Consider the following 72,089-nt stretch of genomic DNA (forward strand, 5'->3'; position numbering starts at 1 on the left):
AAAATTTGAAGAATATGCTTGTTTTGTATGAATGTGCGTCTGGCCAGTGCGTAAACTATACAAAGAGCAAGTTTTATTTTGGAGGTGATAGAATTTCTCGTGCTATTGCTATTTCTAACTATTTGGGTATGGAGAAAGCTTTGTTTCCGGATAAATACTTAGGTATTCAATTGAAACCTGGTATTGTTCGGCATATTCATGTTCGCCAAGTGGTTGAGAAGATTATGGACAAGTTGGATGGCTGGAAAGGTAAACTTTTATCATTTCAGGCAAGGTTTGTGCTAATTAAGTCGGTGATTTCTAGTTATGTTATTCATTCTATGGTTGTTTATAAATTGCCATGCACGGTTATTAAGCAAGTTGAGAGGGCCATTAGAAATTTTCTTTGGTCCGGCGATGCTGAGAAACGTAAATATTTTACGGTTCTATATGATGATCTATGTCTCTCAAAGCGTGAAGGTGGTCTTGGCATTAAGAAGTTAAATCATGTTAATAGGGTTGTGATAATGAAGCTTTGGATTTGTATTATGGATTCAAACAAGATTTGGTCCAGATTTTTGAGGGAAAAATACTTTAAGATCAACGGAAATCTGATATATTATAAGTTGGGTTCTTCGGTTTTTCCTGGAATTCGCTTGGTTTACAATTTTTTGCAGAAGCATACACGCTCAATTATAGGTAATGGTGCTAATACTTCCCTATTTTTTGATAATTGGTGTGGTGATTTTCTATTGCGGAAAGACTTGGCATCACTTCCAAAGGCCCTAATGATTTTAAAGCTAAAGTAAGTGATATCATTTTTGATGGTGTTTGGGTTATTCCTGAAAAACTAGAGATTTGATGATTCGTTGTAATATTGATGTGGAAAACTTGTCTGTTATTGCTGGTGGTGAGGATTATAAAATTTGGGATTTAGATAGCAAAGGCGTTTTTCATTTAAGTCGGATAAGGCCGCTCTTAAGATACTGGTAGAAGTTGTGCCTTGTGCAAATATATTTTCTAGACAGGTTGTGCACTCTACCTTGAGTGTGCAATACTGGAAGATTTGTGCCAAGCAATGTTGTGCTAGTGAAGACAATATTATTAATAAGACAGGTAGAAGCATGCCTACTATGTGCCGCTTATGCAGGAAAAGTTGCGAAACTCTTAGCCACATCACTTGGCATTGCAGAGTTGCTAGGAGGATTTGGGCTTGGGTGGATGGAATTTTCAAGCTGGATCCAAGTGAAGACCTGGTGGACTCGTATAAGGCTGCTAAGGGTCGAAGTAGAATGATAAAGGACCTGTGGGTGGTTGCAAATCTTGCAATTGTCACGGAGTTATGGAAGTTACGTAATAAGTCTTATTTTGATAATATGGTTGTTCAATGGATGGGATTTAAAGGGAGAGTTTATCAGGTAATTCGTGATAATTCAATTATAATGAAAGGCCACATGCATAATACTTTAGAGGAGTTACGCATTCTGAATTATTTCAAAGTGCGGCATAGATCATGCAAAACGTCTACTCCTAATCAAGATGAAATCATGATCTGTTGTGATGGTGCATCTTTCGGAAATCATGATCTGTTGTGATGGTGCATCTTTCGGAAATCCAGGCCAAGCTGGTTCAGGTGTTGTTTTCCGTGATGCAAGTTCGGAGGTGCTTGGTGTTCTTTGTGTTGGCCTTGGTTTCCAAACAAATTTCTACGCGGAAGTATGTGCGATTATTTATGGTGCGATCATGGCTAAGAGATGGAATATGCGGAGTATTTGCATTCTTTCTGATTCGAAGAGTTGCATTCAAGCTTTTCAAAAGGGTGAGCTGCCTTGGTAGCTGGTGCAGAAGTGGAAAATTGTGAAGTCTTTCTACACCAATGTTTGTTATATTCACAGATTTAGGGAGGTTAATTTCTCAGCTGATGCCTCGGCCAAGCAAGCTTGTTTGCTGGCTGAGGATACTTTCGAGTTTTTTGAGGGTAGGCCAGGTTTTAATCCATCCATGGAATGGCCTGGAAGGGTTTATTATTGTTTCAAATAGGTTTCCCAGTGAGTGGCCTAGCGGCTAGTCATTAGGAAGACCTAGTCCCTGTACAGTTTTTCTTTTTTTTAATTTTATTTGACCGAGAAAAAAAAAACATGCTGCCTCCTTTAAGACGCATATCCGCGAATTATTCAATCAGGCTCTAAAACAATGATGCTTCATACACATCAATTAGTTTGAGATGCTTAAATGCGATGCTTCACATGCATCGAATACATACAATATTTTATATTGTCCTCATAAACAACTTAGTTGTTTCACCTAATAATACCATGCTATTATCCGCGGCGGGTCCCACGACTTGACCCACTTATTCGAGACATCAAACATGTCACAAACTGAGGGATGCTTACTGGGGTATTGGTCTGGCATTTTACCGCGTGCGACGTGCAACTCGTCCATTGCGAGAATGTGTCAGGAAAGACGGACGGTTAACAGCAATGGTAGTAGTGGGTGAAAGTGTGATCAGTTCTCCTTCATAATGGAAACATGGTGATCACCACTCTTCACACAACCCCACTTCTCCACTGCTTAATCACCTCCACTTCCTACGAGATCAGGGCGTGCGCTCAATGACTTGTATAAATAGGATTTCAACCTATTTCAACAGGACAAGTTTTATCAACACAAGTAGCTAGAAACCATTTTCTGATACAGAAGTCATAAACAGCCACACCTTCATAATTCAACACTCTGATCTAAAACACCTTCTCCGCTTCCCTCCCTAAGATCAACCCTTCTCCTTCACATTGTGACCGAATTGAATCTGGAACAACCATTTCTTGGTTTAGGCCAGAGTCTTACAGATTGATTTCTCAAACCTAAAAGCATTCTCGTGCAGTGCATTTGTTTAGGGTTTGAACTCGTTTCTCATCAACACACCCCAAATTACCAAAAACATCAGAATCAGTTTTTACCCATAAATAGTAGCACAACTCTCATACTAGTTTAACTACAAAAATAAAATAAAGGCATAACTGAACACAATGGCAATATAAATAGCAAGTTGGATACAATATTACAACTAGTTTCGCACCCAAAATCTTCTATGATGCAGTACTACATTTTTTCACTTGTTGTGCATATACAAAAATCATAAGAGCACTAAGTTTTTGAGACTTGTCTATATAAAAGTGAAAAGGCGAGGGTACCCAAATATACCTCAAGCTAAAAATTTTCCTACTTATAAGTCCTTTCTTCGAAAGTGATTGTCTACGGACTGAGTCGAGACAATACAACTAATCGGTTCACACTTCGTGTGATTGTCTATGGATACAAGATCGAGACAATACAACAACGAAGTATGTTTACTTGATACAAAGGTTTGGACTTAACCAATATGATTGCTTATCAAGTAAATAGGAATTAACGTTTGTGTAATTTACTTTAATTATAATAAAACAGCAAGATTTTGTTAACTAGGAAACCGCAAATGCAGAAAAACCCCGGGACCTAGTCCAGAATTGAATACTCTCAGGATTAAGCCGCTACACAAAATTACACTAACTTCGTATAGTTGAGACCAAGTAACTAACTCTATAGTTTACCTACTTCCTTATGTATTCCCACTCCTCCAACTTATAAATAAGTCACGTACTTGGAACAATGCCTTTGGTTCGTATTCCAAACAGTAAAGGAACAACAAATCTGTTTGGTATCAACTCTATTCAACCAAGTGATATGAGTCGGAAAAAGGATTTTCCGTTTATCTCAACATAAACTCCTTCGTCAGGTCCTTAGATCTATCTTATGTTCAATCACCTAAAGGTAATCATTTAAGATTAAGCCAACTACACCTTTAATCCGAAGCATCGTGTTGATGCCGATCTACTCAAATAATCAATCCAATCTACCACAAGGATAAACCGATTATTAATTGGATCCTCTTTTACCGAAACAAGTATTGTGCACAAAAAATATTATAAAACCCAAGTTATATCTTCAATATCTTCTTTGTCTTCAAATCTTCTTAAATCTTGAATAAAAACATGCACACAATCACTTGAATATCTTGTGATCAATCACGCACAGAACGGAGTCTGTTAACAATGGATTATCACAAGATCATCTTTAGAACTAACAATAGTCTAAAGATCCCTGTCGAAACTCTGAACTAGTTAGAGTGAATCTTATATCAAAAGAGAAGATTCACAAGAATAAACAAACTAGGTGCAATCAGATTTCAACCACCGTTAGTCAATCAAATCAATCGAGAAAAAAAGATAAACCGCAATTGTCTAGTTTCCCACCAACAGTACACGCTAGAGCTTCTCAATCCCAAAGAAGACTTTAAGCAGAGCGTCCATAAGAGATTTCGCCTAATTAGGTTACTCTCCTCTTCGAATAGGCGGCTACACCAGTAACAACAACAAAAGAGTAAATTTGTTGTTACAAAGGATTAGTTTGCTAGAAAGGCGAACTTCGAGTATTTATAGACAAGGAAGTTTGGACACCAAGGAATTTCCAAAACCGAAAATATTCTCAAGATATTCATTAAAGCACAGATTCGGTTTTCATAATCCCTGGAAATGCTCTGTCCAAAAATAATGATCGAAATCTCTCGGAAAATCTAATTAGTAAATGCACATTACCAATTCTGTAATTTCCCTACAAAATGAAATTAATAACCTTAATTAAAAGATTCTTAACTTACTTATGTTTCGATCCTGGGATTCTCTTCCCTTAGCCGTTAAGGAATATCTTTGAACAATTAAAGAAATAAACATTCACAGCATGTGTTCAAAGTTTGTCGACATCTTTACTTTGTAAGTTCTCTTTCACACTTACAACCTTGAAACCGATTTGCCACACTTCCAAACAAGTTAGAATTGGTTCATCTGACTTTCAAGAACTATGTGATTGATCAAACCAACATTCAATGACAATCATGGGTTTACGGTTCTACCAAAACAAGTTTCGGTTCTACCTCCATGTGAGTACTGTGTATAGTCACACTAGGTTTCCAAAAATTCGGTTGACTAGGTACTAGGATCGGTTCCCCACATATATATGGTATCTAACTTATATGTGTTGCACATATCCATAGGATCGGTTCCCCTTTGCCTAAAAACGTGTTGCACATGTCCATAGGATCGGTTCCCCTTTCGGATATCAACCTTGCTGCACCCCATACAAGGATCGGTTCCCTTTGATGTAATGCACCCCTTACAAGGATCGGTTCCCCTTTCCTTTTAATTGGTCAGACATACAAAATCCGATCATACCACTGGTGATTACTTAAGATCGGTTTTACTAATAAAAGTTATACTAATACATAAGTCAGGCCTTTGTGAATAGTTCTACCAAGAACAAAACAAGTTGTGAGCGGTTATACTCTATCACACATATTGGTTGTTCATAAGATATGCAATGAATAACAAAACCAATAATACCTGGCAATTTCCTTTTCGGTCCACAAACAAGTTTATGAACTTACTTCCTTAGAACACATGTAAACATTGTTCCCTTGGATGAAATTCTCACCTCACACCCATACATAATCACAATAGCATTCAAATGATTATGGTGATGTCTTATCTACAAAGTTTAATGGTTAAGCAATAAACCTCGTATTGTATTCCTCAATACTATGTCTATATAGAGTTCAAATATGCTTCGCATTTATGTTTTCAATATGCGCGACTTGAAAGATACGTTAGGGAATGAAACAGTTCAAGTCAAATATCACTAACCTCAAGTGGAAGGATGATTGTTGTCGTTGTAGCTCCTTGCTTCTTCACATCTTCAAGACTTCTCAATTCTTGTAATGTCTCATATCCTAATACTTTTAAGCTAACCTATACGAAGTTGACTCTAGTACATAATCAAGCGACTCCTAACATGAGTTTTGATTCACTAAAATATGACAACCAAATTTGACATACCAACGCTTGGTGGGTTCAACCGAGCAATGCTCTGACAAAAAAAAATTAAGGAATTTTTAATAAATTAGCCATCTTTTTGAACTATATTTAAGAAAATTGTCGTTTTTTTAATCATTATATAAAATGGTCGAGTTTGACATTTTTTGTCCCGTTTTTGAAAAAAAAAACGGGTAACTACAGTTAACTGTCTATGTGTCAGTTATTTACTTTAGAAAAGACATATAAAACCCTTACATGAACCAACAAGGTAGAACCTAGTTAAACCGAACTAGGAGACATAGTCCCATAAAACCCTAATAATAAAACTTAATCAAATTAATCAGATTTCCATTATTCATTAATGAATTGTTAAATTACAAATAAACTAGCAGACTTAGAAAATCCAAAATTTCCAACAAGAATAACCATTGAATCAATAAAAATAAACCATAATTAATTCCTGTTTCGAATTTTTCTTCTTCCATGGTCTTTGTTATTACCATGATCATATCCTTCAAAATTAGTAACTCTTAAATCTCTGATACAAATTAATAGCAATTGAATCAACGGAAACAAACACCCAACTGAAAGCTTAAATTACCCCTTACCCCAATTAAGAGTACTGTCGGTGGTTGTTGGAAACGAACAAAGGAGGAAGAACGAGGATTTGCTTCCATCATGGGTGATGAGTTGGTTAATGAGTGTTGAGTCTGTTGCTATCAATCATGGGTGATGAGTTGTAGTCGAAAAAGAGTTGGAGGAGCATAAAATAAAAGATGGTCTCCGCTGTTGTTGAATGGTCAGAAAACGAAATGATTCAAAGCATACATGGTTTTGGAAATTTTCCTCTTAGTTGATACATAATGATGGTTAAAGTCATTGAACTCGAGCTCGAGTCAAAACAGGGGATTGATACCTCGTGTTGGTAGATATGGTTGATGTCCGATTAATATACGAAGTTCCACGGTGAGGGGGAGGAATGCTCGAAATAACCGTGGAACTAAGTTTTTATATACATAGAGATGTATGGTTAGGTTAGAGTTAACCGTAGAAATAATATTAAAAATAAAAAAAATACAAGAGACTCTAAAATCCGTTGATGCTAACTGTAAGAAAATAAGAGAAGAAAATTATTTTCAGTTTCGTGGAACTGGAAACTGAGCGGTAAAGGCCGTCAGTTCCTGGAACTGACATACCATTTACAATATGCACTGGATTTCTTGCGGCCCATTTGGGTAAGTCTTGTGACTCTTTTTCACGCTGGTTAGGTTTGGATGGTAGGAAATACCATATGGTCCTAGAAATGATATATTAGAGAGAGTCTAGTCCAATTGACCTAGTCAATTGTCCGTTTGGTCCATATTGGAAATATAAATTATAGTTTGGTCCTAGAAATTGTAGTTTGGTCCTAGAAATTGTAGTTTGGTCCTAGTATGACGTCATGGATGATGTAATCTTCATCATGTAGTGGCACAAATATCCTCTTGGGACCGTTACGCCATCCATGACGTCATCCTAAGATATATATGGTCAATTATCAAGAGAGAAGATATTATTTTTAGATTTATTTTCTCTCACCTCCATATTCTCAGATCTACTTTCTCTCTCATATTTTTTTTCTTTTCTCTGCAACTATTTTTCTGCTACTGTAAAGAAGATGAAGAAAGAAATAAACAGTTGTTGTTGATAAATGATACCCGTGATGGTGTTTTGAATATGAACTCGTGATTGTTGTTGTTGAAGATGTGAAGACGATAAAAGAAGATGATGAACGACAGAGTTTTAAGGGTTTGTTTGGTGTTGTTGCTGTTGAAGACGACGAAGATGATGAAGAAGATGAAGATGAAAACGACGACATTGATGATAGTTGTGAAGGATGAACTAATATCAGATCTGAAAAGAATGAACTCGTGTTGAAGATCTTGTTTTTTAGATCTTTGTCTTGCTGTTGCTGTTGTTTAAGACGATGAAGATGATGAAGAAGATGAAGATTTGTGTGTTTTTGCGTCGTTTATTTAGGTTTTTATATGGAGTTCATTTCTGGAATGAACTCTGTTTTTTTTTAGGTTTTTATATGGAGTTCATTTCTGGAATGAACTCTGTTTTTTTTTAGGTTTTATATGGAGTTCATTTATGGAATGAACTCTGTTTTTTTAGGTTTTTATATGGAGTTCATTTCTGGAATGAACTCTGTTTTTTTTTAGGTTTTTATATGGAGTTCATTTCTGGAATGAACTCTGTTTTTTTTAGGTTTTTATATGGAGTTCTCTAGAATGAACTCTGTTTTTTCTAGGTTTTATATGGAGTTCATTTCTGGAATGAACTCTGTCTTTTTTAGGTTTTTATATGGAGTTCATTTCTGGAATGAACTCTGTTTTTTTAGGTTTTTATATGGAGTTCATTTCTAGATTGAACTCTGTTTTTTAGGTGATTTCTGAAAAAATAAGTAGAAATTAACAGGAGTTCATTTTGAAGAATGAACTGCTACAAAAAAAGTAGAAATTAACACGGAAAGATACTTTTGTCCATTTAATATTTTTAAATAATTACAGACCAAACAGTAAAGGCATTTTCCCAAAGGACCAAACTGACATGGGCCCACCTAAAAAGGGACCAAAACGATATTTTTCCCATTTGGATGTGACTTGGTGGCTATTTTTAGTGACCTATTTCGATCGGATTCTATCAATGGCGCTTATATACTTGGAGACTATTTAAGAAACACTTCTTGACCTAAACTAATATCACATCTCATACTACATTTTTGTTATACATTCAATATTCTAGGGTTTATCCCTTTAGGGGGAAAATGGGTAATCATGTAATCACGAGTAGCTAATTCTTGTTGATTAAGGATGAATTCTATGTTCTAAGCAAAGCTTCATTAATTAGTTATACAATTTTGTTTGAAGTTCTAATCATTAGCATTTGCTTTCACTATATCTAGGGTTTATGATTGGTTTCTAGATTGTTCAAGTGACCAATTGGTTTATTCTATTGCTAGTAGAGAGTTGATCGATCCGTACGTAATTGTCGAGCGTCTCTTACACAAGTAGAATTCGCGATACCTAGCAGGATTCTTTGGAGAAATTGTGGAATGAATACAACACTAGTAAGTGAACTGAGCGTACTGAGTTTAACTACTGGGATCAACCTAAGCTCACAGAATATAAAGTGTTCGATTGAGTTACATCTTGTTAAGCGTACCTTGACGTGGTTCAATTGGATATATTCCGGTGACTAAGCTACATACTTGTTATCTGGTGATACAAGGATTTTTGGGGATAGCTAAGCGTACCTGCTATCCTATGGTTGGTGATAAAGGTTCTTACGAAAGGTAAACAAGAATACTGATTGAGACAACATTTTTTTGATGGCGAATGATTCATAATCATCTTTTGTTTATTATTCTCTTTAGTTAATTATTAAACCAATCCCCCTTAATATTTTCCTTCTTTTATAGTTTTGCTAATCCAAATAACAAATCAATTACACATATCTCTGTGGGAACGATCCTAACTCACTATATTAAAAGTTAATTATTGGAAAATATCTTTAGTAATTTGTTGCACTTGCGACACGCACCAACATACATAAATTTTTTTTTGAAACCATAAATATTTTATAACCTTCAAAAGGTTTAAGAGTAATGTGAATACCATTTTGGGTTCGAGTAATTTGATAGCCGACTTCAGAAGAGCGTGTATCATTCCACCAGGTAGTACAAAATTATCGTTTGAAGACGCCTTATATTATACCAGCTCCTACAGGAATCTGTTAGTTTTTAAGGATATTGGGAATAATAGTTACTACCTTGAAACAAATGATGAGCATAATATAAAATATCTTTGTATTAGTTCATCTCTTTCGTGTCAGAAGTGCGTTGTATAGAAGCTTAAGGCTCTCTCCTCTGGGTTTTATCTTACGAACAATCGAATCTCGTGTTGTTATTAACCAGAGTTTTAATGACCCTGAATTATTAAAGCTTTGGCTTGACCGTCCTGGACACCCAGGTTCTACCATGATGAGTAGGAAAATACAACATGCCCATGGACATCCTTTACAAAACCAGAAGCTTCTTTTAAGCAAGGATATGAACTGTGTTGCTTTTTCCCTAGGAAAACTGATTACAAAACCATCTTTAACAAAAGTTATTGTTGAATCACCAATATTCCTGCAAAGAATACATGGTGACATTTGTGGACTTGTCCACCCATACTGTGGGCCATTTCAATACATTATGATATTGGTAGACGTATCTGCTAGATGGTCCCATGTTTGCTTATTATCAACACATAATGTTGCTGAAAATACTGGGGTACCAAGTACACCGCCAACTTTTTTCGTTCAGCAAACTGTATAGACAAAATCTAATACAATTTCAAGTAAACCAACTGAATGATCCTTGACAATATGTATATAGAGTTTATATCTCTACCTATTCTAAATCAGTATATATATGTAGACAAGAGTCCATCAACCTGATTGTTAAGAAGATTACTTGGACGATCTCAAAAATCAATATCCAAGATCAATCTAGTTGTATCCAAATAATCCAATAGGAATTCTGCCAAGTAATTAACTTGTCATCTATCTTTCAAGATACAGATTCAACAACAAACAAGTCTCGTAACCGATCACAATTAGATGGACGTATATACTAAGATTGAATACCTAAAACTTTCGTATATCCAATTATAAAGATAAAAAATTTAACGCGGAAAATAAAAAACACAAGACACCACAAATTTTGTTAAAGAGGAAACCACAATTGGAGAAAAACCCCGGGACCTCGTCTAGATTTGAACATCAAATTGTATCAAGCCGCTACAAATACTAGCCTACTATCAAAATTCGAAATGAAATATAGTTGAGATAGAATCCACCCTCCAAGCGATTTAGTTACAGTCGCAGTCCTTATGTCTCTTGAACCCCACAAGGCTCTTCGCAATTGATTCCCTTAGATGGCGTCCTTTACAGCCTAAAAGTTGTTTTAACCAAAGTGAAGACTTTTGATACCAATCTGCCTCTAACAGAAAAACCTATTTGATTTCCGTTTAAATAAAAAGATCAAGGTGAGGAAATATGTTTACAATATACAAATTAAGCTAGCAAACTTCACTAAACCAGAACATAAGACTCCCGACGAGCAACCTAGATTCTTAACCACCTCTCAAGAACAATCTTTAAAAGAACAATTAAGATCAGTTTTCAGATATCTTTAGAAATCACAAAGTCTGAGCTGAAGAGAACTTTGCGATTACTATCTATCTTGCCTGAAAGATATTACAAAAACCTCGATAAAAGAAAATCAATATCACGATACACGAATTATCAAGGTAAAGATAGTTGGACCTGACTTCACGAATTCCTAAAACCGAGTCTTTTAGTCGTAGCCCTAATTATGTTTCTCGGAGGAAACCGAGGTCTATAAAGGACGACTCTAGAATCAACTAGGACACAAAGTGTTAGGGATTGATTTTCCCCATTGAAATAGCATCTTTATTCGTAGTTTTCAAAGACTTTTGGTTGCTTAGAATTCAAGCTAAGATAACTTGGGAATCAAGCAAACACTTTTAGGTCTTGAAAATACAATAGAAAAATATACACTGTGGAGCGGTTTTGGAACCGTGTATCATGACTGTTCAGTTAAAAAAAACAGAGAAGAAGTAGAAGTTTAGAACAAGAGAAAAAATGACGAAGAAGACCCTAATTCTCGACATATACAGGGTAATGAAAATTACTAGTACATGCCTAATATTACCGAATATCGGAACTTAACCAACCGTATGGGGCCTAATTCGGTTTCGTTACGATAAGGACAAAAAGTACGTTAAGGAGTCCGGTTCCGATATCGAAAATCCGATACATCGGTTAAATCCCTATAGAATCTCGAAAAAAGATATCGGGCTTCGGATAAGAATGACATCCCTACATAATCCACTCCATCTGCTTCACCAATTAAATTGGCATATGAAACAGAGATAAATAATAAATGGGAATGATGGAAAACACACTCTTGATCAACATAAGTCTACCCATTTTAGATAAGTATCTCCTATGCCAATAACTTAACTTCTTCTGAAATCTTTGTAAAATGACATCTCATACTCCTATTGTTTTAGACTTGCTACCCAATGGAATTCTTAGATATTCTATAGAAAATGCAGTCAGACTACATCCAAAACAAGCTTCACATCCCATTGTATTTGAGCATTTCTAACAAAAACAATAATACTTTTTCTAAAATTGACTGTTAGGCCAGAAACCAACTCAAAAGTCAAAAAAATGCTTTTTAAGTTGTTCATTTGATCAACCTCGTAATTAAGAAAACAATAAGATCGTCTGCAAATTGGATATAATTTATAATGCATGCATCATCATTGTACACTGTCTTGAACCCCTCCATTCAATTCAAAGAAGCTGTTCTTTTGATCATTGAAGAAAGTAATTTCACCACCATGCGATAAACAAAAAATGTGAAATAGGATCACTTTTCTTAATCCCCTTACCACTTCTGAATAAATGAGAAGGTACCATTTATAGTCATAGAAAATCTAGTATTAGAGATGCACCATCTTATCCATCCTCTCCATCCATTGCCAGAATCTAGACATTGTACAGTCCAGACAATCCCAATTTATGCTATAAAAAACTTTTTCTAAATCCACCTTCACCACCAATCCTGCAATGCCTTTTCTCTCCCTTGAATCAATGCGCTCAAAAACAACAAGAATAATATATGTATTTGCCTATCATCTACAAAAACAACCTGAATTCAGAGATAATCGAAAGCAAAACCACTGTAAGTCTTTCGGCCAAGATTTTTTGAACCATGTAAACCACGTTTTTATTTTTATTTTTTATTTTTGATAATAAGAGAAGATGCATGTAAATCACTTTCAAAGAACACATACTCAGTTTTATATATTCGTTCTCACTATTTAACTAGAAAAATCAAATAAAGGAAAAACGTGAACCACAAGTAGGAGATTATTAGATACGACATCTAACTAGTTTCGCACCTAAAATCTTTTATGGTGTGGTACCTCATTTTTGCCATGTGCATACACACGAACATGGGAGCACTAAGTTTTGAGACTTGTCTATATTGAAGATTTTATCTCTTGCAAAACTCTTCAATTTATTTTACGGAAAATGGGTCATTTGTCCAAATACTTTTAAAACATGGTTCAAATGGACGAATAAGGATGAAATTGGATTCATCCTGACTTAAACTTAAAAAATAGTAAGAATGAAACTGGATGCATCCTGATGTAAATTAAAAATAAGAAAAAATATTTGAAAATGGGTAGGATGAAACTGTTTACATCCTGACTATTTTTACATTTTTGTTCATTTAAACAGTATCAAAATCTAAATATTATTTTCATCCAGGAATTGTTGATTTTGGTCTTTTTAACCAATTTTATGTTTATTTTATCTTCGAGAGATATCCCATGAGAGGCACGTTTTTTATATTCGTTACATTCCTTGACTGAATCACACTCATTGTAATCAAAGTTTCACGAATTACTTTTTGTAATGCTTAATATTTGGTCAAAGGAAATAATGGGTAGTTGCTAGCTGGTGGGCAATTAGTGTAATCAATAATTATCAAGTTCGATTGACTTTTTGTGTTTATTCATAAAACAATTAGGAGTCGCTCACCAGGAAATGGATGGATCGGTCGAGTTAAGAACCAATTTCCGACGTCTCAGGATGTTAACTTAGCTATAACAAAATTGAAGACAAAAAATGCTTTAGAGAGGCAGAGAGCAACAATCAAGAGGCAACTGCTCTCATAATCTATGCCATTAGTGGCTGGAGTCAAAGATGCATGCACTTTCTGGTACAGTCCAAGTAGCCCACATCATTTTTGGCTTCTCTTAAATAAAATCCACGCTTTTATTAACCATAACCCATTTAACTTTGGTCAATATATTTTTACTAATATTTGAAGTTTGGTCTTTTTTAATATTATTCATAGCCCACAAATTAGGCTAGCAAATCAGAGAATAAGTGAGAGAGTGAGTTAGTGAATCATTAATAAACTTCTACCAGAAAAAAAAAACGTTTTAGGTTTTTCTTCTTCTTTTCTGTTTTTTCTTCTTCTTTCATATTAGAGTTCATATACATGAGAAAAAAAAATTAACCTTAGAACCCTAGTTATTATTGTATACAAAGGTCATAAAATTATTATTTAATATTTGTTATCAAAATGGAAGAAAATTCATCAAGTTCTCTAACACCATCTGAAACCCTAGAAAAATCAATTGAAAACTTACTGGAAGATTATGTTGGTACCAACAATTCTACTGATACCTTGATTTCTTATAACGAGGTAATACTACAAATATTTTATCTTATTATTTAATTACATGTTGTATTTGTAATTATTGATTGTACTATTTTATTATGATTATATCTTGATTTACGTAATTAAATCATGCATATACTATACAGAATGAAAATGATGTACCAAATCATGAACAACAACTAATAAGATCGGAGCCAACATCAATTCAACCTCTTGACACGGGTTTTTTCTATTTAACAAATGCTTTTACAACCAATCAGGTATGGAATTTTGCATATTCATTTATGTTAAAAATGTAGTTATTTGATAGTTAGTATAATTAATTTTAAATATTTATTGGCCAATTATTGTAGTTATTTGAAAGTCGTCAAAACATGATTAATTGGTGTCAATCAGTCGGAAAGAAGAATCATACAGTTGTGATTATTAGAAAATCACAGCAAAAACCGAACGGTAAAGGGTCTTTCGTCATTTTCGCATGCGAAAGGTTCGCGTTGCATGTGGAGAAAATACAAAACAATTCCAAAGTGATCGATCAACACAAGAAAATAAAAAGAAGATCCGCGAGATCAAAAAAATGTGATGTCCTTTTGAATTGAGAGGTACTTGTGTGGGTGGAGTTAAATGGATTGTGCGTGTGAAAAATGGAACACATAATCATCTGGTATATGACAACCTTACTGGTCATCCTTACCCAGGGAGGTTGACACCAAAAGAGACGGATCTTTGTATTGCATTGTCACTAAGTGGAAGTACCCCCTCTCAAATATTAACTCACTTGAAGAAACTAAATTCTGATAATTGTTCGACAGCGATGACTATCTACAATTGTATGGTGCAATTCCGACTTAAACAATTAGCCGGAAGAACAAGAATTCAAAAGATTTTGAATGAACTAGAGAAGAATCGCGACTTGCATGTCCCACAAATGGGTGGAGAGGAAATTTATAAAAGAGTAACTAAAGCTCTTAGATACACTTACAGTATTGCGACAAAGGATTACTGGATGGCCTTGCCAGAGATGGGATATATTTTTGCTTCAGCATTCAACTGTATCTTTACAGTTATTATTGACAAAGGGAACAACTGCTTCTTACCTTTGAATACTGGCCCCCATAGAGATGTCAAGAATGTATTTATCTTCAATATAGATAATCGAAATTTTGTGAAGGCAATCCTCAAACCAGCAGCTCCCATTCCACCGGTGTATCCCAGATGGGAAACGTATGAAAAGAAGCGGCACTTATGTGGACTCCTTATTATGAAAGAATGCACCAAGGATGGAATGAACTTGTCCCATTTTCTGAAGTCCAAGATGGTCCCATTGAAACCATAGACCTTAGCTTAGATTTCTGCCTTTCGGATCAGAGTTCTATTATGATTCAAGTATTAAACTTTTTTGTTGAGTTACTTTCAAAGTTTTAGTTTTGTTTTGGATATTATAAGGTTATTTAAGTTTGATCTTTTTTTTACCACGTGTTTTAATCTCGTTTTATTTAAGTTTAATCTTGTTTTAATCCTTCTCTATGTTTACAGATATTTTTTCAGGGTAAATTTTTTTCCACGGAGGCTCTAATGGTCGAGAATTCCATGAATTCTCGTATACCATACCTATTGTTACTTATTTTGTTCAGGGTAACTATTTTTCACGGACCTTCTGGTGGTCGAGAATTCATTCAATTCACGACCACCTGACCCAACGAGGTTTTTTTTTCACCTGACTTTGTTAAGAACTCACGGACCCTCTGGTGGTCGAGAATTCAATGAATTCACGACCACCTGATCCAACGAGGTTTTTTTTCCACCTGACTTTGTTAAGAACTCACGGACCCTCTGGTAGTCGAGAATTCATTGAATTCACGACCACCAGAGCCAACATAATTTTTATTTTCCCCTGACTTTGAGATATCCTGGTTATCGAGAATTCCTTCAATTCACGCCCACCAGAGCCTCCATAAAGGTTTTTATGGAAATTACATGTCTATGAAAATTCTCAACTGCTCTGGTGGTTGCGGATTCTGTGTTTTCACACATGCCAGAGCCTCCGTGATTTTTTTTTTCCTGACTCTATAAATGATCTTCGCTCATATTGATAGATCATTGATCTCTTCTAAGACAACTACAACATGAGAGTACTGTGGTGTGTATTTAACTAGCTTTGTAACCTTTGTAGGTGACATGTAGTCCTCTATAGAAAATCACAATGGTTCTGGTGGTTGTGATTTCAATGTGTTCACGGCTACCAGAGCCTCCGTGAAATAAAATTTCACTGACAACTACCAGAGCAACACTTCCAAGACATAGAATGTCAGTAGAACATTAAAGACTAATATTACAAGTGAAAAAACAGCTTAACATTAGATATAGATTCAAAATAAATGTGTACTGTGTTTGAATTCAATCCCAAAGGCAAAAAATAAAAAAAAAAACTAAACTAGTTACTTCTTGTGTTTTTTCTTATTTTTTTCTCCATTCGTCAACAAATTAATGACAGGGATATCATCTTCTGAAGCAGAAAAAAGATGTGAGCTTTGAGGGTTATCGTAATTTTTGAGCATCGAGATTAAACAAACTTTTTTCGAAGGGATTATCGGCTCATCTTCAGCTCCAGAGCACTCTGCAAAATTCAAAATAATTCTCATGTTCCGTTTCCGCACATAAAGAAAACCAAAATAAGTAGGGGAAGCTTACCTAATAATCAAGGAAATAAATAAGAAATATAAGTAAAACATTTCAATATAACTTACTATATGTGCAGCTGGGATTGTTCTCCTTGGATAAAATCTTTGGCAGGAATCCTAGAAAAAAGGTTAGCAACTCGGGTGTGAGACACTTTCGAAAACCAATCCATGTACCCATCCTTGCTATCCCATGGGTTTTCACCCTGGATTTTAAAATATGATCGGGTATCAAACTCTTTTCCCATACACCCCAATTATGCTCGTTCAAGTATGGATAATAAGACCGGAAGCTTTTAGGTTTCGAAACAGTTTGATTCCTATCAAGGAAAACGCCTCTAGGAATATCTTGGATGGCACCAAATTTCCTCAGTACTCTATTTGGATTATGCCACTCAACAATCCCAAAACATCGAATCGCTCCTATGTAATGACCAACTTGATAAACCGAACCATATCGAATTATGTTATAGGGATCCCATGTTACTTTATCTTTCGAAAGTCATCAAGTGCTTCACGCAAGTCAGCCAATTCAATTTCAAGGTTTCTTTTGTTGAGTTGTTAGTTCTACCACGTATAGAGACGCTCGAGGATGACATTCTTCATATCCACTATTTTGGTATGCCTCTGAAGAATCGGGAAGTGATCATACACCCATACCTAGTGTAATTAAAATACATTAAATAGTTTCAACAGTAACAATATATTGCAGAAAAAGAAATAAACCAAAAAATAGTTAGCTGAAGCACAGTCATACAACCAGCCATGGAATAAATCTCACTTCTTGAACCTTGACCCAATTGATTATACAACCAAGCCAAGCAAGTTGTGGCCCAGGAGTAAGTATTAACTTTGTCTAAATCTTCTAAACATTTGAAGAAATAAGCATAAACACTTCCACCTGATTTATCACCGCATATGATTGAGCCGATTACATAAAAGAGGTATGCTCTAACACATTGCTCCTTTCTGTTTTTTGAATCCTTCTCTGGTGGAGTATTTATTATCCTCTAATTTATTTCAATTATTTCACAAGATATATTGTAATAAATTAAGTTATTTTTATTAATTAGGAATATTCTAGAAATATAATTAATAATGTAAGGATTTTATTAGTTTAGAAATATCTTTTATTTTAGGTAATAGTTTTGGAAATAATTAATTGTTCGGTAGAGTTATCTATATAAGGAGCTCTATGTTTTAGTATTAGAAAGTTTTTGATGAATTGAAATTATCTCTTAAAATTAGACATGTTTCTCATTCTTAAAATTATCTCTTAGTCAATTAAGCTTCGATTTATTTTCTTGTTGCTTCGGGGTTCCACATAATGCCCCTTCTTTCTTAATTTCTGCCTCAGTTTTTCCAAGAGTTCTTTTAATCAAATCAAACATAAATTGCGAAGTCATAGTCTTACCCGAGTATACTGTATAAACTTCTTCTCCTTTAGAAGGTAACCCGGTGATGCGCTCAACATCCTCAATTGTTGGAGTCATTTCACCAAAAGGTAGATGATACGTATTGGTCTCTGGATACCAACGCTCACGAAATACATTGATAAGAGCGCGATCAATCTTATGATGGCCATACTTGATTAACGGATAGAAACCACTGTTTTGCACATACTCTTGAACTTTTGCATATTCTTTATCAATTGGCCACATTATTTTTACCATGTCTTGGTGTTGATGGATATTCAGCAACGACCTTGGGTTTTTCCTTGGATTCTACCAAACGAAAGAACAAATTATACACAAAAGAGTAACTAACATTTACAACAAAAATATTAAAATAAAAAATGAAAAAAATTAACATACCGAGTTTTCCCATACTACTCGTGCAATGTGGTCGCCAATGTGGTCTCCATAATAGCATAGAAGATGTGGATCAATCGGTTGTCCGGGGCTGTCACTTGCTTCAACCACCATTTTTTCTTTATACTCTATATTACTGTCCTTGTTATTATGCTCTTCATCATCATTATCATCGTTCTCGTTGTCATGCTCGTAGCTAGTTATCTCTGCATCATCCTTATCATTATTCTCGTCATCAACCTCATCACCTTTTGTTTCATGACTATACTTAGTCTCATCATGTTCATCCCTATCACTTTCTTCCACTGTATCTTCATCTATCTCATCCGCAACTTCTTTACTTGGTGGTCGATCACCCCTTCGGACAGAATATGAGCCCATTCTTGTCGTTCTTTTCGTAAACCTAAAACAATAAGAAGGAAAATTAAATTATATTTAATGCCACATATCTACTTAATATCAACAAATTCTATTGTCACATATCTACATAAAAAGGGAACTTATTGCAGAACAACTTTTGAAACGATTTAATCATTTGAAGGGCTATCACTACTGCCGTAATATAAAAACTTTCAGCTTACACAGGGAACGTCAACACTGACCATTTGCACAGATAAAAATCACCTTACATCTGACTGGTACACAATCCAATTGGCAAGTAATTGTATTTGATGGCAAAAACAAATAAAGATAGAATGCAAAAAGGTTTAACAAACTTCACGACAAAAATAGAGCCAGTAAAACTAAATTAAATAAATTATACAATTTTATCTGATTTAGATAATTTATCAAACACCTGGAATGCAATCCTAACACTAACAAGCCAAAACTAAAAAACTTTGATAAAACCTTCAAATTACAAATTCATTGTGTACCAATTGTTCTACAACTAATCAATATAATCTCAACCCAACAAAAATTCTTACCTAAACATCAAAACACCATAAACAAGGACTCTTCTCATTTGGGTTTCAATTTAAATTCTTAAACATTTTGTACAACTAACCTTGAACTATCTTGTAACGTTGATTTGATTCTTTATGCATTAGTTCGTCTCATGATGATTTGACCGATTTTTTAACAAATTTTGATTATTTTTTTTAGGGTTTATGGTTAGATGTCGTGATCGGCCTGTTTAATGGAACATGATTTGTGAATACCGTGTCTAGAATTTAGTTTTAGTAACCGAATCAATTCAGCTGGATCGGTTCTATGATAACTCAACTCAACTCAACTCACATCTAACTAGCTATCAATTTTTGCTAACACGGTTGGGCTATGATACGGGCTATGATTAATAAATTGAAAAATATTATGGACTATGGTTAATAAAAGCGTTGGACTATATTTAAGAGAACCCTCGTTTTTAAGCAAAAGAAATTAAAAAAAATGTGTCGAAGAACCAAAAGTTAGCAACACACCAAATCACGACTGCTAGTAGTGACATATTTTTCCATCACAGTGCAGAAAAAATTGGTGACTTTAACGCATTATTAATGGCTTTAGCTGAAAAGAGAAGAGTACTACTGCTGATAAGTCAGCTTGGGAAACTGCTGATCACTGGTCAACTTTAAGTTGATAGTGATGTAAAAGGTGGCTCGGCTCAACTCAAGCATTTGGTCTATCTATAGTCTACATTGCTGTTCCCGCTAGAGAAGTTGGATTCTTTTTTATTTCTTTTCTTCTTTGGGGTGGAAATTAGAGAAGTTAAGACTTTCAGACAATCTTATGAGGAGCCTTGTAAAATTAACAAATCACTCCCCATCAACACGGCATGATAAAAAAAATAAAAAAATCTCATGATAATAATAATGTACATAACACAACAAACACTATTATTAAGAAGGCCATAGGTTGGATAATTGAAATAGAATATAAACATCCACCTGCTCCACAGAGTCCACCCTGACCCACCCACTCTTTGGAAGGAGGAGCTACCCAGAAGAGAAACAACAAGAAGCAGAGATTCACGAGTCTCTCTTCGTAGACTCTCCAATCTCTAACACTAGATTCAAATACTGTCTAAGTTAATTGTTAGATAGACATAAATCTTTTCTTACTCCTTATAAAAATTTGCTATATATATAGTGAACTCAATTACTCAGAGAGAAACATCGAGAGAGATGGCGACGATGACAAACGGTGAAGCAGGCAGCATGAAAATCCCAAAAATCAAGTTCACTAAACTTTTCATTAACGGAGAGTTCGTTGACTCTCTTTCAGGTATCATTCGATTCTCATCTACTCATTTTGGTTTCTTTATGCTTCTCTCGTACACTCTGTTTTTCGTCTTGTTTGCTAATTGAATCGGTAATCCTTCATTTATCTGCTTCATTTTTCAATTTCTGAGAGATTTTCATCAAAAATCCAGGAAACAGATTCGATACTGCTGATAATTAACATGTCACTGAATCATTTGCATACACTTCAGGCACATTATAGTATTCAACTCCGATTTTTGTTACAGGGGAGAGTTAAAATGAGATCTAGAGAGAATAAAAGTCGCAATTCATTCATTAATACAAATATTTATTTGAGTCGTCGTAAATTTTTTACATTCATAGTCAAAATAACTTTGGCGGTTTCATATTTCACCGGCACCGCTGCCGTCGCCGTGACCCAGATGGAATCATCTGTTGTTTATCAAATCAAATACTTTATTTCTTTGCCAATTTGACCAGGGAAAACACTCCACGTATATGATACAGCAGGAGTTTCGTCCTTTGTTTTCGGAATGTGGATAACCTTTAGAGAGAGTGTAGGAAGCCGACTCCTCACTCACCTACCTAGTCCTACCAAAAAATATTTATGTCCCCTGTAAATTATCACGTGTTAGTTACCTTACCCAGTGATGATCACATTGATTGACACGGAACGGTTGAAAACTTGAAATGATATCAACAGGTATCAAATTAAGTGGGGGTGTATCAAAATTATAATAAGACAAAACAAATTTTCATATTAATCTTGGTATACCCTACTAAACATAACACTCCATCCTCGGCCTTGAATGATATGAGTACTTTCTTTCACATATTAATCTTTAGAACATCCACAGTGGGCGACTAAACCCAAATATTTGGTTTATTAACGAGACGTAGTGGGACGGACTATCGATTAAATCCTGACCATCGATTAAATCCCAGACTATATTTGGTCTGGGACCAAGACTAAACCCAAATTTAATCGCGCGGGACCTGAAGGCTACGCCCCACACCAGGCGTACATTTAGTTTACGCCCCACACCAGGCGTGTTTTTAATCTCAGCGCGATTCATTTTTTTTTCAATTTTGTATGGGGCGGGGCTTTACACCTCCGCCCCATAAGATGACTTTGAAATATTAGTGGGACGGGCGGAGATTTAATCCTCCGCCCCAATTTTTTTTTTTTTTTTTTTTTAATAAAACAACGGGCGGACGTATAGTCACACGCCCCACATCAGGCGAATGCACAGTGTTACGCTCGATCAAATTTAGTCTTCCACCCGTAACGTCACACACCAGACTAAACTCAAATTTGGTCGTTTTTTTTGGTCTTTGATCTTTGGTTATACTCGCACCACTGCAGTTGCTCTTAGGGAGAGTATAAAACTTGTAATTTTGACTATGGCTGAGTCAGAGGGTCGGTCCTATTTTATGTCAAAAAGTAACGATCTTATTATTATTGTTTTCTGGTAGAAGATTGCCTTACCTAAAAGTGATACTAGTACTAATTTGTGCAACGTCATTGCTGATTTTATTTGGTCTGAATTTTGACTACATGATGTCAAGAATAATAATTAATTAATTAATGGCACCCTTAATTATTATTTTTTTTATCATAATTATTAACTTTGTAAAAAAGTAAGTGATCGAATATTTTTGAGAAAGAAATTGTTTATATCCTGGTTATTTTTACATTTTTGTCCATTTAAACTGTATCAAATTTTACATGTTTTTTTCACCCATAAATTATCGTTATTGAATTTTGTGAATATTTTTGAGGAGACATGGCCTTATACCGGAATTTTTTAAATTCTTGTGATCAAGATTAGGGAGCTGTCAATGTTACTTAGAGTAATGTGTAATTCTAGGAAAATTAATGTTACTTAGACTTTTGTGGATAACCTAAGTACACAATTAATGGTCTGTCCCGCAATGTTGCAGTATGATTTGATGGCCAACTGTATCTGTTTTAATGGCTAAACACATAATTTGATTAAAGTGAATATGAACTCGAACCTAACTAATTAATATTTCAATCTAATTTTTCTCTTCTCATACTAGGCAAGACATTTGAAACGATTGACCCGAGAACAGGAGAAGTGATAACGACAGTTGCAGAAGGCCAAAAAGAGGATGTTGATTTGGCCGTCAAAGCAGCTAGAGAAGCATTTGATCATGGAAAATGGCCTCGCATGTCTGGCTTTGTAAGCTCTCTCTCCACAACTTATGTGCAACACTATTTAATTCAAAGTATCTAATTCTTGTTTTCCAAATTCCCTTGAATGATGATTTAGGAAAGGGGAAGGATACTGATGAAATTCGCGGATTTGATAGATGAAAACATAGAAGAAATAGCTATTCTTGATACGCTAAATGCTGGAAAGTTACTTCATCTGGGGAAAATACTAGACATCCCACAGGCTGCCAATACTCTTAGGTACTATGCCGGTGCTGCGGATAAAATCCACGGAAAGACTTTAAAGTTGTCTCAACAGATGCAAGGCTACACATTGCTTGAGCCAATTGGTGTTGTTGGACATATCATTCCATGGAACTTCCCGTCTTCCATGTTTGCTATGAAAGTTGGACCAGCATTAGCTGCTGGATGCACCATGATACTGAAACCTGCTGAACAAACACCTCTTTCAGCACTGTACTACGCTCATCTCGCCAAATTGGTAAGCTTTCGTCCCTCTGCACTATGTTTACTATATGTCTACCGCAGTTTAATATGTGTGTTGTGCTGCCTTTTATCAGGCTGGTATCCCAGATGGAGTGCTAAATGTTGTGAACGGATTTGGAAGCACAGCTGGTGCGGCCATTAGCTCTCATATGGACATTGATAAGGTGAGGTCTCCCTCTATCTCTATCTCTATGTTCACGGCGAACTTGAATTTTGAATTAGTATGTCTTGGTGGTTTCAGGTAAGTTTTACAGGGTCGACAGAAGTTGGTCGAATAGTAATGCAGGCGGCAGCTACAAGCAACTTGAAAGTTGTATCCCTTGAATTGGGTGGAAAGTCGCCTATTATAATCTTTGATGATGCTGATTTTGAAAAGGCTGTTGATCTCGCACTCATGGGTATTCTATTTAACAAGGTATAAACTTTTTCTCCAGTTTAGGATTCACTTTACTAAATGCAGTTCAAAGAATATAACTTTGGTAATGCAATGTCTCTGCAGGGAGAAATATGTGTTGCCGGGTCTCGTGTTTATGTTCAAGAAGGAATTTATGATGCATTTGTTAAGAGGGCAGCTGAAAAGGCGAAAACTTGGGTCGTTGGTGACCCTTTTGATCCTAGTTCTCAACAAGGACCTCAGGTAAAATACTTTTCACTTTGGGACTGTATAGGTAACTTTTTTGTACATAGGACAACAGAAATACTTACTGAGGTATGAATGTCATACTTGCGTGTATATATATCTAATTTGTTGTTTGGCTGATGCGCGCAGGTAGACAAGAAACAGTTTAACAAAATCCTTTCGTACATTGAGCAAGGCAAGAAAGAAGGAGCTACATTGGTAACTGGTGGTAAAGCAGTTGGTGAGAAGGGATACTACATTGAACCCACAATATTCACCGATGTTAATGTAAAATCTAACTATTTTTTTGTCTCCGTAAATTTGTGCATTATTTTTAGCTGTAACCATGCATTACATTGCAAGAGTTTTTGCTAAATCGTGCCAACTTTCTTTTCTGTTTGCCAGGAGGACAATCTAATAGTGAAGGATGAAATATTTGGACCTGTCATGTCTCTCATGAAGTTCAAGTAAGTGTACACAACCTTCTGGCCGTTCAAAGTTATGTTCCAGTTACAGCTTGCTGCTGCTAAATTTACTATGAAATACAAATATCAGACTGTATTTTAAACACTTATTTGTCTACAACATTTTTGCAATTACAGGACGGTGGAGGAAGCAATAGAGAGAGCTAATAAAACAAGATACGGATTAGCAGCTGGAATTGTAACCAATAACCTCAACATCGCAAACACAGTTTCAAGATCGATACGTGCAGGTGTGATTTGGGTTAACTGTTACTTTGCGTTCGATCGCGACTGTCCTTACGGTGGATATAAAATGAGTGGTTTTGGAAGGGATTTGGGAATGGAAGCTCTTGAGAAGTACCTTCAAACAAAAGCAGTTGTAACACCAATCCATAATTCTCCCTGGCTCTAAGCCACAATTATGGGCACAACTTTGCACAATAAATGAGTTTGACGAATAATATGTAATGCTTGTGTTATCTGTTTGAATCCAGTTTGTATGCTTGTCTGGTTAATTTTACATAATGATGTTTGCTTTTTATCCTTGCAATGCATATGCATTCAATAATGGAAATTTCCAAGTTGGGAAGCAATGGTTTTCAGTGTTTAGCACTACCCCTATTTTGTGCATGCTCTCCGACGAGTGTTCACTTCAGATCAGTTGGCAAGTTTCTTCATTCTTCTGGGCCGAAGACTCGTTATAAACTAGGCCCAACCTTATATGGCAACACGTCTGATATCTGAAGAACTCTATGGTCTCAAGTGCTTTAAGGATCGAACCATAATATTGGGCATACCAAAAACTTTATAGGCATACAAAGTCATTTTCCTAACCAGGGTGTATTGATAAGGGGTGTCTAATGGGTATGCAATGACCTATACACCCTTAAACACTTCGAAAATATTGATTTATAGGCTTTAGGTTCGGCTGACTCGTGTTGATGAGTTATCAGCCGAACTTCCCGCTGTAGACTGAATTCTTTCGATCTTGTTTTGATCATAACTTCTTCGTTCAATGTCGGAATGACCTCATTCTTTTTGCGTTATCTTCGTATTTTCATTCTCTTGAAGATGAAGATAAAATCTACTTGATTTTAATGGGTTAAAATCTACTTGATTTTAATGGGTTAAAATTTACGATTTTCATTATATAAGCTGAACCATTAACATTTTTTATTCCTGAACTCTCAGGAATAGGTTCGGCTTACATCTATGAGCTGAACCAACCCATTGATGAACAGTTCGGCTTACATCTATGAGCCGAACCTCACATAATTTTTCTTCCAGATCACACAGGACTAGGTTCGGCTCATTATGATATTTTTAAACAAGCCGAACAGTTGGTTCGGCTCATAACAATAACACTTTCAGCTTGCCGAACTGTTCATTAGTTGTCAATATCCAGGTTTCAGATCAAGGTTCGGCGCATAATTTAGGTGAGTTGTGAGCCGAACCTAGGTTCGGCGCATAATTTAGTTGCGTTGTGAGCCGAACCTAAGTTCGGCGCATAATGTTGTTGTTTTTTAAGCCGAACGGTTCTTCAAATTTTCAGCCTGAAAGTGTATATGAACAGTTCGGCTGATACGATTTTCATTATATAAGCCGAACCATTAACATTTTTTATTCCAGAACTCTCAGGAATAGGTTCGGCTTTCTAGGAAAATTTTATACAAGCCGAACTAGTGTCTAGCAAATGTTCGGCGCATACCTAAACAGTTTCAGTTAGCCGAACTGTTCATAAAGGGATCGGTTCGGCTCATAAATGTAAGTCGAACCTTTTCATCCTCCAATGGTTTGGGAATCATTGGTGTATTTGATGTGCATTTTCCTAGGTTTTTTTAGATGATATATGACCCTCCTCATCCTCCATTGAATCAAGAATTAGAATTTTCTCACTTTCTCTTTCTCTCCTTCTTAACCAAACCAAAATTTTGATTTTTTTTCCTCAAATTTTTCATCTAAACAACTCTTATAATTCTGAAAATTATTTTAATCACTAAACAAAATATTTAATCAATAATCAAGATTATTAACACTAATACGTAAAGGGCAGATTTGCCATTAAAAAAAATTGGGTTAAGGGGTTATCTGATTTTGCTATTTCACAACCTTTTTTGTCTTCATTCAGTATGCCTTGGAAGATTTTGGTATGCCCAATATTATGGTTCTAAGGATCGGGGGAAACTTGATGGGTTTCTTTTCTTCTCTTTTAATTAGTTTGGAACTTTTTATGAATTATTTGTTTTTTCCTAACTTACTATGCGGAACAAATTTAATCTATCTCCTTTCAATACGTGTTTGCTGTCTGTGCTCTCTTTAATGGCGTTTGCCTTTTTTTCATGTTGTGACCATTGCGTTTGCATAATTTTATGAAGGCTTGTGTTGGAATCAATGGTAACTGGAAGAGAAGAAACAAAAAACCATGGAAACTCAGTGAATCGGTGCATATCCTCGTTCTGCCAATTACTCCATTCAAAAAGATTCAAATTTAGAAGAAACAGTCTCGGCTGGGAAATCAGTATCCTAATTTTTCTCAATTTGTTAATTGCCAATCGTAGCAGCACCGGTTGAGACTTGTAAAACGACGTCCAAGTTAATGTCTAATAAATATATAGAAAGAGTAATATAGTTGGTCTAGTGCTTATACATTTGTCTCTAACGTATCCTCAAAATCTGGTCATGCCAAATGCCCCATATTTTGTTTGAAAATCTATAAATGATGCTGAAAATTCCAGATATTTCTAAAAATCTCATGTAAATAATTTTCTATATTTGATTTAACCGCTTTAAGCTTATATAGTAATTATTAACATAAATTGTGCCAGCTAGATTTGTTTCATTGTGTTATACTTTAATTTATTTTTATTTTTTTTGTAGGAGATCCCCAAAGATTGGTAGTCTATGATAGTAATAGGTGTTGTATACAGATCATGTCAGATGAGCAGTGACGTAATTTTTTCCGCCAAGGAAATCTCCCTCGATTGCTAGTACTATTGTTCGTCAGCCATATGTTCTGATGTTCTATTTTGCTAGTAACTCAAGTCATGTCCACCACCTGATTGCGTCGAGGCCTCAAACACACTCTTTCATTCGTTTCTCGTATCATCAAGGTGATGCACGAAATAAGGTTTTCCTTTTGATTAATTATTAAATAAGGTTTTATGTTTAGGTAATTCTTATTTACTTAAGCTTAATCAATTTATTTGGCATCTCTTTTGTATGAATTTTTCATGCTATAAAGGAATATTTAAAGAGTTATTCAGATTGAGATTTTGTTTTTATCTTTGTAAAACTATGCAATTTTCCATTCTTCTAAAAAATCATAGTAGAAAAACGGAACACCTCATTCCTTGTAATTCAATCAGTAAAATTTCATTTCCCCATTTCTTTTTATCTTTCTATAACCATTTCCATAACAATCATAAATCCAAATAAAAAAGACTCAATTTGATCCTAACTTTTCTGAATGCATTTTGATATCTAAAGTAGAATTGAGAATTCATTCAAAAATATTTCAACTGAAAGCTGAGAGTGTGTTATTAATCGATGATGTTATCTTATTGTTATGTTTCTCTATAACGTTTCTTGATAATTTTGACTGGAGCAGATAAGTTTTTGTAAAACGTAAGAAATCCTATGATCTTTATTTATATTTGATGGGTAATAAACTAAAGTATGTTACAATATTATTATTTTTTTAAGTATTATTTTTTTTAATTTTCAGTGATGTGGTTGCTAAAGTGTACCTAGATTTCTTGTACAACCAATCAATTTTAATGTATTAGATGTTTGAGAATTTTAATGTATTAGATGTTTGAAAATGTGTACTTATTCCTGAGAAATTTTAGTCTATCGAGGAATTTTGCATATCTAAGTTTCACTATCTTAAAGTTCCCGCTCTACCAATAAAATCATCACTAAGCAAATGGATTATTTCTTAAAGTTGCATATCTAACTTCCAACCTCCATTGTTCTTGCTGCACCGGCTTTAGCCAAACAGTTTGCACCAGCTTAATGTCTTCTTAATTATCCTCTTATTGACATCCAAGTCTATTGTTATCTTTTCCTCATTACGATTTATATTGGTTATACACGATTTACATGGGTTTCATGTTTTTTTTACACAATTCTCCAATAATTACAGAGAATGACTTAGTTTTAATTTTATATTGTGGATCTAGCTAGAATTTTGGGATTCTGAAGATTTTTTGGGTGTTTTTTTGTGAATGGAGAATGCAATATAAAAATCAAATGCCTGTGTAGTTGTAGTTGGTGATCGTGGAACTGGTAAATCGCAATTGTTTATTCAACCCCACATTTATTATGGTTCAATACTTATAAGAACTCCATTATTATAAATATTTTATTAGCATTTAGTTTCTCATCATCAATAATAGGCTTAATTATTTTATTTTTTATTTTTTTGTGATTCTAATTATGATGGAACTAATAATAGGATTATACGTAAAATTCTTCTCTGTTCGGAGGCTGGAGAGTTTAGGGTTTGAGTTTCTGCAATATTGATCAATCTAATGCGTAGATCAGCATAATATATGACCACTGAAGATCTCTCGGATAGAATCATGCCGGGCCTATAGTGATTAATAATGGGGTCATCTCTTGTTTTTTACTGAGATTTGAAACCTCTTGTTGTAGTACTCATATCTATACGACGCATTAGAAGATCCATCGACGCCAGAAGGGAAAAGAAAGATTTCTAAAGTATCAAAGACAACAAAGGTATTTTTTTTATTTTGAAGAATTAGAGATGTAATTGTAGTTATTACTGATATTATAATGTATTTGTCATGGTACCTTTTAGTGATTCATATTATAATGATGATGTTGATGATAATGAAGGTGTTGAATCTGTTAATAATGATGATATCGATGCTGAATTTTTTACTGATGACGAATATTATGATGTTTACCGTCCACGATATCATTACTGCTTCTGTGGTGAGGAGTGTGAATCAGACGACTCTACTAAAGACTATGAGCATGTAAACCCATTGTCGTCGGTTCATCTGAAAAATCGGTACGAGCTACTGTTTGACGATGATGAGGATGAAAATAATATGTCTACGTTATATAATGCTATTTGTAATGAGAATAACTACGAGGATTATGAGGTGTTTTAGAATATGAACAACAAGAAATGTGTTAAGAAAACATGTAAGAGTAAGGTGATTGAGAGTGATCCTAAGAAAAGTAGGTTGTCTCTGTACAAAAAAAAGAAGAAGTGGATAAATTCTTGGTGTAACAATGGTAACAATGACAAGAAGATGTTCTCGGTACATGTAGATGGTTTTTTTCAGAAGAACAAAAAAGCAGGATATGGAGTTATTGTACGATATCATTCTGGTTTTCTGCTAGTTGCTTCTGTTGAGGTTGAAGAAAAATCAGTTTCAACACTGTATCATGAGTTGCAAGAAGTTAATAGAGATTTAGAACTTGTTAGAGCATTGCTTGGCTTAACTTGTTAGGAAAGACTCCCAGAATTAGGAGATCCTTGAAAAAGGAAAATAGCTCAAACTTGCTTTGAATTCAAGCCACCTTTGCGTAGCTTTCAAGCTACATTGTTCACTATAAATAGAGAGATCGTACATATTACACTTTTTATCCCTTGGAAAATTGGTGTAAGATTCATAAGGTTGTTTTCCACGTCTTTTGTTCTTCGTGAACAAGAGTGAGATAACAAGAGTGGAAAATTGGTGTAAGCTTCATAAAGTGATAGTACCTCTTTTCCAAATACGGAGATAGTAAGATGGTAACTTACAATATACCAAAAGAAATTCTAAGGAAGATAAATAAATAAATACTTGAAAATCAAAAAATCAAACACGGTAATTATTACAGTAATTGAATCATCTAATCAAATAGAGACTAGAATAATACCAGGGATGAAATTCTTGCAAATAGATTTGCAACCCAATTCATTTCTTATTAGTATGTTTTTTTTATAGTAAGCCTTTATTTTCCATTACTAATATCAGGAACATCAATTGAAGGTTACATAGAGATCAAGTACATTAATTAATAGAAAAAAAACAAAACAACATACCTGAATTAGTAAATATTCGAATAATCTGACAAGGAAAAGAGGAGAAAAATCAAAAGAACTATCGATTGCATTGGAGAAAGGATGATCTTCAAGGGATAACCCTTACCATTAAATAGGTTTTTTTCTTCATTAAGACTTGCTCCATTGAAAAGAGCAGTATGCTCAATATCTTGGCCGACGATTTGAAGTATCTGATGACTGAAAATCACCATTAAAGTGAAGGCGAGAGAATCACCATTAACGGTAAAGGATACAAGCACTTAAAGTGTGACCTAGCTAATCATTCATAATTGGTTGGGACGCCGTTTAAATTAGACCGATCTCAAACCAAAAAGACGAAAAAAAGTGTTTCCATTCATTTCTCGTGTCGTAAGGTGTTGACTTAATCCCACAACAAACACAACCCTCGTGTTTAGTTGCCAAAATTGAGTCTGGAACCCTGAACAAAATGAAAACCTAAAAAGATAAAAATACAACCACTAAATAAATAAAGCATAGCTTATTACTAAAACTTAAAACGAATTAAAATTTTCTTGCCGAGGTCTAGTCCCAAATGGACTAGATCTGAGTAAGAATATGAACCAGACTAGGTTATTATTTTCACTTTTGAGAGAAGAGAGAAGAAAATGGAGAAAGAGGCTTTGGAACCCTATTCTAATTTCTATATTTATATTTCTTAATATTTGTTTACCGTAAATATTTATCCACGTTCGGATTTTTAATCTTTATTTCATCCTAATCATTTAATTTTTTTATTCTTTCATGTCTAACTAGTTTATTTTTCTCCCCCGTTTTCATCACAAAAATGTTAAATGGGGAATATGATATTCGTGTTCATCCCAGTTGTGGTCATGGCGTTTACTACTATTGGTGTGTTGCTTGTTGAAGCTCGAGATTTCTTGTGTTTGCTTTCGTGGAATATTAAGCTTGATTATAAGCTTTTAGGACATGTTGTCTCAATACCGTTTCATGAGCTCAATTGTGAAAACCAGAATTCAAACTTTTAGAATAATTCAAATTTCAAAAAGCCGTTACGCGTGAAGAGTCAATTACCTTTTTTTTTTCCTTTCCTAGTTAACAAATTTAAAACTCATTCTTTCAAACAGAATTTCTTGCAGAAAATTTATTAAAAATCCTAGATTATATGTATGATTTTTATCCACCTCAACAACATAACAATAGCAGATTTGAGTATCTAATATTAAATGCTCAACCACCAATATATTTTAGGATTGTAGCAGCCATTCTATGGCTCTATTAGGAACCCTCAAAACCTTAGACTAAATTTCACAATGGCCTCCCAAAATGATGTTTCAAAAGTTATTAAAACGAATGAGGTCTCTCATATCACAAACAGACTAAACAATATGAATCTGAATTATGGTGAGAAATCATTAGAAATGATGGTTCACTCAAATGGATAATTTGCTGAAGAAAATGATAATTCTAGTTTAATGCTCTAAAAAAAAGATACTTCCCAAACTCTTATCTTCTCCATATAATTCATAAATCAAATGCTACAAGGGCTTGGAAGAGCCTTAGCGAGGAAGTGGATTTCATCAAAAAAAACTCATCCGAGAAAATGAAAAACATTTTAAGGTTTGGGAGGACAAATAGTAATAATAAAATAATACATTTAGTATATTCCATAAATCTCCCTCCATCAAACTCCTACGAGTATCCAGAATCGTGAAAGTATAAATGCTAAAGCTATATTTAGCTTTTAGCTTTATCTTTCACCAATTTTCAATACAAAAATGATAGATGCACCGAAGTTTTACACTTCAATATATATCGAGCTCTAATAGCAGTGGCCCTCTGCTAAACTCCAGTGGTGGCGAGGCCACCATCTCCATTTCAGCTTCGGGACAAAACGAAGTGCAAATTTGGGTCAATTTAGAACCGCCCTTTTCGTATATTGGTGAATGAAATAGCCAAATCCACACGGTAATTATACTAGTGTTCCATTTCAAATGTTAATTTGAAATCCATTTAGGCTTATTAAATGGGTTTGTTTGAGTTCACACGTTTGCCTAGGTTGGACGTTAATTATACTTGTTTCTGAAATTTTTGGGAAGAAGATTATAATTAGGAGTGCACATATCCTACTCATACCCGCCAAATCTATCCTACCCTACCCGCCAGTTTTTTAACCATATCCTATCCTATCCACTATTTGGCGGGTAGGGTGGCGGTAAAGATTTTCTTAACCACCAGTAAACCGGTAGGGTGGCGGGTATAGACCATATCCTACCCACCCTACCTAGGGGTGCATATACCCTATCCATACCTGTCAACCCTACCCGCCAGTTTTTTAACCGTATCCTACCCTATCCATTATTTGGCGGGTAGGGCTGCGGATAAAGATTTTCTTAACCGCCAGTAAACGGGTAGGGTGGCGGGTATATGCCATATCCTACCCACCCTATCCGTTGTGAAGCCCTAATTATAATTAGTCTGAGCTCGAATGCATTTTAAAACTGCACGTGATTTCAGACGAATGTATAATCCCATTCCCCGCCCCGCCATATTTGGTGAAAGCCAAATTTGATCGCCAGATTGACTGCCCCCTTTTCAGCTGTATCTTCACTTTTACGTTTTTTACATCCTCACACTCCGCTTCAAATTTTACCCAAGTTGCGGATGCACCAAGTCCTAGTGTCCAGCAGCAGTCTAATGAGGTAATCATGATGTCATAAAAAGAAAAAAAAAAGCGTTAGTGATAAATTTGCATTCATCTTTCTAGAAGAACAAAAGATAATACTGAAAATTCCCAGTGTGGGTCCGATGTAGCAATATCTCTTGGAACCAAAGACAATTGTTCCGGGTTAGAATTCTTGTTCCGTAGGGCAGCAGTACTTTTATGGTCTCGTTCGTCATTATCAGCGTCAGTATAAATAGGTTTTCGAACCGACACCATATTCAAACAAGTGATCATCATCATCCGATATTCAGATAACACCAAATTCCCCCACAAAATCCAGAATACGATTCCACTGCTTATTGTCTATATACGGAGGAGGATAAGAGAGCACTAGAAATCAATTCCTCAAGTGAAATCAAAACAGAAGAAATGGAGGCTAAGCCGACTGATATCACCAACGAAATCCCAGAAATCAAATTCACCAAGCTTTTCATCAATGGAGAGTTCGTTGATTCTGTTTCAGGTAAACCCTATTGCTTTTGCAACTTTTTGTTCATGCTTTTAAGGACACTTTTAACTCGATATCTACTAGTCCACGAGCGGTAATAAGTATAGCCGCTGCAAGAAACTCCCAAACGGGAGATTCTAAATCGGAATCGAACCATAGTTTTAACACCCCCGGCCACTCGTCTGTCTTCTATAGTATGTTTTGTGATGTTCGAGCTGAAACAAGTCGGAGACATGTCACAATCTGTTCTGAAATTTTAATCTGTCAATAATAATCTTGTGATTCGTGAAAAAGTGGAACAAAAAATTACTTTATAAAAAAGTCCGACTGTCTAGGGCGTATCTAGCGTGTTCGACCCTTCATTTTTCTAGAGATTTGCATTCACTCCTTACGATTATTTTTTGCCGGTGTCAACCCAAGGGCGTTTTACGGCATGCACCAATATGCCCGTGCAAAATGTCACGGTTCACAAGTTATTGGCAAATTCATCTATAGATCAAACCTCCTCGGCGAAAGTCTGAGTACTTTGATGATGGAGTTTGTTCGCATAAAAAATGGCTAACTTTAAGCCATGATCGAAAGAATGAAAAAAAGCAGTTGTTTGTTACTTTTCATTTCTTTTTTGCTGCTTAAAGTCAGCATATGGCAAAAATGAGGTCCCCAAGGGAGAAGAAGACTTATGGACGACGTGTGTGCAAGTAAGTCTGCGGCCACTTTGTTACAACAAACTTTTTAAGTAGGCCATTAGCGGAACTGATTCTGGTATGTGGTTATTTTTGAACAGTAAACCGTGTCCACAAAAAATATGAATAACCAGTAGCCGTAATTACTGACTGGAATTCTGGGCATGTAATATTAATGTGTCAAAGTCAGTACGTTCTATAAAGGGTTAGGATCTTGTACTGTCGCACTTCTAATGGTGAATGGTCACAAGACTCACAACGTAAGTGTTGTGCTGGCCGGATAAACATTATGTACCTGAAAGAAGCTGCAGGTGACCGTAAACACAACAAAGTCAAAGCCTTGTTTAATCTTGTGTTGTGTGCTTGTCAGTACGCGTTGACATGCGTTAATTGTCAAATCAACAGCTCGTGTCTTGGTCCAGTGGTTCAAATTCAAATTAGTTCTGTGTGTACGTGAAAGTAAATCATGCATTTGTTTTGGTATTTCCTTGTTAACAGGAAAAACTTTTGAAACGATTGATCCAAGAACCGGAGAAGTAATAACTAGAGTTGCAGAAGGAGATAAGGAAGATGTTGATTTGGCTGTCAAAGCAGCTAGAGAAGCTTTCGACCATGGGAAATGGCCTCGGATGTCTGGCTATGTAAGCAATATATCTCTTTCGCTTTTCTTTATTAACTCGTAGGTTCATTTGCGTTTGAGGAGCTAGAGTGGCATATAAACTCCAGCAGTGCACATGCTTGACATAGTCGTTTGTCCTAACTTGTTCAGGAGAGAGGAAGGATAATGATGAAATTTGCGGATTTGATAGAAGAAAATGTTGAGGAAATAGCGATTCTCGATACTATAAATGCTGGAAAGATATTAGCTCATGGTAAGATGTTAGATATCCCATTTGCTGCAAAGAACCTACGTTATTATGCTGGTGCTGCAGATAAAATCCATGGGAAAACATTAAAGTTATCACAAGAGATGCAAGGGTACACATTGCTTGAGCCTATTGGAGTTGTAGGCCACATCATTCCATGGAACTTCCCCTCGGCTATGTTTTTCCATAAGTGCGCACCTGCACTAGCCGCTGGGTGCACTATGATAGTCAAACCTGCCGAACAGACACCTCTTTCAGCTCTTTATTATGCTCATCTCTCTAAGCTGGTAACCCATCTAAACCCGTTCCTTTTCTTTTTTAACTTAAAGTATATCTTGTTAAACCGGATAATTATTTCAATAGACATTGATAAAGTAAGTCTCTTTATCAGGCAGGTATCCCTGACGGAGTTCTCAATGTTGTTAATGGATTTGGTCCCACGACTGGTGCTGCAATTTGCTCTCATATGGACATTGACAAAGTAAGCCTCTTTCTGTCTCATTCTCGTATGATTTTCCATTTGTAAAATTGTTTGATGTTTTTTGTGGTTCCTGAACAGGTGAGTTTTACGGGTTCCACAGAAGTTGGTCGGGTAGTAATGCAGGCAGCAGCAACAAGCAATTTGAAAGTTGTGTCACTTGAACTTGGTGGAAAATCACCTCTTATAATTTTCGATGATGCGGATTTGGAGAAGGCTGTTGATCTAGCACTCCTTGGAGTTCTATACAATAAGGCAAGATTAAATAACAAACTTGTATTTACTCGTCACGCTTTTCCTTCTTCAAGAATATAACTTAGTCGATGCGATGGAACTGCAGGGAGAAATCTGTGTTGCAGGATCTCGTGTTTATGTTCAAGAAGGAATTTATGATGCATTTGTTAAGAAAGCAGCAGAAAAAGCGAAGGCTTGGGTTGTTGGTGATCCATTTCATCCAAACACTCAGCAAGGTCCCCAGGTAAGTTACAATTTTGTGTTCATATATGCTTAGTTATTGAGAGTGAAGAGACACCTTATTAACTACGCCACCAGATGTGACATGTATATACTTTTTTGTTTGGTGCAGGTAGACAAGAAGCAGTTCAATAAAATACTTTCGTATATAGATCAAGGCATCAGAGAAGGAGCCACTTTATTGACCGGTGGTAAACAAGTTGGTGAGAAGGGGTTCTACATTGAACCCACAATCTTCACAGATGTTAAGGTAAAATAATTGGCACTCTTCCTCATGCGCCAGTTTCTGGATATCTGGCAGCTAATTAGGTGTCTTCAAACAAACAAATTAAATAACTGCGTATCGATTCAACTGCAATTGGTTTCCTTTTGAATTATGTCTTCAGAAAATATTTTAAAGGGTTTCATTTTCGTGATTTATTGCAGGAGGATATGCAAATAGTGAAGGATGAAATATTTGGACCTGTAATGGCCCTCATGAAGTTCAAGTAAGTTTGCTTAACAAAAATATCAAGCATTCAAACTGCACAGTTTACATGCATAAAAATACCGCCGTCAGTAAAATCATATTCGTATCGAAAACTCTTTACGAAGTACCTGTCAGTGTTATACTCATTTCTATGAAAATTTGAATTTGGAATTGTAGGACGGTTGAAGAAGCAATCCAGAAAGCTAATAACACACGATACGGATTAGCAGCAGGAATTATAACTAATAACTTAAATTTGGCGAACACAGTCTCGAGATCAATACGTGCAGGTGTTATCTGGATTAATTGCTATTTCGCTTTTGATTTCGACTGTGCTTTTGGTGGATACAAAATGAGTGGTTTTGGAAAGGATTTGGGTATGGAAGCTCTCGAGAAGTATCTTCAAACCAAATCGGTTGTCACTCCAATCTACAATTCTCCCTGGCTTTAGATGTGTGTTTTACCTAAACTAGTATTCCAAGAAAACTGCACTCTCGCCGAAAGAATAAATGTTACTCTTTATGTTTGTTGTTTCTGTATTTCATTTCGTTCATGTTCTCCAATGTATCATAACTATAATGTTTATAGACATTTGCTTGGGATGCAACTAGTCAATTCCTTGGTCCATATGAAAGTAATGTGTTATCAAAAGATCAAATTAGCATTCAGCTCATCCATACACGATGGGCAAAAATTATACGGCTCTCTTTTGTTTATCCAGTCGATTATGCACTTGGTGTGAAATACATGCCCGTAACCATGTTGAAGAATAAACCAAGATACTATGAAGAAGACAGAAGGGATCAACAAGAGTTGTTGATACAGTGGTGTGGATCAACTATGAGAGTTGACAGAGTATGGTTGGATCAACTGGTACAGTTGATATGAAGTAAATGGATCAACAAGAGTTGTTGACGCATGGTACAGTATTTAGAAGTTTACTTGGGTTGCAAGTATTCTTGGTTTTAGAGTTTGTTTACGTGAGTATTTTCTAGAAGAGTCTTTGTTAGAGTTTGATTATGTTAGGAAAGTGTTTATTACTTGAGAGTCAAGTTTGTAAACATATAAATAGGCTGTTAAGCCGTGAGTTCTAAACACATCAATTAAGAGAAGTTTGTTTGAGTTTAGTTTTGTGTTTTCATTAAGTCTTTGATATCAGATTTTCTACATCTGGTATCAGTGCACTGGTAACAGATTCTAGGGCTGTGGGTATGAGAAGTTAAGTTGAAGAAGATGACGATTATAAGTTCAATTAAAGTACCAATGTTTGAAAGTAAAAACTTTGAACATTGGAGGTTGCATATGGAGAATATTTTTACATATCAAGAAGTATGGGATATTGTGAGAGATGGTTATGTAGAACCACCAGAAGGAGTTGTAGTTGAAGGAGCTGCACAAACTCTATTAACTGAAAACAGAAAGAAGAATTCTAAAGCTACATATATTCTTCATCAAGGTGTTCATGAATCTCTCATGGACAGAGTTATCTATATTAAGCAAGCTAAAGAAGCATGGGATGGTTTGGTCAGCTACTACACAGGGTCTGGCAAGGTCAAAAAGGTTGGATTGCAAGCCCTAAAGAGAAAGTATGAATTATTGCAGATGGAAAGTACTGAAACAATATCATATTTTTTCTCAAAGACTTTGAATCTTGTCAATGAGATGAAGGCAAATGGTGATACTATAGAAGATTCAACAGTTGTTGAAAAGATATTAAGAAGTTTGCCAGAGAAATTTGAATCAAAGGTGACTGCTATAGAGGAATGCAACACAGTTGCAACTATGACTCTTAATGAGTTATTGGGCTCATTACAAGCCTATGAAAAAAGATTGCTAGAGAAGACAGTTGCAGCAAAAAAAGTTGAAGAAGCACTTCAAAGTCAAGTTAGCTGGAGAAGCAACCAAGGAAAACCTAATGCTGGAAGGTTTCAAGGAAGATATAATAATGGAGGAAGATCTAATACTGGAGGTTATCAAGGAAGAAAACCAGTTGATAGATCAAAAGTTCAGTGTTTCAACTGTGGAGATTTTGGGCATTTTTCTACAGAGTGTCCAACACCTAGAAAGACTTCTGAAAATAATTTTAAATCAAATTTCAAAGCCAATATTGCTGAAAGTCAAGAAGCAGAAGAGCAGAAGGCTGAAAACATGTTAATAGCATGTCATACAGCAGAAGAACAACCTCAACTGAAGTGGTATTTGGATACAGGTTGGAGCAATCATATGTGTGGCAGAAAAGATTTATTTGACAGACTAGATGAGTCTGTAAGATCCACAGTGAAGTTTGGTAACATTTCAACAATTCCAGTTATGGGAAAAGGAAAAATTGGAATTGTTCTTAAGAATGGTTCAAAAGCATGTATCATGGATGTGTTTTATGTACCAGGATTACATCAAAACTTGTTGAGTATGGGCCAACTATCTGAAAGAGGATACTCTATGAATATTTACGATGGTTTGTGTTTCATCAAAGATAAAAGAAGAAGATTGATTGCTAAAGTACAGATGACCAAAAACAGGTTATTTCCTTTGAATATTCAACATTAAAAGGAGAGTTGTTACAGTACTAGTGTGCATAATGATACTTGATTGTGACATAAGAGGATGGGACATGTGAACTTTAACAGTTTACAAACTTTAGCAAAGCAGCAGATGGTGTCAGGATTACCTTTCATTCAAATTCCAGAATCAAGATGTGAGAACTGTATCTTTGGCAAGCATCATAGAGATCCATTTCCAGTTAACAAAGCAAGAAGAGTTGAACAACAGTTGGAGATCATTCATAGTGACTTGTGTGGTCCTATAGAAGTTACATCACATGGAGGTAATAACTATTTCATAACTTTTATTGATGACTTTAGTAGGAAAGCATGGTTATATTTGCTTACACAAAAGAGTGATGCTTTTCATGCTTTTAGAAGTTTCAAAGATTATGCTGAGAAACAAATTGGTAAAAACATCAAGATATTAAGAACTGATTGAGGAACAGAATACAATATTGTTGATATTTTCATGGAAGAACATGGTATTCTACATCAGTTATCAGCAAGATATACACCTCAACAGAATGGTGTAGCAGAGAGAAGGAATAGAACTATAATGGAGATGGCAAGAAATATAAGAAGAACAAAAGGTTTACCAAAAAAATTATGGGGTTATGCAGTAGATACAGCAGTATATTTACTTAATAGATGTCCTACAAATAGTTTGAAAAATATAACACCAGAAGAAGCTTGAAGAGGTGTAAAACCAAGTGTAAGACATCTGAGAATTTTTGGGTGCATTGCATATGCACATGTGCCAAAAGAACTGATAAAGAAGTTGGATGATAAGAGTGAAAAATACATTCTTGTTGGTTACAGTTCAGTGACAAAAGGTTACAAGCTATATGACCCAGAAACTAGAAAAATAGTTATAAGTAGAGATGTGATATTTGATGAAGACTCAAAATGGAATTAGAATGATGGATCAACAACGAATGTTGATCCTCATAACAATGGATCAACAAGGGATGTTGATCCACATAATATTGGGTCAACAAGCGATGTTGGTCCACCTGCTGCTGTCAGAACAGTTCCAGTTGTAGTTGAGGAAGAAGTAAAAGCTCAAGACAATGTTGAAAAAGCAAGGACAGAAGCAGTACTACAACAAGAAACTACAGGACCAAGAAGAAAGTATATCATACCTGCCAGGTTGAATGATTATGTTTTAACAAGAGATGATGAAGATATTGATGATGATGTGGTGAACTTTGCATTGTTTGGAGATTGTGATCTTGTAGCTTATGAAGAAGCATCTAAAGAACAAGGTTGGATTCAAGCTATGAATGAAGAATTGAAGTCAATTGAGAATAATATTACTTAGGAACTTGCAACACTTTCACCAGGAAAGAAACCCATTGGTGTTAAGTGGGTTTATAAAACAAAATACAAGTCAAATGGTGAAATAGATAGACTGAAAACAAGGTTAGTTGCTAAGGGATATAGACAAAGACAAGGAGTAGATTACTCAGAAGTATTTGCACCAGTTGCAAGACTTGACACAGTAAGAATGATAATTTCTTTGGCTGCACAGAAGCATTGGAATATTTTTTCAGATGGATGTTAAGTCTGCATTCTTGAATGGAGTATTGGAAGAAGAAGTTTATGTAGAGCAACCAGCTGGCTACATTATGGAGGGGAAGGAGAATGAAGTATACAAGCTAAATAAAGTCGTGTATAGCTTGAAACAAGCACCAAGATCCTGGTATACAAGAATAGATTTTTATTTCATTAAGAAAGGGTTTACAAGATGTCCACATGAGCATACTTTATATTTGAAAGCTGACACTCTTGGCAATCATATTATAGTATGTTTGTATGTGGATGATCTTATATTTACTGAAAATAGTTCTGAGATGATCAATTAATTCAGGGAGGATATGGTGAAGGAGTTTGAGATGACAGATCTTGGTTTGATGTCATATTTTCTTGGTATTGAAGTACAACAAACTGAAAGAGGAATTTTTATTAATCAACAAAGGTATGCTGAAGGAATTTTGAAGCGTTTCAATATGGATAATTGTAATCCAATTTTAACACTAGTATAAGAGAGACTGAAGTTGACAAAAGATGCATCAGGAGAGCTTGTGAATTCAACAGACTTTAAAGGTCTTGTTGGATGTTTAAGATATTTGACTGCTACAAGACCTGATATCATGTATGCAGTTGGGTTGGTTAGTAGGTTCATGGAATATCCTAGACAATCACATTTACAAGCTGCAAAACGTATATTGAAATATGTAAAAGGAACAACAAGCATGAGAATCTTTTATACTGTCTCAGAAGATCCAAAGTTGGTTGGTTTCACTGATAGTGATTGGGCTGCAGATACAAAAGGTAGAAAAAGTACATCAGGTTATGGTTTTCAGTTGGGAACTAGTTTTTTCTCTTGGTCATCTAAGAAGCAACAAGTTTTTGCATTATCTACAACAGAAGCTGAGTATATAGCTGCTAGCAACTGTGCTACACAGGCTGTATGGTTGAGAATTATGTTGAAGTCTTTGTTTCAAGAACAAAAGACACCAACAACAATAGTTTGTGATAACAAGTCTACAATTTCACTAACTAAGAATCCAATACTACATGGAAGAAGTAAGCATATTGATATCAAATATCATTATATCAGAGAGCTTGTAAGCAATAAGGAGATAGTTGTTGAATTTGTTGAGAGTGAAGAGCAAGTGGCAGATATTCTCATCAAGTCTTTGAAGTCTAACACTTTCATTTACTTGCGTGGAAAGTTGGGGATGATTAGCAAAGAGTATCTTGGTTTAAGGGAGGATGTTGAAGAATAAACCAAGATACTATAAAGAAGACAGAAGGGATCAACAAGAGTTGTTGATGCAGTGGTGTGGATCAACTATGAGAGTTGGCAGAGTATGGTTGGATCAACTGGTACAGTTGATATGAAGTAAATGGATCAACAAGAGTTGTTGAAGCATGGTACAGTATTTAGAAGTTTACTTGGGTTGCAAGTATTACTGGTTTTAGAGTTTATTTACGTGAGTATTTTCTAGAAGAGTCTTTGTTAGAGTTTGATTATGTTAGGAAAGTGTTTATTACTTGAGAGTCAAGTTTGTAAACATATAAATAGGTTGTTAAGCCGTGAGTTCTAAACACATCAATTAAGAGAAGTTTGTTTGAGTTTAGTTTTGTGTATTCATTAAGTCTTTGATATCATATTTTCTACAAATCAAACTTCATAACATTATTCTCCTTTTTAAATTCGTCCAAACAAATGACGCATTCATCCTTTTCACTCCCACCATCATCATTCTCATCGAATCTCTTTATATCGACCATCTCCAACATTGACAGTTGAATATCTTGTTGAATTTCATCAACATTACCTTTTAGACGTCGTTCTGCAATTCTATTGAGCATGTGACGACGACAGGTCAAGAAGTACTCCTCCAAGAAAGCTTCATCTTTGTCGTTGTATACATTTTTTTATAACGTTCATGATTTCCAGTCTGACGACTATAATTACCACGCTTCTCTTAATTCATAGGTTCGCCATTTTATTACCATACCTTGATACTACCCGTTTGAAAAAGTTCCAAAACCTAAGGTTGGAGGAAGAGTCATCTAAAATATCCATAGCCAAAAGTGTTTCAAGATTGCAATTGCAAAAAATATCGGAGGAAAATAAATCGACCAAGCTGATGGGGTATATTTTCACCGCCGTTAGCTTACGGCGTGCAGCGGACTCGGATTTTTTACTTGAACGAGTCATGTCGACTAGCATATCATTCTTTGTAAGATATACATGAGATTTTTCTCTCAATTGAACTTCAACGAAAACTTGAGTGTCATCATAAGGATTCTCCACCTGGGTTTTCGTACTTAGTATGGAGAAAGGTTTCATACGGACAGGAAAAAACACTCACTTGTATCTTCATCGATAGCATTATTTTCTTACGAGACAGACATTAGACGTAAGTAACAATAAAAACCAAAACAACCAGTAAATAATAAACTTTAAGTGAAATCAATGATTCTCACAAACAATAGCAAAACTAAAATCTTAGTGTATATATATAGGCTAAATATTAAATTCATTAACACTAGGAAAAAGAAATCATCTGAATTGGGAAACAGACTCAGGCTAGGAAAGAAAAATTTAATAGCGCGCTTAGACAGCAGAAGCATAAGTTAAAAGCAAAATGATTTTGTTTCATAAAAAAAATTAACTTTTCGACTTTCCGAAACCGTTTAACTGACCTTTTTTTTTCTCTCTCTTCAGAGTGTGCATCCGGGCGCTATAAGAAGTTTCACCAAAAATCTTAAGATGATCATTTTTAAACCGTCAGATTTCACGTCTGATTAATTAATATGCATCTCTACTACGACAATAAATCTGAAAAACTTAAACGTGAGTGAACACTGGAGCGGACACTGTACCTTAGTCGCTCACTGTCTCTTGCCTCTCTCTGCTTTTACTCATCGAGAAGAAGGGAAGCGGCGATAAGTAGGGGTGTAAATTCGGGCAGGCCGGGTCGCCCGACCCAAAAACTAAGACAGGCCGGGCAGGCCAGGCTTAATATTTGTGAGTCCGTAAACAAATTCAGGCCGGACAGGCCGGGCACAAGTAGATAATTTGCTACCCAAAGACCGCCCAAAGCCCGCTTTTTATACGGACAGGCCAGATCGGGCCGGACAGGCCACTATTTTGATTTTTTTTTTTTAAAGTTTAAATTTTCAAATGAACGGTATTAAATACAATATCCTTTCCTTTCCAACATCACATATCATAAGTGATAGTATTATTTTATATTTAAATTACACTGACAAATATTTAATTTTAGCCTATAATAAATAATTAATTAGAGTACAATAAACTTTCTAATAAGAAAATATATTACCATTAATGTTTTGAAAAGGTTAATTATAAGTAAAAAAGCAATTATATATTTTATTTTTCTTGACACAAAATTGACAATTATAAAATTGTAACTTTTAAGTCTTTTAAGAGGATATTAAATGATTAATGGCACATATAAGGCTTTCAGGCCGGGCACCAGGCCGGGTATCAGGCCGGGCATCATAATTAATCGCAAAGTCCGAGACCGCCCAATAAATTAATCCAGACCAGGCCGGGTGGTACATGACGGTCCATAACAGATTTTGGGCTACTTCGGATACAGACGGGCTCGGACGGATACAGGCAGACCGAGTATTTTCGGGTATTATTTACACCCCTAGCGATAAGTGCAAAGATGTCCGGCCATCATTTTCCCGACGAGATCTTACTGGATATCTTCCTCCGATTACCAGTGAAAGCCATCGCAAGATTCAGGTGTGTTAACAAAAGCTTGTGCAGTTTATTTCGAAGCCCTAATTTCATTCAAAAGCATCTCAATCAATCTATTGAAAAAGATAAGTGTAGTCTCTTGATTTCTAGTTATGGTAATCGTGAGTGCTCAGTCCATTCCATAGCCAGTAGAAGTGATTCTTCGTTATCATTATCTGATTATGAAACCCTTGAAATTGATTATCCGTTCAAGTCTCAGAAACCATTAGTTGAAATTATTGGTTCATGTAATTGCTTAGTCTGCTTAGAACTTAATAGGCGTGATGTTTGTATCTGGAATCCATCTACAACTGAGTTCAAGAAAAAACAAACACCGCCGAATGAATTTAAGTTGCTTGATTTGGCCCACAGGAGGGGGCAGAAGGGATACTTGTATGGATTTGGTTATGATTCCAAAATTGGGGATTATAAGTTGGTCAGGTATGAACTTTGTGAATATTTGTTTCACTTTCATGGAGGTAGCATCTATACATTAGGAACAAATACATGGAAAATAATAAAATCTAAGTCATCGCACTATGATGTTTGCGATGGAGACAACTCGGGGGGTGAATGTTAATGGACACAAATCGGGGGTGCATGTTAATGGAGTTCTATATTGGATTGCATCTCCCACCCTCAAAAAAGGAGATGGGTTCAAAGCACGCCTGGTAATAGTTTCTTTCGATGTCTGTGATGAGAGTGGCCATGAGATACAACTACCTGCTAACAACTCAGTCGGCAAGGTGGGATTTGGTTTGAGTGTGTTTGATGGGAACCTTTGCCTGATCTGTGATGTATTTGGTGGTCATGCAGAGGTGTAGGTGATGAAAGGTTTTGGAGAGGATAAAGGAAACTGGGCTAAACTCTTCAACATTGAAAAGTATGTAAATGGTATTAATTATGTAATGCTTATACATTCTCTCAAGACGGGTGAAATCCTTTTTCAGCTAAATAGTGAGGAAGTTGATGCGCGTAATGGTATAGTTTTATATGAACCGGAGCACAAAAGGTCTACCGAGCTACAAATACATGGTCCTCATAAATTGTTTGTCATTGAAAGTTATTTTCCAAGCTTAGTTTCCCTTAAATCGGGTACTTTTGTGAGGGCAGGGGAATTCAAGGAATTACAAAGCAAGAAGAAAAGTTGTACTGTAATGGAGAAGTAAATTATTCTGGAGTAGAAAGGAAATAGTGGGGAAATGAAGATGTGGGAGCTGCTAGGCATTTTGTCTATTTATTGGGTTTGGTACTCTTTTTAGGCGGACGATTAGAAGAAAGCTATCTTGTTTGTTCAACCATATTTTGAGTAAGGTTTTCCCACCTCTCGGAAATTTACTTTTTTATCTTCCTTTTTCCCTTTCACTTTTGAAATGTTCGTGCGTTAATTGAGTAAACAATCTTGTTCGCAGACTAGAAGAGTTTATCTAAGAATCGGTAAAACTATCAACGTAGTGATGTTAGATGATACTATGCTTTTTCTTACTGCACTTTTTATGGATGTGGAAAATTGGTCTTTTATTTTGTTTTTTGAAACTGCAGTTTAAATGTTCTTATGAAATGAAATTAGTTTCAATGTTATTTTTATTGTTTTTTAGAATTTGCGGATGCTTAATTGGGTTATGGAATGAAATGAAATGTAGTTGCAGATCACATTTTCTATACCCCCTCAACTAATCCGTCATCAGAATTCAGATATCTAGGTTTTTCATTTATTTCATTGTAACTAAGATGGGCCAGCTTTCTCAGAATTGAGCTGGTGGCATAATATCAATCTTCAGACAAAATTTAAACTACAGTTGCTATTTCCATGAACTGTACTTGACTTTCTGGGCAGAGTACGTAGTGCATGTAAAAACAATTCTTATACTGTGTTCATTTCCTTAGGATCTATGAATTACTATGACATTTGTGTTTTCCAGTAGGTTTCTTCTTGTAGTTTGGAAGTTGCTTTTGAGCTACACAGTCTTTGAATACCAGGACAAAACTTCTGAGGATGAATTTGATATTCCAAGTGAAGACTAAACATTTTCGGATTCTAGTTCAACTTTCGTTGTTAATTTTTGTGTCCTGTCAGAGTTTTTAAGGCATAACATCTATTCTGAGTTCTTATCATGCATCTCAATTTTGAATCAATGGTACTGTGCTTGAAAAAGGGGCCCTGTTTGTTGCATGTTTGTGAACTGCTCAAGGTTTCTAGATTTCTCTTCCACATTTTGCATCCTATAGCGCATGAAAATGGTAGATAGATAAGGTAATAATGACATAAATCAACTAAATTCAATTAGCTCAGCCTGGTTTTGATCCACTTTTTGGCGCAGGTGTGTGATTGTTATTTGCACAAGTTTGGGTGCGCTAATGTCCACTGCATTAGTCGAATTTTATTTAGTTTAATGTATGACAAAAAAAAATAGAGCACCAGGTTTTATTTTATGCAGCATTTGAGATGTTTAGGTTCATAGCAGTATCAGTTGTCAATTATTGACCTTGAAGTGGTTAGAGAGTGGGAGGCAACTTTTAAGCACTTGTGAATTCCTTGCTGCTTTCATTTCTTTACCTACTGTACAGTTTGGTCATGCATTCCTCATTTATTCTTTACACAATCTGCTGGAAAGAACACTACTATGTACCAGTTGTTCACAGGGTAGATTTTTGTAGAAGTACTTGAACCCAAATCCAGAACTCTGTTCTTCACCAATACATGCAGCTGGGTTTTGATTCTACAGCAAGGTTACCCATGAGATATCCATTTGGAGATCATTGAATGCAGCAACGGTATAAGCCAAGCAGTTGTCGGTTTAGAAAATCTTAACTAGAAAGTCGCCAAAAGAAACTATCTGGATGGGGGAAATACCGTGAAAAAGAAACTATCTGGATGGGGGAAATACCGTGAAAGGTTACTTGCATTTCAACAAACAACAGTAGAAAATATGTAAAAATTTTGATAGAATTTTATTGAACAGAAATCGCATAAACTCAATACTATAAAAATAATTGAAAAGGTCTAGTTAGATTCAAATTTTACCAGAAATAAATACTACTCCCTCCTTCCCAAATTAATTAAGTTATTTGTAGTTTGCACAATTATTAAGACAAAGAGAAAAGAAAAATATATTTAAGTATTTTTTTATAAGTATACCCTTATGTAAAACTTATAAATGATTTATCTCTTAAACTATACCACGGTTTATCGTAAATTTTATATACCGTTGAAAAATGTTTTAAAATACTCACTAAAGAATATAACATGGTATTAAATTATGGATACTTCTTATTGTGACAATAATCGATTAAAAGGGTAGTTCTATAAATACTCCTTGATTAGTGAGATAGCTCAATTATTTGTAGGACAAAATTCAAAACCAATTAGCTCAATTAATTTGGGACAGAGTAGTATATATATAATGCTGCTTCAAAGTTCTAGGAGCTCACGTCTACAACTGATTTGTATATCACTAGAGATGAATCACTACAAAGCAGTCATGCTTCGCCAAAGATACACGCGGAAGCTTCATCGTCTACCTTTTCAAGGGAAGTCATTTTGTTGGTTGGAATGATCCTGATCATCATCAGAATGAGAGGCATTTTTACGCTTGACTATTCAGAAATCAAAAATCTTAAAAAGACTTTATGGGGATTCCTAATGCCTATACCACCACTAACCTTTGATGTGCAAATTTTACTCCAAGCTTTAGGATAAAAAGCTTTTCTAGGATTATCTTTATTCCACGAAAAATCTCTTTGCAATCTATCATATTTATCTAACACAGAATTAGGAAGTTCAAAACATTGCATTTGGTAACAAGAGTAAGCAGATAGAGTCGAATTGATGAGGACAATCCGACCAGCTTGAGATAATAATTTGGATTTCCACCCATGCAAGGACTTATAAGCTCTATCAAGAAGCGACTCAAAATTTAACGCTTTACGCCTATCAGAAAACAAAGGGGTTCCTAAATACTTTTCATCTTTATAGATTCGCTGAACTCTTAACATCTTAGCTAGTATTTTTTCATGCTTGTGATACATCTTTTTACTCAAATAGACACCAGATTTATGGTAGTTTATGGTCTGGCCGGAAGATCTAGTAAAGATGTCTAAAATATTCATAAGATTTCTAACTTCAACAATATCACCCTTGCAAAAAATATAACAATCATCAGCAAATAACAAATGAGAAATAGCCGAACAATTATAGTTAAGTCTAACACCAGAAAATTTAGGTTGAGATTCAGCATGCAAAAACAACCTAAAAAGGCCCTCTAATGCAGTAATGAACAAGTAAGGGGAAAGAGGATCTCCTTGTCTTTTTTTTATAAGAAGACTTTTATTTATTTATAGAAGGAAGTTTACATTACATAAGATGGGATCTAATCTGAGATTAGCCTTTTCTAGGAAATTAGTTTTTTCATAAGTGTTCATAATTTCCGTAGAGAAATATGTAATTTTCCTAGATCTCACTTCTTTAGCAAGTCTATCTTCAAAATCCAAAAACTTGCTAGTTTTAAACAAAAAGGAAATGGAATTACATATATTAAAGGAAAATTTGCATCTGTTGATGCTTGTTTGAGCTCTCTAAGGTTGGTCTTCTGGATTAGCTTCTCCATTCATGATCTTCATTAACGTTTGACAATCATTGATAAAGCAACAACTGTTGAGATTTAAATCCTTCATCCACCTAAGAGCCTCAATTCCTGCTTTTGCTTCAGCTTCTAAGAGGCATGAAGCCCAATTTCTGCATACTCGACAATGCTTTCTGTTTCATGTATTTTCCAAGATTGAAATTGCCTAATCCATGGTAAAGTTAGCTTCTAAGAAGGATGCATCAAAGTGGATAAACCAATCATAAGCATAACTGTCCTTCATATGAATATCATTGCACAAATTTCTGACAGAAATAGATTTATGCCTAGTAGTGTTGTCCCTGGAAAAAGCATTGTTCTGGTAGGATATTTTAATAGAATCAATTAACTTTTGTGGCATTGGCACAACATTATCAAAGTTCACACTATTTATGAATTTCCAAGTAGACCAAATGATGTAATAAATTTTATCATGTCTATCTTTAAAAATATTATTGTTCATCCAGAATTTAAACCAGTTCAAAATATCATATTGAACTGTCATTCAAACCAAAAGCATCCTAGACTTTTTTAGAGAAAGGACAGTTCACAAACAAATGTAATTCATCTTCAGAAACATTTGTATCACACAACAAACAAAAAGGTTTTGCATCTTTAACATATTTAGACATTTTGCAACCTAAAGCTGACGCACCAGAAACGACTTTCCAACAGAACATATTAATCTTAGGCATAATATTTAAAATCCAAATTTGTTTCCAAAACATAGCTTCATTCTTATCAATATTCATATTAGTTAGAAAATTGTATGTCGATTTAGTTGTGAGTTCTCCAGACTTAGTAGAGCTCTATCTGATTCTATCATGCATACTACGGTTAATAGTTACATCATTTATAGCATTATGAGAAGATTTATGAACATACTTTGATATAAGATTCATGTCCCAAGTTCCTTCTCTACTAATCAGATCATTGACAGTCTTAGGCATATTATTATCAATAGTAACTGGAGTAAGAAGAGTATTTTGATTTGGTAGACAAAGGTCAGTCCACATATTAATGTCAATTCCATTGTTAACCTGCCAAACACCATTAGATTTAATGATCTCTAGACATTTCTAATACTGGACCAAATCCAAGATATTTTATACTTCCTGGTTTTTCTTAAGGGATTACGATTTCTAAAGTATTTATGCTTTAAAAATTTATCCCACGGTTGTTCTTGATTATGAATTAACCTCTAAGCTAACTTAGTAATTAAAGCAATTATGCTTATGGGGAATTCTAATTCCCAGACCCCCTTGACGAATGTCTTTAGTAATGCTGGGCCAAGCTTTAGGATAATAGCATTTCTTTTTATTCTTTTTTTGCCTCCAGAAGTCCCTTTGGATTTTGCCTAAATTATCAAGGGTTTTTTTTAGGGAAGTAAAGACACTGCATTTGGTGATTAGGGTAAGCACTAAGCACATTTTTAATTAGGACAGTGCCACCAGCATGATTAAACATTTTCCTAATCTAACCTTGGAGAGAAGCATAGTATTTATTCAATAAATGCTCAAAATTGTTGACTTTATTTCTATTAAAAAATAGGGGAATTCCTAGATATTTATCATTCTTAGAAATTTTCCTAACCTTCATAATTTTATAAATGATTTTACAATGCTTATTGTGTATTTTAGGAGTAAAATAAATCCCAATTTTTTTTGAAAGTTAATGACTTGACCAGTCATTTCCCTAAAGAGATTAAAAATATTAACCAATTTTTTTGTTTCATTCAGACCAGCTTTAGAGAAGAGAAAACAATCGTCAGCAAAGAACAAGTGAGAAACAAAAGGAGCAGTTTTTGTGACTTTAATTCCTGAAATCAGATTATATTTTTCAGCTTTTAAAAGAAGTTTTGAAAGCACCTCCATGCAAATAATAAACAGGTAAGGAGATAACGGATCTCCTTTCCTGAGACCTCTTCTTACAAATTTTTTTTCACCAGGCACACCATTTAAAAGAGCTGAAAAAGACGTAGTAGTAATACAGTGCATAATAAGCTGACACCAATCCTTGCAAAAACCAAAGGAAATAAGCGTTTGATTTAGAAATTCCCACTCAATTCTGTCAAACGCTTTGGAAAGATCGATTTTTAAAACCATATTTCCATTTTTATTTTTAGAGATCTTCATAGAATGTAGAATTTCATACGCAACAATAACATTGTCAGTTATTTGACGACCAGAAATAAAGGCTGACTGATTTTGAGAAATAAGTTTAGGGAGTAGAGGTTTCAGTCTATTAGTTAATATTTTTGAAATAATTTTATACGTAATATTTCTTAGGCTAATAGGGTGAAAGTCATTAGGAGTAGAAGGGTTATTAATTTTAGAGATTAGAGTTATATAAGTGTAATTCATTTCTTTAAGAATGTATTTTTTCCTAGAAAAAATCTTGAACATGATTGATGATATCGGTTTTAACGATATCCAGTGTGCCTTGAAGAACTCGAGAGGATATCCATCTAGGTCAGGAGAGCCCCATTAATTCATATTAAAGAGAGTATTTTTAATTTCATCTTCATCTGGAATCCTAGTGAGCATATTATTATTGACATCATGAATACAAGGTTCAATTAGGTTACTAAGAAGGTCAAGATGTTGCGGTTTACAAGAAGTGCTTATAATTTTGAAGTGTTTTATTAACATATTATGAATTTGAGATCTATCTTCAATCCACAGACCATTATCATCCCTAAGCGTGTGAATATAATTTACTCTTTTCCTGTTATTGGCAGTTTGGTGAAATAAAGTAGTATTTCTATCAAAGTCCTTAATAAATTTATCTTTAGAGAGACGATTCCAATAATCATACTCTCTATTGTACCAGATATCCAGATTGTTCTGGGTATCCTTGATTTCTAAAATAGGCAAAGGATTAATGGAATGAAGGTATTCCATTTTCTTATTAAGTTCCTCTATGTTCTGGAAAATGTTCCCATAGACAGATTTATTCCATTAAAAAGAAGTATAAGAAATATTTTTAAGATTCTTTTGAATTTTATAAGCATAAGAACCATTAATTTTACAGTTCCAGTTTTTAGAGACAATATCGTTAAAACTGTCATGACTAAGCCAAGTTCTTATAATCTTAAAGGTTTTATGTACGTAATGTTTCACAGGTTTGCAAGTTAAAAGAATCGGAGTATGGTCAGAACCTATTCTAGAAAAATGGCTAACAATAACATCTGGAAAAATATTAGACCAGCAAGATGAAGAAAGCACTCTGTCTATACGTTCTTTTATGTTTTCCCGACCTTCCCTATTATTAGACCAAGTAAAAAGAATTCCCTGATATCTAAGGTCCATTAAATCTAGAGAATGAATATTATCATGGATAAATTTATTAACATGAGAGTTATTATTGCCACCATGTTTGTCATTAACATGCAGAATAACATTTAAATCACCTATGATGATCCAGGGGAGACTAGGGTTCAATTTACAGAAATGGTTGATCTTATCCCACTGTAATTTTTTTCTTAGATCATTAAGAGAACCATGAATGCAAATAACATTCCAAACATTGTTGAAACAATCATTAATTTCAAAGAAAGAGATATCAAAAAATTCAGCAATGCATGTCACTTTAATATTATTATGCCAAGCTTATTAAAAACCCACCAGAAAGACCTATTCTAGGGACAACAAACCATTCATAGAACTTTAAGTTTCTAGCTAAGATATTCGTACTGTCTCTGGTAGCTTTTGTTTCTGCTAAGATTATAAAATCAGAGTTATGCTTCTTTAGTAAGTATTTCAGGTGGTTCTTTGTGAGGGAGTTTCCAATCCCCCGCACATACCATGAAAGCATTTTCATTTTGAGAAATTTAGCATTTATTTTTTTTTTATGCCAAAGAGAAAATTTAGTATTTAAAAAATGACTAAACATAAAGAAGGTTATTATTGGGGCATCACATTCTAATCGAGGGGAGTCACCTAATAGGACAAAAATGGGTCACCCATAAATAATATTAAAAACCCCTTATCTTAAATAATTTTGTAATGACTAAACAAACCTTATTTAGTTAGTCTTAGTAAACTAATTAGATAATAACTAGATTGATAAGTTTTTTTTTTGTATATTTAGTGATAAAAAAATCAGATTAGGTTTAGTATTTTGGTGGGAAGAAAAAATAGGAAAAAACAAAGAATTTTTTTGATATTTTCTTCAAACTAAAACCCTATATTTCGATCCACCCAATCAATTTTCTTTTTATTTCTCAACCGATGAAAGTACGTAAAAAAAATCAAACTTTTTAGTATTAACGGTTGAGTTTTTCCTTAGTAATAGTAGCCAACCATGAAACAAATTTACGGTTAGATAACGATGAACTCCTAACCGTTAACTTTTTAGTATTAACGGTTGAGTTTTTCCTTAGTAATAGTAGCCAACCATGAAACGAATTTAAGGTTAGATAATGATGAAATCCTAACCGTAACAAGGTAAAATTGGAGAAAAACCAAACCAGTTACGGTTAGATTGGATGATTATGTTTCTAGACGTAAATAATTCTATGGGAGTTGTTTTTTGGTTTTTACGGTTGAGAACATATAATTACGGTTAGGAAACTAAAATTACGGTTAGGTCCGATATCTTTTATATTAACCGTAATAGATTATAATTTTGTATAGGGAACAGAGCTACTTAATACTTTTACCTAATCCTCTAATCTATTTAAGGACCATCGATGAAAACATATCCAATGGTCATAGTTTTGGGATAAATTTATCGGAAAATTGGTCATTTGTCCAGATATTTTTAAAACATGATTCAAATGGACGAGTACAAATTAGTATGGGTGAAATGGACATCAAAAAAATAGCAAGGATGAAACTGGATTCATCCTGACTTAAACTTAAAAAATAACAAGGATGAAATTGGATGCATCCTGATGTAAATTTAAAATAAAAAAAGTATTTGAAAATGGGAAAGATGAAACTGTTTACATCCTGATTATTTTTACATTTTTGTCCCTTCAAAAAGTATCAAAATCTAAGTGTCTTTTTCACCCAGAAATTGTTGATTTTGATCTTTTTAACCAATTTTTTTATAAATTTATCCACATCTTAACACAATTTAGTTGAAGAAAATATATTTCATTAATTTATCACGTAATGAAATCTCAAAGATCAAAACGTCAAATATATTTTTACTCGTCTGTTGCTGTGACCGACCAAAAACAAGCCACATCAACAAATTTTACATCCAAAAGGCAAAATATATTTATCAAGAATCTTTTGAGAATCTTTCCACTAACAAACTAAACACACGTGTCATTCCTAAACAACGTTAACTAACTCCACGTATCTTTTCGTTCTTACGCATTGTTAATATATCAAGGGCATTCTTCTATATACCCTAGAAATACTAACGATACCCCTTTATCTACATACCCCGACATTGATCTACCTACCCCATCTGTTTGTTAAAATCCTATACCCCCGATCAATCAACAAATCTGTGAACGAAACACAAATCCGTGAAATAGACAGAGAGGAGAATCAACGATTCTCTCTTTCTCTCTTGTTCAAACGAGTAGTCTAACTGTATATAGAACTCCCATCGACAATTCTCTTTTTCTCGATGTTCTCTTATCCACGATGCAACCTTTCCATGTGTGGAGTCGACAGTAGGGCATCCTAAGTGCGTATAGAAGTCCATCCACTCTGAACTGGTGGAAGGGGAGCACCCGATTTCAGTATCGCCTTAATAAAATGTTCATTGTCCATATTGAGAATTGTCACAACTTTGAAATCTTGTGCGGGCGCGTTGTCAACTTTTCCATATTCGAATATGATGAGAAAATGCATTCAAATAGAGAAGCAAAAATGTATCCATGTCCGGCAAAAACCATCCAGTAGGAATGAGTCGCAAATGGCCTTCCACACTGCATAATTGTAAGTACGTCTGTATATACTTTAATCCCATCATTTATCGGTATATGCTACTTGGTTCGAGTCTGGTATTTCATTCAGATCACACAAGTTGATACTGTTGACCTCATCTAATACACGAGATTTCCCTGTCTTCTTTCGTGGCTTAACTGGCACTTTCTTTGGCTTCACGGGCACTTTCTTTGACGCTGCTGTAGAAGTCATTCCATTAGATTGACTTTGCCATCTAGATAAATCCCTCTTCGCAGATGTGTGCTTCCGTTTATGCATTGGTCCGCGACCCTTGGTAGCTACTTCTTTTTTTTGTTTTTGGGTTCTTGCATATTTGTTTTACTTGGATCTCCAACTCTATCAACCTTTCTAACATGAAATGCTTTTGGAACTCTGTGTTTTGTATTGATTCGTTTATATGTGCTGCATATCATTTTTCTGCTGGGGGTATAAGTATCAATATTTTTTAATAATTCATCAATTTTCATGGTAATCAAATTATAACAAACATAACTACCTAATGGGGTACCACTAGTATTTTCTGGGGTATATAAAGAAACTCCCTATATCAAAGCCAAGGTCAAATCCAACAAAAAAAAGTGAATCAAGATCCCGTCTTTGTTGCTGATTGGAATTAGTTTGGTTTATTTTACGTTTAAAACTTTTAATCAGATGAAGGATGTTAATTAGTAAGGATATTAGATGATGACAGTTGTTCTTGATCCATTAAGATCTTAAAATGTTGGCAGTTGACAAGGATGATTATTGGGAGCACTCATGCTTTCTAGTGATTCTTTGAATGAGATTAGAGTTTAGTTTAATTAATCACAAGATTAAACACGAATCGCTATACAGATGGGTCTGAGAATGAATACTGATTACATTGATTAAAAGTGATAATCAATTCAAAATCATGATATGAATACTACCAAACACGGGTTACTACAAATTCAGTGGTAATAATGTGGTCATCTCATTTCGACCCATAAACTGAAAGATCATTCATCTTATTTATAATCTCGACTAGGGAAATGCATAAAACTCAATGACGATGAATTGCTTAAAATTTTCATTAATTTTTTGATATCCATGAAAAACTAGAACTGTGGCTTTTTTTATGCAGAGCAGAAAAAGAATAAAGATGCTATTAATTCTGTTTCCGTATTAAAGAACAGTAAAGTATGGAGTCAGTTAAGGTCATTTCAACAAAGCACATGTCGCGAATAGATTGGTGGGGCACAGAGGACACACCACGAATTGGGCACAGAGGATCTCGACTCATCCCACTTATTTCTCTGTCTAGTTAGCTACTTTTATTAAAATTGAGTCTACATTAAACAAGCTATCTTAAAAGTCGGGATAATGTAAAGTTATTTTTACGGTTAAGTTTGTAAACTCGATCCTACCCGTGAAACAAAATTTGCAAATCAGTTACTGTTTATTCTTTAAACCTCAAACCTAGACGTAAAAATATATTTACGATTAAGATTTCCTAATTTGTTAACCGTAACAGATTGAGAGATTTTTTTTTTAATTGAGTGGATTTAAAAGACAACATATCAAATATATGATTTACAATTGATGAAGAAAATGAAGTTTAGAAGAAAAAAATGACCGAATTTTTGAATTAAAATTAGGTTTTCATTTTAATGGAGGGTAATTTAGACATTTGTTATTACATCATGGCACCCCATAACTAATTTTTTAGTCACTAAAAATCCATGTAAAACCCCTCTATTGGAAGGTGACGCCTCAATAATAAGCTTCAAGATAAAACAGGATATGAACACTGCAAATAAAGGAAAACAAAATGGGAGGAAATTGGAATAAAGAGGATTTTCTTGTCGAAGACCCCTTGAGGGACCGAATCTTAGAAAGATCATTTCTAAACCGTCAGATCTCACTTCTGATTAATATGCATCTCTATGACAATAAATCTGAAAAACTTAAAATTGCGTGAACACTGGACACTGTACCTTAGTTGCTCACCGTCTGTCGCCTCTCTCTATGTGATTTACAATGACATAAATGAAAAACCTAGATATCTGAATTCTGATAATGGATTAATTGAGAGGGTACAGAAAATGTGATTTGTAGACTCCAACTACGTTTCATTTCATTCCATAATCCAATTAAGCATCGCATATTCTAAAAAACAGTAAAATAACATTGAAACTAATTTCATTTCATAATAACATTTAAACTGCAGTTTCAAAAAACAAAATAAAAGGCCAATTTTCCACATCCATAAAAAGTGCAGTAAGAAAAAGCATAGTATCATCTAACATCACTACGTTGATAGTTTTACCGATTCTTAGATAAACTCTTTTAGTCTCCGAACAAGATTGTTTACTCAATTTACGCACGAACATCTCAAAAGTGAAAGGGAAAAAGGAAGATAAAAAGGTAAATTTCTGAGAGGTGGGAAAACCTTACTAAAAAATGGTAGAACAAACAAGATAGCTTTGTTCTAATTGTCGGCATAAAAAGAGTACCAAACCCAATAAATTGACAAAATCGGGTACAAAACCCAATAGGCAAGATATAAAAATTAGTCACAAACATCTTCGTCTCATTGTTTGTGATTCCGCAACATCTTGTTTCGCTACCATACGATTAAGATTGTTGTGAGGTGATTGATTTATCTAGGCTGTTCTTCGGGAATATAAGACCGGATTATCAATTGGTTCCTGTTCACCATGATTATTATCAAAAGACGGGAACAAAAACCTTAGGGTTTTTCTGTGGGAGACAGATTGATCCTTTGATAAACTTGTCTGTGTGAGACAGATTTGTTTATTGTTAAAGCCTGCGATTTTTGATCGTAGAAACTCTTAGTTGTGGGTGAGATCAGCTAAGGGAATCAAGTGCGCAGTATCATGCCGGGATCAGAGGCGTAGGGAGTACAAATGTACCTTGGATCAATGGGAGACTGATTGGGGTTCAACTACAGTCCAGTCCGAAGTTATCTTGGAGTAGGCTAGTGTCTGTAGCGGCTTAATACAGTGTGTGTTCAATCTGAACTAAGTCCCGGGTTTTTCTTCATTTGCGGTTTCCTCGTTAACAAAATTTCTGGTGTCTGTGTTATTTCAGTTTCCGCATTATATTGTTTTATCTTTACAATTGAAATAATACAGGTTGTGCGTTAGATCATCAATTAGAGTAATCCAACCTTTGGTTGTTGATTGTCATTGATTGATCCTTGGATATTGTTCTTTGGTACCATCCAAGTTATTCCTTGTGTTTGATTAAAGACTCGTTGATTTCTATTAGCTCGAGTAAATCAAAACAATGGAGAGATATTAACTCCTTGAGATACTTTTACCTAGATTGAGTCTGACTGTCTAGTTGATTCTCTAGAAATTATTTCAGAGTTAGTCCATATAGATTGCTAAGCGAAATATTGGGTGTTGTTGTTAGACCCCCGCTTTTTCAATTGGTGTCAGAGCAGGAAAACACGTTCAAGACCTCAAAAGTTTGTGTTTGTAGCGATCTGACTCTATGGACAGAGGTGCTATCTCTATTAACGTACCACCAGTCTTCGATGGCTCTAATTACTTATCGTGGAAAATTGTTATGCGAGCTTTTCTTCAAGCGCGTGATTTTTAATCGTGGGTATATGTTGTTAATGGCTACGATGCTCCCATTGTGGCAGTTGGATCTGTAAACGTTCCCAAGAATATTGGTGAATATAATCCTGCCGAGATACTTGCTACAAAGCAAAACTCCGACGGTTTGAATGCCATCATACATGCCATTACCCCAAATCTTCAGCTCCATGTGTCAAATTGCACCAGGTCTAAAGATGATTGGGACATCTTAGAAACCGTATTTGAAGGTAACTCAAGTGAAAAGGAAGCTAGACTTCAAAACCTTAGTTCCGATTGGGAGAACCTTTGTATGGCCGATGAAGATACATTTGATGAGTTTAATCACAAAGTGTCTGAAATTGTTAATGCATCTTTTGCATTGGGTAAGATTATTCCTGAAAAGGACATTGTGATGAAAATTCTCAGATCGCTGCCATCTAGATACGAGTCTAAGAAGCATGCCATCATTGAGGGAAATAACCCTGATACACTTTCCAAGACTTCACTAATTGGAAAGTTAAGAATTCTTGATCAAGAGACAGGAAAAACGTTCGCACTCAACGCTGTGAACAAACCTGAGATGTCTTCCTATGACCTGTCCTGGGCTGATGAATGTGATCATTCACTAGTAGTCAAAGAGGTCAAGAATCTAATAAAAAGGAAGAATAGATTTGAAGGTGTTGCTGAAAATAATTCAACAGAAGACAATACTTATCAATATAACTCAGATGAGTCTAACTGGTGCAATGGATTTGCTGCCCTTACTTCAGATTCTCTTTCAACTTCAAATTATGGTTCGGAACTTGAATTTGACACTGAGTTGGTTGATCTCCTGAATAAAAATATGCTTCAAGAGAACCTTTGTCTTAAATCCTCCTCGAGGAATGTTGAATCATCACTCCAGACGAAAAATATTGAGGAGATAGAGCATCTTCATATTAATTTTGTCAAAACCATGTCTCTAAAGGAATAAGAGATTAATTCTCTCAGATATGACCTGCAAAGGCTGTCTGGAAGCTCTGACCAAATTGCAGCAATGTTGTCATGGTTTAGGATTCAAAAGCAAAACAGCAAAAGCGATGGATTCTGCAAATCAGAAAACAATGGTTGGGTATTGTGTCAAACAGGAAAAAGTACATGAAGACGAAAAATCCACATTGATCTGCTCCTTCTGTGGACACTCAAGGCATGAAAAAGATACCTGTTGGAGATTCAACAAAAGTAACAAAAGAGTCACCAAACTTCAAAAGAACATGCAAAGAGTGAGTCTGAATAAAGATAAGCAAGGTAAATATTCCAGAAGAAGTAAGAAATCTGTTAGCACATCCAACAATGACAAGCCACGAAAAAACAAGGGAAGTGGGCATTTGGCCCGTCCAGTCACCAACTGAATGGTGACATTTTCCTTCTCATCTTTAACTTGGGAAGTGGCTCAAGTCAATGTTCGTGAATTTCAATTTTTATTTGTAGGTAATCTTTTTATTCTTGGAAGACTGTGTCAAAATGGTGTAGGGTTTGACACTTATAAATATCTTTTTATTGTTTGTTTTCTCCTTCTTTCAATTACGTTCTCATGGGTCCTGTAACTAGAGGTACTACCAAAACAGATGCAGTAGAAGCAGTCAATGTACATCCGTGCGAAGGAATCACTTCCTCGAGAATGATAAAGAAGAAGTCAACATCCAATGGAAAAGGTTCTTCCTCTAACTATCTCTTTTCTGTTTGTCATGCTAGAGACATGGTGAAAGTTTTCATCAACAAGCGAAATGATTTAAAATCTCGAATCATTTCCTCTTTGGAAGAGATAACTCACTATGAACAAAGGCTGTCTCTGACCAAGAATACCCTGCCTGATCTAAAAAGAGAACTTAGTGAGTTAACTGATATTTCTGAAGATCTAGAGGAATTGAACGATCCCATAATCAATGGGTTTTTCAATAATGAGAAGGAGTTTTTTGTGGATGCTCTGAGAAAGATCTACAATGCCTAGTAAGTCTTCTCTTTGGTTTAGTTGGAAGGATAACTAGTGCTTGAATAGCAATGATTGTGACTACACATAGCTATTATTTTTCATCTTCTTGTTCTTTTTTAGATTTATTGGTATTAAATTCTAAAAATATTTGGAGGATGATGGTTTGCAGTATTTAATCTTTATGATTTGTTATATTGCAATTTGTTATGGATATTGGTGTTTACGTCCGTGAACTATGTTGTCCCATATTTTGTCAAAAGTACAGTCGTTCATGATTGGTATTCATGTATTGATTTAAGGATGAATAGACTTTTGACATATACAAAAGTTAAGCCTATATTGTCAATTATTTGATGGAAGATAGGTTAAAATCTTTTGTGTTCAAGGATTATGTCTATTAAAAATCATTATGCAAATAGTGATGGAAGATAAAATGAATCCTTGTGTATTCCACAGTATTGATCTTCACTGATCCATTTTTTATGTAATATTGTGAGGCTTCGTAATGTGTCTTATGTTGAGCATGATACAACCAAGTTTATTATTTTTGATTAGCTTTGCTGGTTGTTCCGTAAGGTACTTTATGTTGAGCATTCTTGAACTAAATTAATCATCTTGTTTGGTTATATAGTTATTGCTCCATGAGTCTTTTTATGTCGAGCAAAACAAATGACAATTAAATTGATTAATTTTGTAATTAGTTTGATTGTGTATTCCAATTAGATTAATTATGGGTTCTCGTGTAATTAATCTAGTTGAGTATTTTCATACTCCGTAAGATACCTCTTGTGTTGAGTATATGAACGAATATACTATTCATTTTCTGATGGGTATGTTAGTCGTATGCTCCATAAGTTCTCTTATGTCGAGCATAATCAATTAAGTTGATCACTTTTGTGTTTAATTTGATTGTGTATTCCAATTAAATTAATCATGGGTTTATTTGTGATTAATTTGATTGAGTTTTTGGATATAGAAAATCATTCTCATGGTTTATAATGTCCAATAAAAATCCTTATTTTCTTTTGAAATTAAGATCGCTCTTGTTGTTCCCTTGGGGATGAAATCAAATGGGGGAGAGTTCTTTTGAACTTGTGCTTAATGGCCATATCTTGAGGGGTGTGCCGCTGTGGAATTTTAAAGGGGTTATCTTGTATCTTTTAAACTCCTTGATGAATGTTATTAGCTTCGGCTACATGATTGCATCTAAATTAGATGGTATGTATTTTTTTATTTTAGTCATGAAATGTCTCTTACGAAAATTTCATTATGATCCCGTTCTTGTACCTTTTCCAATTTTATTGACAAAAAGGGGGGAGAATTAATATGTAGTTCACACTACAAATACATATGGTTTTCGGATCATTGTGTAAGGGGGAGTGGTTTCCATGTGGGATGGAGTATTGACTAAGGGGGAGTGATACATATCACCATAGTAGTATTGTTGAAGTTGTGATACAATTGGATTTTGACACTGTGTAATAATACTATGACATTGTATAACAATGATCGAGACCGATGCTTTCTCATTTTTATAGATACGGATCTTCAACAACTGTGATGCTAAACTTATAACTTTTGGGATCATTGGAGTACGTGGAAGTGACGAAGATTTCGAGAAATGTTGAAGATTAGACATGTGGAATAGGATCTACTAAAGTTTCTTTATCTTTTTTGTATTCCATATGTATTGATAGTTTTGTCACTAAAATTAACAAAGGGGGAGATTGTTAGAGCATTGCTCGGTCGAACTCGCATGCGTTTCTATCTCAAGAGTGTTTGTCAATGTTAGTGATCAAAACTATAAGTCTTGATTTCTAGTCTACTATAGATAAGTCTCGGACTATGATAGAAAGTGTAGTTGAGCTTAAGGACTTAATGGCGATTCATCATACAAGAAGAAGAACTACTCAAGGAACCGGTGGAACTTCTCGACAAAAAGGTATGTGAAGACTTGAACTTATCAGTCATTCAAAAGTCTATCTACTCTATATCCTACTTCTTGAGACAAAAAGTCGTATCCTATATATAGACTTAGATTATACACATTTGGTATTTCGAGCCGAGTATACCTCGCCTATCTATATCTCGAAATATGTGTTGGTAAGCGTTTCGCTTCGACTATGTTTATCTTTACCTAGTGACGAAAGTCATGATATGTTTCAATCACTTTGCAAATTTCTTTGACGAGAAATGGTGTAACAACTGTATAACGTCCTCTAAGAATGTTTAAATGTTTGGAATGAGAGTTTAGATTACATAATCGATGATGGACATAAGTATTGTTGTGGAAACACATATGTGCATAAGTCCTATTCCTTGAACCAAAGTTTGCGAACTTTGTTGATAAAGAGAAACCGGAAGACTGGCTTGTTTCCAAGTCCGCGAACTGCCGAACTTCTTATCCCGAGAAATTCTGCTGGAATTGATAAACTTGTTACGTGAGTACCAGTCCGCGAACCCAGTCCTTGAACCGGCGAAAAGTCTTTGCCGATATTTTCTGCTGGAGTTTGTAAACTCTGCCCGGTTGCTTAAGTCCGCGAACCTAGTGTGCGAACTTAAGAAGGTTATATATCTGAAGATGATTTATGAACTTAAAATTATAAAGACTAAGGAATGCAAATTGCAAACCGTGGCTATAAAGTTCATAAACCGATTCAAGTAAATCAAATCATCTTTGCTTCAATTGTGTCTTGTGTAGTACATAAGATTTTGTAATACCCCGATATTCGGCAGTGGTTATAAGTAATGATTTGTCCTTTCCTAACACCGAGGCCTTTTAAGCACAATTGGATCCAGAGTTGGAAGAAAACTCAGCAGTTAAGCGTGCTCGGGCGGGAGCAATATAGGGATGGGTGACCATCCGGGAAATTTCTGTTGGATTACCGCAACGATGCCCGTTGAAAACCCCACACTGCCGGATATCCGCAGTGGCTAAGTGGGGACAGTATCGGTGGAGGGACGGGTCATTACAGATTTCCTTGCAATTGAACAACTCTCTAACTAGTTCATTTGAGTCATTTGAACTAGTTATGGTGAAGAAGAATATGGTTGGTATGAAATGCTCATATGGCTAACCTTTTGGTTAACTATTGTTGAACCAACAATGTACACGTTTGGGTACGGTTAACAAATCTAGAAGCGTACATTTCATTTGTCTATAACAAGTTAAGTTTTCGATCTAACTGTTGATAAATATTAGCTTGAATTTAAATCAGGTTTTCATCTAACGGTGGATATTGTTTTCTTTGTGACCAACGCGAAACCCTGATTTGAAAGACTATATAAGGGGACATCTGGCAACTCTGCAAAACTAATCCCCACACCTCATGTGTGATACTAGTTTGCATGCTAGAGTCGTTTCTCCTTTAACCTTTGGTTTTCTTCTTCTAAAACCAGGTTAACGACTTAAAGACTTCATTGGGATTGTAAAGCCAGACCGATACTACTTTTATTATAGTTGTGTGATCTGATCTTGCATCTTCTATCGTACGAGTACAATCAGATTGATTGGCTTGAGATTAATATCTCCGATAGGCAAGATATAAAAAGTAGTCACAAACATCCTCGTCACATTGTTTGTGATTCCGCAACATCTTGTTTCGCTACCATACGATTAAGATTGTTGTGAGGTGATTGATTTATCTAGGTTGTTCTTAGGGAATATAAGACCGGATTATCAATTGGTTCCTGTTCACCTTGATTATTATCAAAAGACGGAACAAAAACTTTAGGGTTTTTCTGTGGGAGAAAGATTGATCCTTTGATAGACTTGTCTGTGTGTGACAGATTTGTTTATTGTTAAAGCCTGTGATTTTGGGTCGTAACAACTCTTAGTTGTTGGTGAGATCAGCTAAGGGAATCAAGTGCGCAGTATCCTGCTGGGATCAGAGGCGTAGGGAGTACAAATGTACCTTGGATCCAGTGGAAGACTGATTGGGGTTCAACTACAGTCCAGTCCGAAGTTAGCTTGGCGTAGGTTAGTGTCTGTAGCGTCTTAATACAGTGTGTATTTAATCTGGAATAGGTTCGGGGGTTTTTCTGCATTTGCGGTTTCCTCGTTAACAAAATTTCTGGTGTCTGTGTTATTTCAGTTTCCGCATTATATTGTTTTATCTTTATAATTGAAATAATACGGGTTGTGCGTTAAATCATCAATTAGAGTAATCAAACCTTTGGTTGTTGATTGTCATTGATTGATCCTTGGATATTGGTCTTTGGTACCATCCAAGTTATTCCTTGTGTTTGATTAAAGACTCGCTGATTTCTATTAGCTTGAGTAAATCAAAACAAGAGAGAGATATTAACTCCTTGAGATACGTTTACCTAGATTGAGTCTGACTGTATAGTTGATTCTCTAGAAAGTATTTTGGAGTTAGTCCATACAGATTTCTAAGCGAAATATTGGTTGGTGTTGTTAGACCCCCGCTTTTTCAGGTACTATAAATAGCTGGGATCCCATTTGGGTGATCCAGCGGTCATGATCATATTGTCTTATATGATTTAGTATCCTCCTCAAAATATTTGTCTTTTGTCCTTACCAGTTGTGCTAAAAACAGCCAACTACATCTATCACAATATAGTGTTTCCCGTTTTGTAAAGACACAAAGCTATTATTGTCCTCACTATTCATTAACATCCACCATCGTACGTAAAAACCAGTCACGCCCACAATTTTTTCCACCACCAGTAATGTTACCACCTCCACCACTCACAAATACCCGCCATTGTTTTCACCACCCACTGCTTCTCTCACTACCACCATTGTAGTACAATGGTAAAGTCATTGAGTGATGATACCAGTATATAGTTTTTAATAAACTTATTTATTAATAAAAATATGTATTTATTAGATTCATTATATGAATATTTATCATAAAAAATTAATTAATAATTCATCATGGGCAATTAATAGGACACTAATTAATAAAGTATTTATAATGATTAGTTGAAAAAACCACGGTCGTAGATTTATCCCTCCTGGATAAATCTCGGCCGCTCTTTATCTAGCCTAACTTAGCCAAGCTTTGTTTTGTATTCTATAGATATAAGTATAGAAGTGACATGGACAACACTCCAAGCAAACACCTTAAAAATTCCAAAACTATCTGTATATTTTCTAGAAACTATATAAATGCACTTAATCTAACGGATATGGATGTCCAACGGATTTTCAAGGTTGCATCCGGACCCAATCCGTTGGATTTCAAAAATCTCATCCACGTCCAACCCATTAGTGAACGAACCGGGCATCCATCTGCAAAGATACGGTTGGACCCGGTTAAATCCGCGGATTACGGATAAAATGCTCACCCCTACTTGCACTCCTGCCTAGCTGGCTCAAAATCCCATTTTATTTTACAAACAAGCTTGTTTTTGCATTTCTACACCTCCTAAAATTGTTGGTTGCATCCATAGAAAATTTTTGCACCCCCTTTCCATAGTTCTTGGTTCTGATATGACCCAAATGCAACAGAGAATGAAAACGCTAGGCATATATATATATATAACCAAATGAAGTAAAAAATGAACATTAACACAGGGCTAAAAGATTAGCTCTAAGTTTGCATACCGTTGTGTACGTCAGCAACAACAAATATAAAGTAATTTTGAGATTTCAAATCTTTTCTTACCACAACGGCAAAAAAAAGGAAAATGCCAGGTCAGACGATTTTCTTATCCCGACCTAGTGCCTCTAACAAATGGCTGGCCGGCCACACTTAACCCCGTTGATGATCCCAATACTAAGAACGTGCCATGAGCCGTCCATTTCCTTCTCGCACGATTTTGCGGGATAAAAAATCGTTAGGTGTAACATCTCCCAAAAAAAATCCCTCAAACTTGACCTACAAATTATATACAATAGCTGATTAGATTATTCAACTGAAATTCACAGGGTCAATTGAAATTGTGAAAATTTGAAAAGTTCAGATACTACCACAATAGTAATATAAAGTATCCCATTTATTAGAATATACTCCCTCCGTTCCTTTTTAATAGGCTGGTTTTATTTTTAGAGAAATTTAAGGAAATTAAGAGAATTAATCATTGAAAGTGGTCCTCATGACACTTGTCAATAAAAGAAATGAAGTGAAATGGTCCCCATGATACTTGTCAGCAGAAAAAGTAAAGTGAAATGATTCACATGACACTTGTCATCAAAAGAAGTTAAGAGAAAAGTGGTTCCAGAAAATTAAAGTAATATTTGACTTTCCCAATTAGGAAACCAGCCTATTTTTTTGAAACATTTATTTATAGAAACCAGCCTATTAAAAAGGAACGGAAGGAGTAACATATAATCCTTTTTTTAGCAAAATCAACGACAAATTAAGACTCGAGCACATCAACATGAACAACCACAGACCTTAAGAGAAGTTCCTATGAAATTTACCAGATGAAATTTTTTATTCAACCAGGTGGATAGGCAAAGTGGACTTTTTTACCATGGTAAAAGTGTAGGGCGACTGATGAAGAAGCGTGCGGTCTACATAAAGTTGATGGCGGTTAGGCATCGTCCACGCGGTGGACTTGAGACCGCTGGAGGCTAATCGTAAGCCACTGGGTCGGGGTCTTAGAGTGCTCAAAACATAACAGCTTAATTATGAGAGTATACAAAGCTAGACTAGATCCAGGGGTTTTTCCGTATTTGCAATTTTTTTGTTAACAAGATTTTATTTTTTCGTATTTTTATTTTGCGCAATTATAATTATTGTTTTTTGTTATAACTAAAAGTATATACATCGTACGTTAATCCAAACACTTGGGTTGATCCCTTTAGTTCGTTTAGGTTTTAGACTTAAACTATATACCAAGTGTATACAAATCACACAAGGTATCCAACTTATAGGTTGATATCGAAAATATTGTGGTGTACTCGGTACCCTCGTCATTTCAGCGAGAATCCTTCAACCTGACCCTATTTCTATGACGAACACTCTATAAATTTAGCCCAAAAAGTATGAATCGACGTGGTTTCATTATCATTGATTTTATCGCCTGTTTGGAAACATAATCTCTACAAATAGTCAAATTCTCTTCTTGAGTGTATAATTAGTACCACGAACTTTGGGAGCCATTACTAGATGATTTTAAAGTAACATTTAGAGGCGAAAAAGGAGTGAGTTTGAAGTAAAACTGAGTAGTATTCATATGTTTTAGAATTATCCATTGGCGGACGGTGAAGGGACGCGCGGATTAGCTATAGCCTCCATGAGTTAAGTAGAGACGTGGGGCTGAAGATAAATCGCTGGCGGTAGACATTGAACCGCGCAGATGAAGAAGAGGCGCGCGGTTCTTGACGGACCACATTTGGGAAACCAATAAATTTTCCTGTTTTCCCATTCATTTTTCTAATCCGTTGAGTCCTTAGTGGAATCAAAATGATTTTTCCACACCATAGTAATTGCCTTTATAATGACTTTTATATCATTTGTTTATATCTGAAATGACTTTCAATGGGATTCAGACGTAATACATATTATTAATTTAGTGGGAATAAATATTTTGATATCTTTAGCATGGGTTTATAAGTGGTATATGAAATTCTAGAATTAATGGATAACCAACCTCCTAAGCATTATTATTTTAGTTGAGTTTATGTTTAAAAATCAAAAGCTTTAACAAATGAAATATTTGTTCTCTATAGTAGAAAATTAAGGGAAGATCGCTCAAGGGTGCAATATTAGTCCCGAAATAGTTACATTGTATAGAAGAATAATTTTGAAACTGATATCATATCTGATTCACAAAAACCAAAAACAAAGAATTTTATCATTCAGTATGTATCCAAGTATATCTGATCAAATCATATACTAAATCCGAGCTCACAATTCTTATGGTCTTACCCCTTTTGCCAACAAATATCCCAAAAGTTCGAACTTTCATAATCTAGTTACACTTGAAAAGAGAAATTAATGCAACAATGGTGAACAATGTCTCGAGAGGAAATAATTCAATAAATTCAATTATTTCACGCTAGATTCTTATTTGTGCTTTTTATTCAGTTGACAATTAAAATTCTCCCTAGACTAAATGCATTCCTTATCATTTTTCCATGTGATATGGTGATTCAAATTGCATTAAGGTGGAGCAAAAACCTATATAAATAGGCATCGATTTATTTCAACAGAAACTCATCACTTGAGATCAAATAAGAAATCATCAGAGTCCAGAAATTGGTAATCGAAAAAAACAAATTAAAATTTTAGGGGGTTCTCAAAAGGAAAGGGTACCAAGTACGCCACAAACTTTTTTTTTTTAAAACCTATATGGAAAAACTTGTTATAATCAGTAGTACATATCAACAGTAAAGATCTGATATATATGGGCCTTGTTTGGTAAAATTTATGACTATCTATTTATGATTATAGATAATCATAAATTGATAAATGATTTAGATAGAATCATTTTAATAATAAATTTTTCCAAACACTTTTTTTCCAGATAATTGATTATCTTGGAATGATGATCTCAAAAAGGAGGGGAAAGAATAATGATCTAGGATATTTTTTTAGTCATATGTTGTTTTTTTGTCTCTCTATTGATAGTTTAGAGAAAATAAGAAGAAAAAATTCAATTTGAGTTCCTTAGAAAAAATAATTGATTGTAGTAAATTTTTAAAACAACTTCATGTTTATGGAAATAATGGATTTTTTCAATTATGATTAAAATAAGCAATTATTATAATGGTTACCAAACGCATATATAATCCATTATAATCTGCAAAATGGATTATAAGCTGATAATACATTAAAATAATATGCAAAATGGATTAGAATCCATTATATATACATCCCCATGATATATATATATATGAGTTTAGTTGGAGTGTTGGACTATCTTAGGAAACCAGTATCCAAGAATCAACCTAGTCTGTACCCTAAAAAAATATCGACAAGAGAAAATATTTTAATTTATATTTCAATATACGAAGTTTTAGAAATAAATCTTTTGAGTTCAATATAGTCTGTTAGGCTTAAAAGTTGTCTAGGTTGTTTTACCTATTACTTGTGATATTTCTATTATAAAGATAAACAATATAATACGAAAAATAAATATTACAACACCAGATGTTTTGTTAACGATGAACACTGCAATGTACAGAAAAACCCGGGACCCATTCAAGGGCTTGAAAATCACATTGTATTAACTCGATACAGACATTAGCCTACGTTCAGATTTCGAACCGAAATATAGTTGAGACTGAATCGAGCCTACGATCAATTCAACTTCAGTTATGCTCCTTTATGTCTCTTGGATCTCGCAAGACCCTACGTAACACGATTCCCCTAGATGGCATCCTTTGCAGGCCTCAGAGTTAACTCAAGCTAAGTGGAGTCTTTTTAACTATTCTAACTCTAACAGATAACCTATTTGATTTACTTTAAGATATTCAATCTAGATACTTTATATAGATTCTCAGTCGATTTTACCCCACAAGAAAAGCACAAATAAATCAAACCAGAAGAGATTTTCATATCTGTCTTGTGGAATCACAAAGTCCGAGACGAAGAGGAATTTGCTATTTTTCTCTATCTTGTTCCTAATCTATAGTTCAGAAGCTACAACAATCCACAAGAACAAAATCCAGATAACAAAGATCTATCAGGAAAAAATAGTCTCACCTGGCTTCATGAATCCCTTAGTAAAGTCTTTCAAATTCGTAACCTCAGATAGTTTTTAGAGAAAATCTAGGTTTTAGAAGACGACTCTAGCCTCCAATAGGACGCAACAGTACTAGAATTGAGATTCTAGTGTGTAGGGAGTCCTCTATTTCTATTGAGGAACAGGGCTGGGTAGCTTACAAACAAAGCTAAGTTCGTGAACCAGTTTCTATTTTATGAATTATTTTGTCACCAAGTAAGCTTAACTTTTCCATATAGATTGATCAAGTATGCATATGAGAAGTTTTCCTTGAATCACAAAGAAAAAAATGCGCAGCGTATGTGATACGTTTATGCACCAAGTGGTTTGCCAAAGAAGAATGGTTGAGTAGTTTTGGAACTGACAAGCTCAATTTGTCAGAACTAGTGTGCAAATAAGATTGGAGATTCTCCTTATCTATGATCTTTATCAGAATTACTGACACAAGTTGTTGTTGCTCCTCCGTAAATTTCACTACTTAATTTTTTTTGGTAAACAATGGCTTTTGCGCCACCACAGAAGCAAATTTAAGTTTTCATCAGAGAGTATCCATTCATTTTTCTAATTTGTTGAGTCTGTAGTGAAATAAAAATGATTTTTCCACCCCATAGGAATTTCCTTTAGAGTGACTTTTATATTATTTGTTTATATCTGAAATGAGTTTCAATGGGCTTCAGACGTAATACATATTATTAATTTAGCGGGAATAAGTATTTTGATAGCTTTAACATGGGTTTATAAGTGGTATATGAAATTCTATAATTAATGGATAACCAACCTCCTAAGGATTGTTATTTTAGTTGAGTTTATGTTTAAAAATCAAAAGCTTTAACAAATGACATATTTGTCCACTATAGTAGAAAATTAAGGGAAGACCGCTCAAGGGTGCAATATTAGTCCCGAAATAGTTACATTGTATAGAAGAATGATTTAGAAACAACTATCATATCTGATTCACAAAAACCAAAAACAAAGTTGAATTCTATCATTCTAACTATGTGTCCAAGTATATCTGATCAAATCATATACTAAATCCGAGCTTAAAATTCTTATGGTCTTACCCCTTTTGCAACAAATATCCCAAAAGTTCGATCTTTCATAATCTAATTACACTTGAAAACAGAAATTAATGCAACAATGGTGAACACTGTCTCGAGAGAAAATAATTCAATAAATTCAATTATTTCACGCTAGATTCTTAATTGTGCTTTTTATTCAGTTGACAATTAAAATTCTCCCTATACTAAATGCATTCCTTATCTTTTTTCCACGTGATATGGTGATCAAATTTCATTAAGGTGGAGCAAAAGCCTATATAAGTAGGCATCGATTTATTTCAACAGAAACGCATCACTTGAGATCAAATAAGAAATCATCAGAGCCCATAAATTGGTACTCGAAAAAAAACGAATTAAAATTTTAGGGGGTTTCAAAAGGAAAGGGTATCAAGTACACCATGAAATTTTTTGTTCGAAAAACTATATGAAATAACTTGTCATAATCAGTAGTACATATCAACAGTAAAGATCTGATATATATGATATTTAGATGAGTTTCTTGGACTATCTCAGAAAACCAGTATCCAAGAATCAACCTAGTATGTACCCTAAATGAATACCGACATGAGCAAATCTTTTAATTTATATTTCAATATACGAAGTTTCAAAAAATAAATCTTTTGGGTTCAAT

The 72,089-nt window shown here is 34.8% G+C and overlaps 3 protein-coding genes across 3 annotated transcripts; 2 read left to right on the forward strand and 1 right to left on the reverse strand.

Moving 5' to 3' along the window:
- Positions 1 to 18,163: 18,163 nt before the first annotated feature.
- Positions 18,164 to 19,075, reverse strand: LOC113351568 (protein MAIN-LIKE 1-like). The gene is made up of 2 exons (XM_026595526.1): positions 18,698 to 19,075; positions 18,164 to 18,607 (listed from the first exon to the last, which is right to left on the reverse strand). Exons 1-2 carry the CDS (start codon positions 19,073 to 19,075, stop codon positions 18,164 to 18,166), a joined length of 822 nt encoding a protein of 273 aa, XP_026451311.1.
- A 1,475-nt stretch (positions 19,076 to 20,550) lies between these two features.
- LOC113348310 (aldehyde dehydrogenase family 2 member C4-like) lies at positions 20,551 to 25,253 on the forward strand. Its single transcript, XM_026592024.1, has 9 exons — positions 20,551 to 20,917; positions 22,960 to 23,102; positions 23,193 to 23,576; positions 23,656 to 23,745; positions 23,823 to 23,996; positions 24,081 to 24,218; positions 24,351 to 24,488; positions 24,606 to 24,667; positions 24,803 to 25,253. The coding sequence occupies exons 1-9, from the start codon at positions 20,818 to 20,820 to the stop codon at positions 25,074 to 25,076; spliced, it is 1,503 nt and encodes a 500-aa protein (XP_026447809.1). The 5' UTR covers positions 20,551 to 20,817; the 3' UTR covers positions 25,077 to 25,253.
- An 8,377-nt stretch (positions 25,254 to 33,630) lies between these two features.
- LOC113348311 (aldehyde dehydrogenase family 2 member C4-like) lies at positions 33,631 to 37,477 on the forward strand. The gene is made up of 9 exons (XM_026592026.1): positions 33,631 to 33,895; positions 35,062 to 35,204; positions 35,333 to 35,716; positions 35,821 to 35,910; positions 35,989 to 36,162; positions 36,248 to 36,385; positions 36,494 to 36,631; positions 36,808 to 36,869; positions 37,028 to 37,477. Exons 1-9 carry the CDS (start codon positions 33,802 to 33,804, stop codon positions 37,299 to 37,301), a joined length of 1,497 nt encoding a protein of 498 aa, XP_026447811.1. The 5' UTR covers positions 33,631 to 33,801; the 3' UTR covers positions 37,302 to 37,477.
- Positions 37,478 to 72,089: the final 34,612 nt, after the last annotated feature.

Source organism: Papaver somniferum, chromosome 2, assembly GCF_003573695.1.
Source record: "Papaver somniferum cultivar HN1 chromosome 2, ASM357369v1, whole genome shotgun sequence".
NCBI lineage: Eukaryota > Viridiplantae > Streptophyta > Magnoliopsida > Ranunculales > Papaveraceae > Papaver > Papaver somniferum.

Coding starts and splice junctions, on each gene's coding strand:
- LOC113351568 (XM_026595526.1), bottom strand. CDS start 19,075: ATGGGCTCATATTCTGTCCGAAGGGGTGATCGACCACCAAGTAAAGAA. Junction 18,608..18,697: donor GAGTAGTATGGGAAAACTCG/GTATGTTAATTT, acceptor TTCGTTTGGTAG/AATCCAAGGAAAAACCCAAG.
- LOC113348310 (XM_026592024.1), top strand. CDS start 20,818: ATGGCGACGATGACAAACGGTGAAGCAGGCAGCATGAAAATCCCAAAA. Junction 24,219..24,350: donor GTTCTCAACAAGGACCTCAG/GTAAAATACTTT, acceptor TGATGCGCGCAG/GTAGACAAGAAACAGTTTAA. Junction 24,489..24,605: donor CAATATTCACCGATGTTAAT/GTAAAATCTAAC, acceptor TCTGTTTGCCAG/GAGGACAATCTAATAGTGAA.
- LOC113348311 (XM_026592026.1), top strand. CDS start 33,802: ATGGAGGCTAAGCCGACTGATATCACCAACGAAATCCCAGAAATCAAA. Junction 35,717..35,820: donor ATGCTCATCTCTCTAAGCTG/GTAACCCATCTA, acceptor TCTCTTTATCAG/GCAGGTATCCCTGACGGAGT. Junction 36,632..36,807: donor CAATCTTCACAGATGTTAAG/GTAAAATAATTG, acceptor GATTTATTGCAG/GAGGATATGCAAATAGTGAA.